The sequence below is a fragment of the Acomys russatus genome, chromosome 15, assembly GCF_903995435.1.
Source record: "Acomys russatus chromosome 15, mAcoRus1.1, whole genome shotgun sequence".
NCBI lineage: Eukaryota > Metazoa > Chordata > Mammalia > Rodentia > Muridae > Acomys > Acomys russatus.
In genome coordinates this window covers 28489682-28561338 of record NC_067151.1, presented here as the reverse complement: position 1 = coordinate 28561338, position 71657 = coordinate 28489682, and the positions used below count along the sequence as shown (strand labels likewise).

Here is a 71657-nt window from a genome sequence, read left to right as displayed (position 1 = left end):
AGAAAATCAGAGGGATTCAGATGAAACTTTAAAAAAGAAAGAAAGAAAAAGAAAAGAAAAGAAAATCAGAGGGGCTGGAGAGATGGCTCAGAGGTTAAGAGCACTGGCTGCTCTTCCAGAGGTCCTGAGTTCAGTTCCCAGTAACCACATGATGGCTCACAACCATCTATAATGAGACCTGGTGTCCTCTTCTGGCCTGCAGGCAGAATACTATATAAATAATAAGTAAATAAGTATTTTTTTAAAGAAAGAAAATCAGAAGGTCAGGCAAGCACCTGCCACCAGGCCTGATGACCTGAGTTTGATCTCTGCTATACACGCACAGTAGAAGAGAACTGACTCCTAAAAGTTGTCCTTTGACCTGTACATACACACACACACCACCACCACCACCACCACCACCACCACCATCACCACCATCACCACCACCACCACCATCACCACCATCACCACCACCACCACCACCACCACCACCATCACCACCACCACCAAAGTAATATAATGTAATAAAAAAAACTAAGGAAACCCCAGAACTACATTACTTTGCTACCGTGAACTCAATCGTTTTCGACTTCCTTCCTCCATCAGCATTCTTCTAGTTCCTATCACCCTTTGAACTCAGGAGCCCACAGCACTTTGCAGTGCATTATGGTTTGGGTATGAAGCGCTCTTTAAAAGGCCCATGTGTTCAAGGCTTGATTGCTGGAAGTTTGGGAATTGGGACTCACTGAGCCAGATTGCTATTTGGGTAAAGGATTTACCAGATGTAGCCATGGTGGTGCACGCCTTTGATCCCAGCACTCAGGAGGCAGAGGCAGAGAGGCAGGTGGAACTCTGAGTCCGAGGCCAGTTTGATCTACAAAGCGAGTTCCAGGACAGCTAGGGCTACACAGAGAAACCCTGTCTCAGAGCGGGGGGCGGCGGGGGGGGGGGGGGGGAGGAGATTTACCAGAGTACATATTAGTGTAACAGAGAGACAGCGTGTCAAGGTCCCATGTGGCAGTGTTAGGGGAGGTTCTGTGCCACACTGCCCATGAGTAATTAATTTATGGTGCTTGAAGTGTGCCTGTCTCTGATTGCTGGATTGCAGGGGCATGAGGAGAGGCTTTGCGTTTAGAGGAAGGAATGTATGGTCTTGAGGATGTGGGGGAAGAAGAGTCTACTTTGTATTCATTATACCATGTGTCCCCATTAGTCCCTGATAGCTCGAAGTCTGGTAACCTGTGCCCCCCCCCCCCCCCGCCAGAATCAATGCTGAGGCACAGCTGCACAGGCTATGACCTGATCAGCTTCCAGTCTGGGAAGCAGCAAGCTGCCAGCCAGTGAGCTTCTGAGCAGCGCTTGTAAATATCATTAGAGCGGTAACTTGGACAATGGAAGTTGACAGCCCTTAGATGGGTACATCACTGGGAAGTGGGGCCTGGTTGGAGGAAGTAGGTCTCTGCAGGAATGCCTTTGAAGGGACTTTTCCCCCCAGGCACTCTCACCCCTGCACACTGCTGCCTCTGAGCTAAGCCACTTTGTCCCACCACGCGCTCATGCTATGCTGCTTCATTATGAGGGGCCCGAAAAGCAACAGAGCCAAGAAACGATGGAATGAGGCCTCCAAACCCACGACCCAAAATAAGTCCTTTCTGACTGAGATCATTTGCCCAGGTATCTTGTTAACAATGACAAGCTAACTGACACACATCCTTAGAAGAAAGTCTTGCGCCAGCATCGCCATTCCCTGCAAAGCTTAGTCTTCCTTTTGAGGTACATGGCTAGGGAGAATGTTCAGGAGTTCAGGAGTTCTTAAATATGCACCGCACAGCCGGGCATGATGGCGCACGTCTTTTAATCCCAGCACTTGGAGGTAGAGGCAGAGGCAGAGGCAGGTGGATCACTGTGAGTTGGAGGCCAGCCTGGTCTACAAAGCAAGTCCAGGACGGCCAGGGCTAACACAGAGAGAGCCTGTCTTGAAAAACAGAACAAATAAGCAAACAAACAAATTTTTGTAACAAAATGCTATGAGGAAGGTGGGAGGTCTACTGCATCATAGATCCAAAGGGTCATTCCTAGTCCCTGAAACAGAAAACAATTTCCTTAAATTTTAAGCTAAGGGCCTGGAGTGGTAGCACAGGCCTTTAATCTCAGCACTCAGGAGACAGGAAGCAGAGGCAGAGGCAGAGGCAGAGGCAGGTGGATCTCTGTGAGTTCGAGGACAGCCTGGTCTAAAGAGTAAATCCAGGACAGCCAGGGATACACAGAGAAATCTTGTCTCGAAAAACAAACAAAAGCAAAACAACAAAGATTTTCACCCTCTTACCTACCTTTAAAAACAAGACGTTCCAAAACAAAACAACAAACAAACAAACAAAAAACCAAGATGTTCCTCACCATAGACTTCTAGCAGCCGTCTACCAACAAATTATTTCCTACAGTCAACAATGCTGTGGAACATTCCATAGCCCACAACTGCCCTATCAGATCTAGGAAATAAATATCAAAAGAACCGTGAGGGGTGAGGGACAAGGCGTTGTTGCCTCAACTCCGCGCTAGGACCTCATGGCTAAGGCACAGCCTTCCTGCGCTGTAGTTTTTGTATGTACACTCCCCCCCCCCCCCCCCCCCCCCCCCGCCATCCCTCATTAGAGACTGGGATTTCTGTGTAAACGGAACGTGTCTAGAATTAATCTCTCCTCAAAGAAATATGCTCTCATCACCATGTGTTCATTTTCTCCTGTGGCAGCGTCATGTTACCTCAGGGCTGCTGTCCGCCCACATGAGACTCGCCGACAAAGGAGAAATGATGTTCCTTGCACATTACTTTTCCTCTGTTGAAATCTTGTCGTGTTAAACAGACTCTGATTGAATCAGACCCTTTAGCGCCACCTACAGGAAGACGGTGACGTCTAGAATGGAAATGGCACCTCGGAGTTGAAATCCTGGGCCAAACCAAGCAGCTGGGGTCCTACCTATTTCTCTGCTTCTTTGGGGGTGGGGTGGAGACTTGCTTGTGATTTCTAAGTACCAGGTGTCCCTCACTTAAGAGGAGAAATAGTTTCCGTAGAATCAAGTGTGCTGTGGGATTATAAGACACAATATGTGTAAAGTACGTCTTTATGGCCATCAAATCATACGGGCTGTAAAAGGACAGGCATTTGTTGCAGTGTTGAAAACCGTCCCCATGGAAACCTTTACCTACCAGGAAAGTGGGTCAGAGAGGAGGACATCCTATTGAGACTTTAGGTGTGAGAAGCTTGGGAGAATGAGGAAATAGAAGGATCCAGAGGGTCCTGGAAAACTACAGGCGGGTCTGGGCCCTGGGGTCCTCCTCAAACTATGGCACCAGCCAAGGAAAATGTAGGCAGTAAACTTCGAACCCCTACCTAGACTAGCCGATGGACAGGACATTCTCCACCATTAAGTGGAGAAGGAGATCTGACTTTCACACAAACTCTGGTGCCCCATATTTGACCATGTCCCTGGGATGGAGATGCCTGGTGGCACTCAAAGGAAGGATAATAGGTCATCAAGAAGAGACTCGATACCCTATGAGCATATACAGGGGGAGGAGGTCTCCCTCAGTCACAGACATAGGGGAAGGGAATGGGGGGGAAGCGGGAGGGAGGGAGGAATGGGAGAATACAAGGGATGGGCTAACAACTGAGATGTAATTTGAATAAATTAATAATAAAAAAAGGAAGAAAAGAAAAGAAAAGAAAACCTACAGGCAAGCCGGGCATGGTGGCGCACGCCTTTAGTCCCAGCACTTGGGAGCAGAGGTAGGCAGATCACTGTGAGTTCGAGGCCAGCTGGTCTACAAAGCAATTCCAGGACAGCCAAGGCTACACAGAGAAACCCTGTCTCAACAAACCAAAAAACAAGAAAAGAAAAAAGAAAAAGAAAATCTACAGGCAAAGAGGTAGGCGCGTTCTTGCATCTGTCACAGAAAGGCAGCCACACCAGAGAAAGAGACCGGACCGTCTCCAAGAATGTGGAAAGGAAATGCGGGATCGTCCAGAAAACCGGGCAGTGGGGAGCTTTTTGACAGGAAACAGCCTCTCCTGGAGGAGTCATCTCCGCCGACCCTGCTCTGGCAGCAGGCTGCCATCCGTTCCAGCCAGCTCTAGAGCCTGTCTTGTGAAGAGGGAGAAAATGAGCCCCCGGAGTTGTCTGGATGTTTTTCTTCTCTGTGCCAAACAAGAAAATGTGAGAAAGCCAAGGCATCGGCTTGACTGTGGCAAGAGCTGTCCTCAGCATCTCTGGTTCCCATGGCTAAGCTGACTCAACTGACATGGGAGCCTAGAAATCATTAAGGCAGCCTAACTGACACTAATTCCAAGTTCCTTGCAGCCCTAAATGGCCCAGAAGAGAATGCAACGCAACCTTACAGCTGTATGCAAAGTGAGACTCAAATCGGGTTATTTATTTGGTTACCAATAAGAAGTGGCAGAATTGGAACTTGAACTTCCATCTTCCAATTCCATTTCCTTCCAGACTGCAGAGAAGTGCAATTTAACCTCGTTGAGCACACACGACATGGAATCCTGTTAAAAGGCTTTATTGCTTTAATCTGCAGAAGCTGAGCGAAAAAGAAGTAGCTTCCAGGCCAAGGTTACAGAGCAGCAAGACTTAAAGACGATTGAGCACTTGTGTCTAAAAATGTTTCATTTCCATGAATAAAGACAAACGGTCAGATCATTAGCAAATAATAAGGATTATCTTACTTATTAAAGTTTGTGAAATATTATCAAAGATTGTGTGTGTGCGTGCATGTGTGTGTGTGTGTGCATGTGTGAATGTGTGTGTGTGTGTGTGTGTGTGTGTGTGTGTGTGTGTGTGTGTGTGTGTGTAGAGGAAAATCTGAACTCTCAAAATCATTTGTTGGGCTGGGAAGATGGCTCAGGTAAAGTTGCGTGCTGCCAAGCCAAGCAACCTGAGTTCTATCCCCAGGAAACATATGGTGAAAGGAAAGAACTAGAACTGACTCCATTAAGTTGTTCTTTGACCTCCACACACACCCCATGGAACACACACACACACATACACATTAATGAACTAATTAATTTTAAAAAGTATTTGCTTAAGAAAATAAATCTGAAGAAAATTATTCAACTCAAAAAAGTGTTAAAACCTGAGGAAAATGGAAAAGCAGAACTAAAACTACAGTCAGTCACCTAAACCCATGGGCTTGGCATCTGTGGCTCCTGCTACGGATTGTGCGGAGGATTGTGTCTGTTCTGGCCATATGCAGACCCTTCCCCAATAATCTCTAAAGAATACTGTTGTGTGGCATTGGCATTGCTTCTGGATATTTTAAATAATCTACAGACAATTTAAAGTACACAGAAGCATGTGTGCAGGTTGTATGTAAATACTATGAGAGCCTATGTAGAAGAATGGTAATTCAGAACATGGTTGTTCTGGCAAGAGATCACATCCAAAGATTTTCTAGGTCTGTGTGATCTGGCTGGAATACCAACACACCTTTAATCCAGGAGACCGAGGCAAGCAGATCTGAGTTCAAGGACAGCCTGGTATAGAGAAAGTGCCTGGTATCAGGTAAAGAAAAGCTTAAATCCAGGCATGATGATGCACAGCTTTAATCCTTTAATCTCAAACGAAGGGAAAGTTAGTTTGTAGAAGGAAGCACCCATGTTTGACAGTGATGCCATTGAGTGGCAGAAAAGGTGATGAATCAGAGAAGATTTGACACAACAGGATATGCCCAACTCTCATGAGAAGAAAGAGGAAAAGGGAAGCTATTTAAGAGGTGGGTTTTTTCAGAGAGGAGGCGGTTTTTACTAGGACTGTAATAGAGAGATGGGTTGCAGAGAGAGAAATTAGGTGAAGATGGAATAGGCCAAAAAATTAGAAGAAGCCAGATTAGAGCAGATTGCTGAGTTAGTTTGAGGCCAAGCAGAGCAATTCCCAGCCAAGAAAGAAGCCAGATTAAATAAGTCAGCTAGGAGAAAAGTTTGAGCCAGCCAGCCTGGAGCTCAGAAAGAACAAGTAAGGGTGAGCTTATTAAACAGTAAGTCTCAGAGGCTAAAACAGTCTAGGCCTAGGTTAGATTGTGCAGAGGCCAGAAGCTTCCAGGACTAGGCTTAGGTTAGCAGAAGGAGGCAGCTAGCCTCAGAGACAACAATAGAGGTAGGAGAATAAAGTTACTTATACAAGCCTATGTTAGGGACAACCATCTGCAGATTTGAGTTTCTAGAGGGGAAACGCTGAGTCCATCCTCCTGTGGGTAACCAGGGATGCCTGTGTAACGGACACTGAATCCATCCTCCTGTGGGTACCCTAGGATGCCTGTGTGATAAACACTGAATCCATCCTCCTGTGGGTAACTAGAGATACCTGTGTAATGGACATTGGATCTATGCCCCTGTGGATAACCAGGGATGCCTGAGCAATAGACACTGAATCCACCCCCCTGTGGGTACCCAGGGATGCCTGTGTAATGGACACTGAGTCCATCCTCCTGTGGGTACCCAGGGATGCCTGTGTAATAAACACTGAATCCATCCTCCTGTGTGTACCCAGGGATGCTTGAGCAATAGACACTGAATCCATCCCCCTGTGGGTACCCAGGGATGCCTGTGTAATGGACACTGAATCTATCCCCCTATGGGTACCCAGGGATGCCTGTGTAATGGACACTGAGTCCACCCCCCTGTGGGTACCCAGGGATGCCTGTGTAATGGACACTGAATCCATCCCCCTGTGGGTACCCAGAGATGCCTGTGTAATGGACACTGAGTCCATCCCCCTGTGGGTACACAGGGATGCCTGTGTAATAGACACTGAATCCATCCCCCTGTGGGTACCCAGAGATGCCTGTATAATGGACACTGAATCCATCCCCTTGCGGATACCCCAGGATGCCAGTGTAATAAACTTGAATAAAAAATCAGCAGAACTGACTGGTGGGAGACAGTGTCTGTGGGTTTCGTATCCTCTGCCTTCATTCTGAATTATCTTTTCGAGGTTTGTACAGCAATGTCCCTTAAGATGAGGAATGTCTCTCAACACTAGGCATGGTGGTTGAGGCCAGCTTGGGCTACAGAGAGTTATCTCAGTAATGTGCTGGCAGAAGAAAGAAAGGGAAGAAGACAGTGAGGTAGATGAGGAGTCAATCACCAAAAACAAACAAACAAACAAAACAACAAAAGAGCAACGACAATAAATAATCCACTAACCTGGTTAAGAAAAGAAAAATAAAAACATGATACACAAAATTGGGAATGAGAAAGTGGATTGACATGTACACATATAGGAAAGTGAGTTTTTTTCTTTTTAAATTACCTTTAGTTTTTTAAATTTCTCATGTGTGTGTGTGAATACACAGTGCCCCGTGGCCCTTGAGTGGAGATCACAGGAAAACTAGCAGGAGTCAGTTCTCTTCCACTCCCGCAGGTCAAGGTGGCTTACCTGATGTTTTCAGGGTTAGCACTTCATCCACTGAACCATCTCAGCAGCCCTGCAAAGTACGATTCTTACAAAAAGAAATCATTAGTGATGGCTCAGTGTAAAGACAGCTGGCCGCACCAAGTGCCAGGACTTGAGTTTGTCCCCAAGTTTAAAATTCGGGTTGGAAATGCTTTCTTCATCACCGGGAGACAGACACAGGGGACATCTGGGGCTCTCAGGCCAGCCCCTTTAGCCAATTGGTGAGCTCCAGGTCTAGGGAGGGATCTTATCTTGGGGCTATAGAATACAGCCAACCTCAACTTATGAGTTCTCCCCAGCACCCAACACAACAAGTGCTCAGCCAACACTTATCCACTGAGCCATCGCCCAGCCCCTCACAGTGGACGGTTCTTGAGGAAAATGCAAAATATCAAAATTCACTCAAATAGAAGCAGAAATCTCCCGTAGGCCAACCTTATGCCAGAAAGAAACTCCACAACAAAAGGGGGAGGAATGGAAGGAGGGAAAGAGGGAAAGAAAACAGAGAAAATGAACAAAAGGCCAGAGCTGAGATCTTAGGCCACTCTGAGGTGAAGACACACCCTTCCAGGGCTCATACCCTGCTGGCCCCTGACAGTCGATCAGTGACCTATGTTTGGATCTGCTAGACTGTAACCAATGTGGTGGGATCAAATGGACAAATTAATTGCCTTTTTTTCTCTTGAGAAAGACAAGAAGGAGTTAAAAAAAAAAGTTCTACTAAATAGTCACATATCCATTTCTTACAGTTCCTAACCCTTTTAGATGTTATGAATTTATTATTATTGATAAATTTTGTTGTTGTTGTTGATGATGATGATAAAATAACCCCTTTGCCCTGGATATACTGGCTCAAAAGCAAGTGACCTGATTTGACAAGGACAGAAAACCATTTGCAAGGACGCCTTAGTGAACGTCAGTACATTCCGTGGGTTCCATCTATGTCCATGAAGAGCAACCCTTCCTCATGTACCTGTATACTCTGCCCATTAACATAGAGCAGTGGGGGCTGCGGCTGTGCCTCAGTTGGGAGAATGCCTGCCTAGTGCGCACAAAACCCAGGTGTGGTGGTACTCACTGTAATCCTTGGGAAGCAGGAAGCTCAAGGTCATCATTGGCTACATATCAAGTTCGAGGCCACACCCTATCTTAAAAATAAAGTAAATTGAAGTGGCGGTCCCAGACAGTGTGAGCTCAGAACCGGCAGCCAGAGTAATCTCCTGAGTTGCTGGAAATTTTCAGTCGAAGAACCAAGACTTGCAGTTCAGGCCTGAATATTTATATCACACGTAAACTGAGTATGTTGAACTCCTACCTTCTAAGAGGATGACGCTCAGAGCTGGAGCCTTCTGGAGGGCATTGTGCACCAGACGGACCTTGTGGTGGGATTAGTGCACTATCCAAAGTCCCAGAAAGCTGAGCGCCATGGCTGCCATGTAAGGTCAGCAAGAAGACGTTATCTTTACACCAGGTGACACTTGGTCTCCTCATCAGTCTCCGGAATGGTGAGATACACTCTCTCTGCCGTTTAAGCCACCAGTGCCGTCAAAGACACTGGAGTGGGGGCCCAAAGGCATGTGGAGGGCAGTGGTGGCCTCTTCAATCCCGCTCTGCCTTATAAGTGGTGGCAGGCTCTCTCAATTGAACCCAGAGTTCACTGATTTGGCCAGGCTAGATGGCCATCCCAGTGCCAAGGTTGCAGGGAGTCACCACATCACCCAGACATTTATATGGGTGCTGGGAATCTGAACCCCAGCCCCCCTTCACACACAAGTACTTTACCTACTGAGCAATCTGCCTGGTCTGTGTTGCATTTTGACCTATTTTTGTTGTTTTGTTTTGTTTTGTTTTGTTTGAGACACGCTTTATCTATGTAGGCCAGGCTGCCCTTGAACTTGTGACACTCCTGCCTGTACCTTCTCAGCACTAGAATCACAGGTACAAGCTTCCACATCAGGTAGTCAGTTTAACAAAGCCTCCCAAGTGATTCTGACTCATTCTCAAGTTTGAGAACAGCAGTAGATTTGATTCCAGTGATCGCATTGTCAGAGCTCACTTCCTGTTGTGGCATCAACACCTCTCAAAAGGAAAGCAAAAAAAAAAAAAAAAACCCTCCCTTTGCACACACACCCCCAGCTATGAATAGCACACACTTGCTCACCAGCAGCTGGAGGTCCACACACACAGGCTCCATCAGCATTCGCTGTGAAACCCCAGCCTCTGATAGAACAAAGGAATTTGTGTGCCCACGGGACATGGTGCATGAGCCCTCATTCTGGGCCCTGGTCACTGAAATGAAAAAGCAGGTTTGCAGTAGATTGGGAGACTGAGGGCGGTCCGTTTCTAGTCCTTTTCCTTAAAGAAGAATGCTAATATGGAACCTGTTCACACCCACAGCCAGCTTCAAATCTCTCCAATTGAATTTCAGGATTTTTTTGGTTTGGATTTTTGGTTTTTAGAGACAGGGTTTCTCTGTGTAGCCTTGGCTATCCTGAACTCGATTTGTAGACCAGGCTGGCCTTGTGCTCATAGAGATCTGACTGCCTCTGCCTCCCTGAGTGCTGGGATTAGAGGTGTGCACCACTGTGCCTGGCTTGGATTTGAAGATTTAAAGACTTGGGTTGAGGAGCTGGGCACAGTGCCACACGCCTGTAATCCCAGCACTCTGGGCAACAGAGGCAGGCCAGTCACTGTGAGTTTGAGGCCAGCCTGGTCTGCAAATCGAGTCCTGGACAGCCAGGGCTACACAGAGAAACCCTGGCTTGAAAAACCAAAAAAAAAAAAAAAAAAAAAAGACCTGAGCTAAGGCAGTAAAACTGGAAAGGCCAGAACCCTGGCTGGCCCCTTTCCTTATCTTAGTTACTGATTCACCACATGATCTCAGAATGTTACTGAGGCATTCAGGGCTTTCAGCAGCTTGATGTTACTCTGTGGGCAACAAGCAAGATAACAGTTCTGCTTCCTCAGTAGGTGAGGGCTTCTCATAACCTGGAAGACTTCAGTCAAAGCTGGCCTTGGGTTAGGGCTCTACCCACCTGCTCTGGACTTGGGAAGATGGGAGAATGGCTGGTACTTTAAAGACTCACCCCTAATTTATGCAATTTCAGAAACTAGTGGTTAATGGGGACCATGAAAGCAGCATGACCATTTAACTCTAGGCTTGCTCTTTTGACTCCAAGGAAGCCAAGGAAGAAGAGTGATTTTTTATGTTTTTGTTTTTTGGTTTTTCAAGACAGGATTTCTGTGTAGCCTTGGCCATCCTGGACTCACTTTGTAGACCAGGCTGGCCTTGAACTCACAGCGATCCGCCTGGCTCTGCCTCTCGAGTGCTGGGATTAAAGGCGTGCACCACCACGCCTGGCTCTTTTTTATGATTTTTCAATTACCCCAAATAAGGGTTCAGGCCCTAACAAACAAAGAGCAGCTATGGAGAGGCTCAGAAAGGCATCTGTTGATTCAGTCACCTCCTGGGTGATGTCCCTGCTAACACTATGCCCATCTAAGGATCTCTTGGGCTTCCTGATTAAGTGCCAACATTAGCAGTGTCTCATCCTTGCTCTTAATCCCTCACTCAATCCGGAAGTTTAACATGGGTTTCTTGAAGGAAAGATAAAAGAGTAGCTTAACTCTCCATTTTAAGGGCATGCTTGGCCCACATAAAAACCACATAAACTGGACGTGTTACCTAATACCAGACTAAACTGGCCCAGAGTTAATCCCCATCACACACACAGTCGAAGTCCATGGCTTGAGGCAATGTAGAATTTTTTCATTGTTTGTTTTCTTTTGCGTAGTAAACCAGGCTCAGAGAGAAGACATGACCCAACTCTGTACCTGGTCTAGAACATTCATTGGTGATATATTAAATTATTAAGTAATAATCTCTCCATCTAAGAATCCAGAAGGCTTCAAAACCAGATAATGGATTTGGGGTATAAACAGCATTTGGGCACCATCTTTGAAGGATGAAGTCCAAACCCACATGCAGTTAGGCTTTCTCCTTTGTGACTACAATGCATGCAACTGCAGAGCCCAAAAGAAAAACAGAAAGCTTTTGAAGGTAGGGACAGTGCCATTCCTCTCCCAAAGTTCTACTAGGATTTCAGCCTACCTTAAAAAGCTCCAGGGAGGGAGGACACCCTCAGAGTCACCTAATAGATCTCACAGGAAACTTAGTCAAAGATGAAGCTGTAGCTCATTGGTAGAGTAGTTGTCTAGTCTGCTAAAAGACATGGGTTCAATCCCAGCACCATATAAAACACACACACACACAGGCGGAGGGGGGGGGGGGGGAGGGAGAACCCAATCATGACTTTACAGTTGCTTGTTTATGAGAAAGGCCTTGGTCTGGGTCCATCCGTCTTACAAACGATAAATCTGGCCAAGCATGGCTATATACAGCTGTAATCTTATCTTGTTGGGGGAGGAGTGGAGGGGTGAGGAACTCAGGGTTATCCTTAGCTATGCAGTGAGTTTGAGTCCAGCCTAGGATACAGGAGACTCTGTCACACAAAATCAGGAATAAAATAACAATGGTTAATAATAATAACGGCTGGAAAAAAAAATAATGGCTGGCATTTATTTCTGAATTTACATGCGGTTCAGTGGTCCTCACTACACAGCGAAGCGGGGATCATAACCACCTGGATCCATCTCAGAGTGAGGCACACATGGCCCGGTAAGATTAAGAAATCACACCCTGACCCAGATCTGGCCAATGGACAGGACATTCTCCACAGTTGAGTGGAGAGTGGGGACTGACTTTCACATGAACTCTGGTGCCCCATATTTGACCAAGTCTCTTGCATGGGGAGGCCTGGTGGCACTCAGAGGAAGGATAGCAGGCTACCAAGAAAAGACTTGATACCCTATGAGCATATACAGGGGGAGGAGGTCCCCCTCAGTCACAGTCATAGGGGAGGGGAGTAGGGGGAAAGCGGGAGGGAGGGAGGAATGGGAGGATACAAGGGATGGGATAACTATTGAGATGTAATATGAATGAATTAATAAAAAGGAAAAAATATTAAGAAATCACACAGCTTTTAAAAGGGTTTGAGATTTGGCTTTGATCCCTGGCCACCTGACCCTGGAGCTGCCATCACTGTAGAATCTGTTTCTGGAAGAACTGGATAGCCTGGAAAGAAAACCGACACAATAGCTCAGCTGATGAGGGCAAATTTTTTGTTTGTTTGTTTGTTTGTTGTTGTTTTTGGCTTTTCAAGATAGGGTTTCTCTGTGTAGCCTTGTCTGTCCTGGATTCACTTTGTAGACCAGGCTGGCCTCAAACTCACAGCGATCCGCCTGCCTCTGCTTCCTGAGTGCTGGGATTAAAGGCACGTGCCACTACACCCAGCATGATGAGGCCAATATTTATGAGCTTCTCTTTTTTTTTTTTTTTTTTTAAGTACAGTTGCAGGAAGATGGACTCAGTGGTCCACATATATAATCCCAGGACTCAGAAAGTTGAGGCAGATGGACTGCCAGAAGCCTGAAGCTCCAGGTTAGCACAGTTACACAGAAAGAACTTATCTCAAATAAAAATAAAAGAAAACAAACTGCAGGTAGATACAAAATGCAAAGGCAAAACTGCTATTAAGATTATCTAAAATGATGAGGGTTTGGAGGAGGTTGGTTTGGTTTTTTTGGTTTTGGTTTTTCAAGACAGGTTCTCTCTGTATACCCTTGGCTGTCCTGGACTTTCTTTGTAGACCAGGCTGGCCTCGAACTGACAGTGATCTGCCTGCCTCTGCCTCCCTGAGTGCTGGGATTACAGGCGTGTGTCCTGGTGCTGGCTGTCTCTGACCATTTCTATAGACAGTAATCATTTCAAATTGCTAGGTCCTTCTCAGAAAAGAGCACTTCCTCAAAACAACATCCTGATTTTTGGTTCACTCCCCCATATTAGGATATTGTTCTTGTTTTCTAAAAACTTTCAAGAGTTAGAAGCTTTTGCCTCGAACAAACACCACAAAAATCAAATAAAAGAGGAAGGGAAAAAAACTTGACATTACTTTGTGACAAACAATGTTGTTTTTTGTTTGTTTGTTTTGTTTTTTGAGACAGGATTTCTCTGTGTAGCTTTGGCTCTCTTGGACTCACTTTGTAGACCAGACTGGCTTCGAACTCACAGAGATACACCTTCCTCTGTCTCCCAAATGCTGGGATTAAAGGCGTGGTCCACCACTACCCGCCTGCAAACAATGTTGTTGATGAAAACAAACTGAACTGTTACTGTTATTTTACTGGGGGTTGGGGGGCGACGGGACTCCTCCTGCAGACCGAGCTAGCCTTGAACACTGTGTAAAGTATGAACTTATGTCTGTGCATCTGCCCAACGCTGGGATCACAGGTGTGTATCCACCACTCCTAGTTGGTGGGCTGTAGACCAAATCCCAAGAGAGCCTCCGCTGAGGTACAACTCTCCGACCTGAGCCTCTTCTTTTTAAAGCTACCTGTTTATACTTACAACCAGACTGGGCTTCCCTACAAAAGCTCCCGAGTCACCCCCCAATTGTACACTCAGATCTCCGTGTTCCGAACAATTCCCTTGTGTTCACTCAGCCTGTAGGACTCAATAACTTACAGGCATTGACGTCAGCCTCTACCCACCCTGGTTCTTGTGGACGTGAGGGAATGTACTGCCTGATCAGCCTGCCAGTATCAGAGCTAAGGGATACAAGGTTCTCTTTTCAAATCTGAGAGGCCTTTGAAAATAACTTAATTTGAGGTAGAGAGCTCTGAATATGGTTACGTAGGAGAGAGGATCTGAGAAACAGGTGGTGCAGTTTGGCTTGGTTTGGTTGGTTTGGTTTGAACCCACTTCCTTATTGGAGGGAGATGGAGAGCGGGGTGTGATGATGATAGTCAGTAGTTCCCAATACTTCCTTGGGAAAGTACTCACACTCTAAGGCAATAGAAAGGGGTCAAGTTCAATCATTAACTTTAGCACCTACAGTGGATTGCACACCTATGAGGCCCCAGGCCTTGTTCAGGTGACCTCTCCGACAGATCAAGGAAAGTGTGAGGGGAAGAGAACAAAACAAGTACACAACCATGTGAGGTGATGACAAATGTCGTGATGAAAATCCCACAAGGGAAATCTTGAATAGCCCATGTTTTGGTTGGTTGGTTGGGTTTTGTTTTGCTTTTCTGTTGTTGTTCTTATTGTTGTCGTTGGTTTGGTTTGGTTTTAAGGAGACAGGGTTTTTCTGTGTAGCCCTGGCTGTCCTGGATCTTGCTCTGTGGACCAGGCTGACCTCGAACTCACAGATATCCGCCTGCCTCTGCCTCCTAAGTGCTGGGATTAAAGATGTGTGCCACCACTGCCCCGCTTGAATAATGCATGTTTGTAGGGGTAACTATGGGCTGGGCACTCAGGGGAAAATCTGAGGTAGCACCTCCCATGCTAAATCTAAAAACTAACTATGGGAAGCTATGAAAAGGACATCCTAGGCAGAAAAAAACAGTGTCTGCAAAGGCTCCGATGTGGGCTAGAATTTGAAGACCTTGAACAGAAGGCCAACATAAAGTCAGATTAGCGGCCAGGTGCCAGAGGGGCCAGAGCTGAAGAGGGGTCCAGTGTGCCAATTTGGATTTGACCCCAAGTGCTAGGACATCTGAGGGTCTTATCCAGGGCAGTGACTTGTGAAATACCCCATTCCTACTCTGAGAAGAATAAATGATCCTGGTGACAGCCAAGATAATGGCAACTGTCATGCCCTGGACATTCACACTGGATGGATGGATGGATGGATGGATGGATGGATAGATGGATGGATGGGTGGATGGATGGGTGGAAAGTGCTCTCTTTTTTTCAGCTGATTAATCACAATCATCTTTCCATGCAGCAGAAATTACTGGAATTTCATTGTTATATACAAAGGAAATGACGCCTAGAAAAGTAAAGACATTTGCCTCTGGCTGGGAAGGTTTTGAAGAATCCCTTTTTATAGCTATATGAGCCAAAAATAGCCACTATTAGAAAACTTTTGTTAACAAGCACAAGAAGAAAAACAAAACTAATTGAGATTGCATCACCCTGATAAAACCATTGTTTACATTTTGGTTTATATTTTTCTACATGTTCCAAGTAGGCATTTAAACTACTGCTTTCTTTTTTCTTTTTTAATTATGGCATGTGTGTATATGTTTTTATCTGCATATACAGATGACCTGTGCCACTGTACACATATGAAGAGGTCAGAGGACAACTCTCAGGACTTGATTCTCTCCTACCTTGTGAGTCCCAGGAATTAAACTCAGGATGTCAGGCCTGGCAGTGAGTACCTTTTCCCTCTGAGCCACCTCACCATCCCTTGACTACTGTTTTCAAGTGAATATGGTTGTCTTCTTCTTTCAATGCAGTAATTCCTGGGAATAGATTTTGTTTATGCTTTTATTATTGCTTTTGAGAGCTGAGTGATACTGTGGGGAAAATGCTGGACTATTTCAGAAAGTTAACTTACATGAAATATTATTTTTTAAGATTTATGTATTTATTATGTATACAATGTTCTGCCTGCCTGTGTGCCTGCACTCCAAAAGAGGGCACCAGATCTCATTACAGATGATTGTGAGCCACCATGTGGTTGCTGGGAACTGAACTCAGGCCATCTAGATGAGCAGCCAGTGCTCTTAACCTCTAAGTCATCTCTCCAGCCCCACATGAAATATTGTTTATGAATGGAGTTCATTTCAAAAAAATACAGAATGTTGCCAGCAATGCAGGGCAGCTCCCAGCACCAGGGAAACCGAGGCTGGAGGATTGCCATGAGTTTGAGGCCACTCTGGGATACATAGTGAGACCTTGTCTCAACAACAGCGACAGTAAAGGATCAGGTTACTGGCAGTGCTCCAGGAAGCACAGTGAGTGCTCCTAAAACTCCTGGACCTTCTGCAATAAATGTGATAAGCATCAACCCACAAAGGGACACTGAATAAGAAGGGGCAGGAGTCTCTGGATGCCCAGAGGAGGAGGTTGTGACAGTTTCTATGGTGGGCAGCTGAAGCCATTTTTCACAAAAACACTAGAACTCCAAAGAAGACTATGGAGATAGTTGAGTATGTTGACTCCAACAGGAGGTCTAAGAAGATGTTGGCTGCTGAGAGATGCAAGCATTGTGAACCAGGGTGACAAGAAGAGAAAGCACCAACTGGTCTAGTTCTGGCCAATTTTCTTATGAGGATAATAAAATTATGTCCTTATAGTCTCACATACAAAATTTGTCTGGAAGGACACAGACCACATGATTTAGATTGGCAGCGGTCAGGAACCAGAAGGATTCAGAGACTGTGTCGGCAATTCCCCCAGCAAGGAACGTCCCAGGAAGAAATGACATCATCTAGGCCTGTCCAACATTTTGCCATTGTGACAGGCCATTGCCTTCTACCAAATTCAAGCTTAAGAGCTATTCAACTGGGGCTGGAGAGATGGCTCAGTGGTTAAGAGCACTGCCTGATCTTCCAGAGGTCCTGAGTTCAATTCCCAGCAACCACATGGTGGCTCACAGCCATCTATAATGTGATTTGATCATATTGTATACATAATAAATAAATCTTTAAAAAAAAAAAAAGAGCTATTCAATCAAGTTACAGAACTACTTAGGGCTGGTGTGATTGCTCAGCGGGTGGCTCTTGTCACCCAGCCTGAGTTTGATCCCTGGTCCCACAGGGACCAGCCAGTTGACACAACCGTGATACACAAGCGCCCACCCCCTTACACACAGGAGCCCAAATAACCAGTCTAGCAATAACTGTCTCACACACGTGTCCAGAGGGGTTTGTCTCCCAGATGACGCCAGACCCTTGTCAAGTTGTCGGTGTTAACCACCACGCCACATGAAGTGGCTCACATAACAGAAGGAGATGCTTCACTGGGATAGGGAGGACCGTTGCCCTCAAAGAGGTCTGTTAGCAAAACCACACACAACAAGTTTGGCTGGAATCCAGACGATGTACGCCACGGCATTGAAGGGATGGCAGAAATGGGGTACCTCATTCCCCTAAAGTGGCCTAACTAATACCAGAGAGATAAGTAGTGTGGTTATGACTTTAAAAATGAGCCTAGGTGTCTAGAGAGGGAGCTCAGGCTCAGTTCCCAGCATCCGCACCTCATTCTTTTGAAACTCAAGTTTCAGAGGCCTGGAGAGATGGCCTAGAGGTTATGAGCACTGGCTGCTCTTCCAGAGGTCCTGAGTTCAATTCCCAGCAACCACATGGTGGCTCACAACCATCCAGAATGAGATCTTGTGCCTTCTTCTGGTGTGCAGGTGTACACTATATACATAATAAATAAATAAATCTTAAAAAGAAAGGAAGGAAGGAAGGAAGCAAGGAAGGAAGAAACTCCAGTTCCAGAGGCTCCAACACCCTTTTCCCAGCTTCTTGGGTACGTGCAGGCCAAATGGTCATGCACATAAACTATGATAGATGTGAAAACCAAGGTTGTGTGTAGGGATCAGTACGGAATGCTTTGCATGCTGCAGGCCCTGAGTCAACTCATCAAAATAAAAAATAAAAATAAATGTGTGTGTTGTCTTAGACACATGCACCAGCTTGGACCCTGGGAAACACCCAAATCCTCAGAAATTGCTGAAATGGTGTACTCAGAAGTGGTGAGATAGAGGGCAGCCTCCAGCCTTTTTATGTCTCAGTATTGCTCCTGTTGCTCACGTGGTTTTCGTTTACCCTAACTCCAGGCTACCTAAGCAGACGTGTGCATAAAACATGTCTCCTCAAAAGCCTGGTGCAGTGGCACACGCCTGTAATCCAGCACTTGGGAGACAGAGGCAGGTGCATCACTGTGAGTTCAAGGCCAGCCTGGTCCACAAAGTGAGTTCAGGACAACCAGGGCTACACAGAGAAACCCTGTCTCAAAAAACAAAAATGAAAAATAAACAAACAAAAAAAGAAACGTCTCAGCATTCGTCTTCAAAAAGAGATTGGTTGTACTTGCCATGACAGCATAAATACTCTTATCTCTCCGTCCATAATTCAGCAATGTGCATCATTGTGGGATGTAGTTAAAGTGACTCCATTGGAAACTGTTGTGACATCTGAAGTCAACATGTCAGGCGGAACTGATCTTTTATTTATTCTGAGTCTTCTCATGTTAAAGGACAGTCCTTGGCTTCCAATGCCAGTGTCGCGCACACACAAGAGTACACAACAGATTGACTGCCTCCTGTTTCTATAGGGAGATTTTGAGACACAGTTCTGTGTGTGGCAGTTCATGGGCACGTGTATAGGGAGGGCAGAGCTCTACTTCCGGTGTCATTCCTCAGGTGCCGTCCACCTTGTTTTAGAGACAGAGTCAGTCTTTCTCTGGGACCTAAGGCTCACTAATTGGTCTAGCAGGCTGGCCAATAAGCCGGGTATTCACCCATTCTTTCCCTACCCCCAGTGCTGGCATTATAAGCATGTGCCACTAACCCTGTTCGCGGGGGTTTCTTTGTTTTTGTTTTTTCTTGTTTTGTTTTTTAGAATATGGATTCTGGGGGCACTGACCTCAGGTCCTGGTGGTTACAAGCCAAGCACTTTACCAGCTGAACTATAGCCCCAGCCCCTAACTATTGTAACTGTAGCCCAAGACATGCTTGGATTTGACGGCACTTGTCTTTATTTTTCAAACTTCAGCATCTTACTGATTTTTCTGAGGTTACTGCTAAGACAGTTCCTACACAGATTCCAATTTGCCCGCACCCCTCCACCCCCCAAGTTATATATGGCACCTTCGCCAGCCCCATACCTAACCCGGGGTTTTCAGATCTGAGAAGGTAAAGAGCAAAGCACCCAAACATGTCATGGGTGGAGATATGGCAAAGACAGCCTTCTGGGCCACATGGGCCCTTCTCCATTGTCCCAGAGGGTCTAAATTTGGTTTCCTGGATACACTGCAGGGACATGAGGCTGTTGGAAGAACAAGAATCGGGCGTCTTAATGTGGCCGGAGGTACTTTAATGCCATGGCAACTGTGAAGTCTTTGCTGTTACTGAATTCACTTGCTCAGGTCAGGCTCTTCTGCACACCCGCCTTGCACTTCCTGTTGCCGTAATCAAATCAGGTCACCCTGAATTTACGAATCTTCCTCTAACTGCAGTCATGTTTATTTCCATCAGGGCAGGATGAGGATTCTCCTCTCCTCTCCTTTGCTCTCTGGATCTTTGAACATAGTGCCCCCGCACACTACCACCACCACCCCTTTCCCATAGTCCCCTCCCCCATGCCCTTCTCCCCAGCACTCCTAACCCTGCCCCTCAACCCTCCCCTCCAGCTTCTGCAGCTGTTAGGCATTGGATTAGTAAGAATCTTAATCGTCATAAAAGCCCATGCCTCCATCTGTGGGGTCAAGAAAATGACCTCTCCTGCCCTTGCTTCCTGGTTCCTTCATTCTAGGAAAGATGGCAGTAGAAAGTAAACGCTCAGTTTGTCAGTCAGCCTGGATCCCAGCCTTTCCTTTTTCTCTTGTAGTCCCGGGCTTTGATGGTTTTATTCTGCCCCAGACTCACTGCCCCTACCCAACCCTCCCTCCTGGGGGGGGGGGGAGGGGGGGGAAGTGATGGCACATGCCTTTAATCCCAGCACTCCGGAGGCAGAGGCAGGTGGATTTCTGTGAGTTCAAGCCCAGCCTGATCTACAAAAGGAATCCAGGACAGCCAAGGCTACACAGAGAAACCCTGTCTCAAAACAAAACAGGTTTGAGCAGAGAGTTGGTGTAGCCCACTCAGTGTACAAAGCATTTCGTCACCTAGTGGCTCATTCTTAGCTGAACCAAAATGCACAAGGAGAGAAGTGAATCCAACTATTTTATTGTCATTATGTATGTGTGTCTGTGGGAGGGGAGTTGTGGAGGACGGAGGGGGGGCGGTGTGCCGGAGTGGGGGGGGGGGGGAATTACAGATGCCCATAAAAGTCAGAAGAGAGCATCTGAACATGTGGAGTTACAAGACAGTTATAAGAAGCCTACTGGGGATGCTGAGAATCAAACTCAGGGCTTCTGAAGGAGGAGTACATCCTTTTAACTACTGAGCCATCTCTCCAGCCCAGAAAACAACATTGTAAAAGACCAACCAGAGTCAGCCGGGCGCGGTGGCGCACGCCTGTAATCCCAGCACTCAAGAGGCAGAGGCTGGTGGATCACTGTGAGTTCAAGGCCAGCCTGGTCTACAAAGTGAGTCCAGGACAGCCAAGGCTACACAGAGAAACCCCGTCTCAAAAAAAACAAAACAAAACAAAACAAAAAAGCCAGAGTCAAATGGGACTTTATTACTTAAGAGTTCTCGGACTGTGGATGCACACACCTGTGGTACAGCACTCAAGAGGTGGTAAAGGCAAAAGGCCAATGTGGGCTACATGAGACTGTCTCAAAAATAAATTTTGAAAAATGAAAAACAAAATTTAAAAAAACAAAAAACAAACAAACAAAAAAAAACCCTCCTCCTATAATCCCAACACACTGGAGGCAACCACAGGAGGTTTTGACCTACATGAGTTCCAAACAAGCGGTAAAAGACCCTTTCTCATATTAGCAGCAAAAAGAACTCCTGACGGGGGTAGCAGGAGGCGGTTGGGGAGGGTGGAGAGACAGCTCAGTGGTTAAGAGCACTGGCTGCTCTTCCAGAGGACCCCTGTTCAATTCCAAGAACCCAGATGGTGGCTTACAGCAGTCTATAACTCCAGTGCCAGGGAATCCATGGCCTTTTCTGGTGTCCACAGGCACCAGGCATGCATTGACGCACATACACATATGCAGGCAAGCACTTAATATACATGTTTTTCCCCCAAAAGAGCTTCTGGTGTCAAGCCACGAAAGTTCCTAAGCTCCCAGGAGCACCAGGACCTGCAGGATGCTGTGGGAGTCTTCCAACCCACCTGCCAGGTGGGAATAGTTCTTTATCTACCAACCAAGACAGGTGAGCCTACACTGGTTAAGTTTCCCCAGTGTGCTCTGCACACACACACACAGACTAACTGACAAGCTCATCTACTCAGGGTATAGGAAGTGTCTTGGATACAGAAAGATTGCAGATATATTTACTGTGAACGTGACACCACTTTTGTAAGGAGCTGAGTCTTGTGAGTTCTCTGGGTTAGCCATGGCTGGGGGAAATGACTTAAAGTAGCCGGGCAGTTTTTCAGTGGCTTTTGTGTGTGTGTGTGTGTGTGTGTGTGTGTGTGTGTGTGTGTGTGACAACAGAGAAGGGACTTGTGTTTCCCCCACTGAGTCTGGAGAGATGGGTCACACAGATGAGCAAGCTTGGAAAAGTCATTCCACGTTCTGGGGTCATGGCTCAACAGGAGCACACTCACCCAGCTGAGGGTTGAGGGAGGGCTGGCTCAGTGATAGAGTCCTGTCTGAGTAGACCAATGAGGGGCCAAGGGTGTGCCCAGCCAGTCAGAGGCTTCCTGAACCCACCATCGAGGAGGGCCTAGGCGTAGTGGCAGCATGCTTGCCTAGTATGTGCAAGGCCTCAACACCTCAATAATCAGCTATTTAAAATAAAAGTAAAGCCAGAGGAATCAGTGCTCCATGTGGCGTGCACGTCTGCAGAACACGGGGCTCCACCCCGGCCATCTTGGGCACACCCCTCTGCAGGAGTCTGTGAGTTAGCGGCAGCCAGCCGCTCTTGTTGCAGCACCGTCTCTGATTAAGAGCTTTATTGATTTTCAAGCCCATGACCACACTGGTGGGGACAGGACGACAGGGAAAACTGGTGAGAAGCCAAGTGGGAGAGCTTGTAAAATGAGCTCCCAACGAAGAGCGCTGTAGGAGAGAGCGTGATGGATGGCCACGTGGGGGCCAGCAGAACACTGCAAAAGATTCCCTTCAGACTCCGGCTGACACGAAGCACCCGGGGCAAACGGCAGGTGGAGGACCCCACCTGTGAGAAAAACTCAGCACTGCGTACAATAAATAGAATACTCCTTTCTGTAAAATCATCACCAACAATGGTCATGCTACATTTGGTTGCAGGCGCTGTGTTGGGTTCTGAGGCTCCAAATAAGAACTCATCGGGCTGGAGACTTAGCACAAAACAAACAAACAAACAAACTTATAAAGGTCCAAGCACCCTTTAAGGCGACGGTTCTCAACCTGTGTAGTCAAGACCCCCTTTGACAAACCTCTGTCTCCAAAAATAAATAAATAAATACATACATACATACACTATGAATTCCTAACAGCAGCAAAATTACAACTATGAAGTAGCAACAAAAATAATTTATGGTTGGGGTCACCACAACACGAGGAACTGTATTAAAGACCCGAAGCACTGGGAAGGTTGAGAGCCGCTGCTTTAAGGGACTCAGTCAATGTCTCTGTCTAACCTTGTGGTCTAGAGCCAAGAGGAATGAATGGTGAGGGAGCTTATGCATCCCTTCCTGGTCTGGCAACAACCCGAGAAGGCTGTGGCTCCTCACCCAGCCCCTTCCCGGCGGCATAGATGAGACCCATTTCTGTAGGGACAAGCAGTGGGCACTGGTTCCAGACATTATCACCGTAGCACAAGGAAAGGCTCTTGACGCAGATAGTCTGCTCATAACAGGCTGAGCCAACCTCACTCCTCCTAAGAGGACATTCTTCTCCGAACCCAAAAATAGAGGTAAGACACTTGGGACAGACCCTTCCCCTTCCCCACCGTTCTGCTATGGGCCTGAGTCACTCACTTGTGTTCTGAGGGGATGTTTCCTGCCTTTCCTGACATTACCCGCCTTTCACTACAGAAATAAATTATTCTACGTCTTCCTTCAGTTGTCAGCATTTTTATTGTCCAGTAGTTGAAGGAGATGAGTATCTGGTATTCTTTGGACATCAATGTCATGTGTAAAGAAAGTAAGACTTGAAAATATCATATAGCTCAAAGTCAGAAAGGAATGAGGCACAGTAAATGCCTTATCAAAAACTCGGAATAAGGACTAGAGAGATGCTCCATCTCCAGAATCCATGGTTTAAAAAAAAAAAAAAAAAGACAAGTGTGGAGGTGCATGACTGTAAAAGTATTTTTCATTTGCCTGGTTTAATTGTTGTCTAGGAGGCTTACTGCCTCCATCTGCTAACCTAGGCCTAGAATGTTTTCAGTGTCTGAGACTTAATGTTTACTAAGCTCACCCTTTCTAGTTCTTTCTGAGTTCACAAGTGGCTGGTTCCACTCAGCTGTTCTGTCTCAAACTCCTCTCTTAGTGAATTGCTCTGCTTGACCTCAAACTAATTCTAGCAATCCAGTCTAATCTGGCTCCTTCTCACTCTCTGGCTCATTCTGTCCTCATCTGTGTCTAGATTGTTCTCTCTTCACCCTCTGTCTGTTAAACTTGTAAGACTGAGACCTCTAGAGAGATCTCTAGTCTATTTCTGGAGTCCCTACTGAGAGACAGAGTCTGTTGTTGATGCAAATGCATAGGAATTTATTGAGCCGATAACCTCTTTTGAGCTGCAGACCCTGAGAAGCAGAAGCATGGGCCTTTTATAGGTTTTAGACAAAGAAATGAGTTTTACAGGATGTCATTGGTTGAAGCAGTCCCACGTTCCTGGGAAAGTGGAAATTTTAAACACAAGCTGTAACACAAACTGGCTGTCCTTGAGTCAAGCTGGACTCTTCAAGGTTTCTCTTGTTTCTGCCCCCCACACACAGTGATCTGATATGGCTGTCTGTCCTTGGTTTTAAGCTGGACCCTACACAAGCTGGCTGTCTTTGAGTCAAATTGGACCCTCCAGAAACTTACCTGTTTAGGCCTTAATGGGGCTCCTTAAGGAGGGGTTGCTGGTTCCTTTAAACTCTCCTGGTAAAGCTGCTTCCACAAACTGAACTGTCATGAACTCAACTCACTGACTCAACTGAACTGCCTGAACAGAACTGTAAGCTCAATTCTCTTAACAACTATATTTTATTATGAACTTACTAAACGAGCCTACTTCCCTTACAACCCCACTAACCCAAACTATAGGAAAAGGAGATGAAAGAACACAATAACGAAACCTTAAGGATATTAGTTCCAAGGAACGATTCTCCTGGTGTAGTCAGCAGGACCTCAGCAAGCCAGCAATTCCATCAAAGTTGGTGCTGGAACCTGGAGCAACTGGCACCTGAAGCCTCAGCTGGAGTCCAGAGCCTTGGAGCTTTCCCTGGAGCATCTCTTGAAGTGTTGCGATCAACAGCCAAAACAATCCCAAGTCCTATCTCCCAAGTCTCTTGTTTGGGGTTCCTATATTATCTCCTATCAGAGTCTCTACTAGGATGTTTTCAGCTGGCAACACCCAAGCTCTCCCCGCGAAGTGGTTCAACTTGTAAGGGGATAAACATTCACTTGCTCTCTCACAAGTCTGTTCCCCATCCCACACTTGGGATCAACACAAAAATGTGTATCTCTCCTACACAGAACCGACTAGAACTCAGAGATCCGCCTGCCTCTGTCCCATGACTGCTGGGATTAAAGGCATGTGCCAGCACAGCTGGACCTAAGCTTTTCTTTACCTGAAACTTGCTCTATACCAGGTTGACCTCAGAGATCTGCTTACCTCCATCTCCTGGGTTAAAAGTGTGTCTGCGTTCCACCAGGATCACATAGACCTAGAAAGGTCTTTAGATGTGATCTCTTGCCAGAGCAGCCATGTTCTGAATTAAAATTCCTCTACACATGACTATAATCCAGCCACTGGGAAGACAGAGACAGGTAGATTTCTGAGGCCTGGCCTACTCTATGAGTTCCAGGCAAATGAGAGATCCTGTCTTAAAAATAAAAAAATAAAAAATAAAATAATAATAGACATTACTCAAAGGACATCTAAAGTTGTCCTCTGGCTAGCACACATTCACATACATGTGCACACACAAACATGTGATAGATATACACACTTGTGCACACATTCACAAATACGCACACACACTCACATACATGTGCATACACACACTCAGTAAAACCTTGTTTCTGTAGTTCGTGTTGTGAAGTGATCTAATATGGGACTGCAGATGGCAAGAAAACTTGCTATTCTTCCAGAAGACCCAAGTTTGGTTCCCAGCATCCACATCTGAGGGCTCACTACAGCTTGCACCGCTAGCTCCAGAGTTCCAAACCTCTCTGCCGTCCTAGGTACGTACATACACACACACACACAGCCACATATACACACAGCATACACGCGCACACAGGATTTTAAAAATATATTAAAATATAAATTGTAATCTGAAGGTATTCTTTCACTGCAAGAAAAGATTTCGGTGGCGCCTAAGGGCCCAGGTACCCACCCTGGGAGACTTCAAGGAGGTCATCCCTAAGACCGACCTCAGAGGGGCTGGACAACTGCAGAACAGTGTAGCCTGAGCCAGAGTATACAGTGGTGTAGCCTTGGCTAAAGATCCAAAGTGTAATCTAGCCTAAACCAGAGGAGTCTCTCCCTACGCCGCCTGAACGCCTAATGTCCGGGAAGAGGAACCCGTAGTGCCAGAGTGGCTTCCCTGCCAGTTTGCAGGTGAGGGTGCCTGGGACCCTAAGGCTTCTAACAGACTATCCACAACCTTCCTTTCTCCAAAGCAGTCAGAGTGGAGCTAACATTCCTGATAATAGTTGGGGCTAATGTCTCTACAGTTTTTCTCTTACATGCTTTTTCCCTCTTCAAGACTTCTCTATATAGCTCTGGCTGGCCTGGAACTCACTCTGTAGACCAGGCAGACCAGCTTTAAACTCAGAGGATCTGCCTGCCTCTGCCTTTCTAGTGCTGAGATTAAAACCACCATGCTCGGCTTCCTCTCCTTTAAAAACAAAAACAAAAACAAAAAAAAAACAAAAAACCTCAGTTGCTTGAGTGTTTGCCTAGCAAAGAACCTGAATCGGATCTCCAGTATCATATAAACTCAACATGTTGGCCAATGCTTTGAATTGCAGTGCTGGGGAGATGGAACCAGGAGGATCATTAGTTCAAGATCATCTTCCTGTATGCAGTGAGTTAGACACCATGGCTACAGGAGACTCTGCCTTTTTGTTTGATTTGTTTTGTTTTTTCGAGACAGGGTTTCTCTGTGTAGCCTTAGCATCCTGGACTTGCTTTGTAGACCAGACTGGCCTCGAACTCACAGTGATCCACCTGCCTCTGCCTCAGGAGTGCTGGGATTAAAGGTGCGCGCCACTAGGCCCCGCCCCCCCCCCCAGTAGTTTTTTTTTTTTTTTTTCTTTAAAGCTATTTAAGACAAAGGGGTGGGGAGCGGTTGCTGACTCTCTCAAGCGGTTGAAGTGCCTCTAAATCCTGCCTCATTCATTGTTCAGAAAACCAAATAGAACAACTTTCTTTGCTTGCTGCCCTACCCCTCCCACTCGCCACGGTGGTTGTTCTTGGCAGAAGGCCAGACCGGCACCCGGTAATTCCACGGTACATTGTGTACATCTGCATCCATTTAACCCGCTATTTAAGTGGTCCTTTGCTGCCACCTGTAAGAGGGAGAGCCATAATGACACTCTTAAGTGGCTGGGCTGGGAACTGGGGTTTTCCTCCCTCAAAGACGCCTGAATCTGTGAAGTGGTTGGCACTTTGAGAAACCAGAGAGACATCTAGGGACATCACACGTACAGGACCGGAGGCGAGAGAAGGAGGCGCGCTAGACACAGGATCCTGTCTCCGGCTCTCCGCTTGGTGGCTCCATCGCCAACACAAGGGGGAGAAGGAACCTGCCAAGCCTCGGGTGCGGCCTGATTACCAGCCTGCTGCCATTTAAGTTTGGTGAATTCCTGCATCTTCCCTAGGGCCTGGGGATGCGAAAGGGGGCGGAGACTGGAGACTTCTGGGTGGGACGTGCAGTCGTGCGGAATCTGGGACGCAGGATTCATCCTGGAGTAGGAAAAACTGGCTTGTGGAGGCGACTCTGGGCCGAGGCGGGCACCTGCGCTACTGTGCGCTCGGCTCTTTGCAGCTCCGGGTGCTGTCAAGCTAAGTGAAGTGGGGCGCGAGGGGAAGAGGAAGGCCAGGCTCAGGAGCATCAAAAAGGCTCCCTTAGCCCCGCGTGAGCTCTAGCTGTCCTGGAGGGGGAATAGAGGTAGGAACGCCGTACTCGGCGCACTTCCAAGTCACCGGTGGCACACCGCACGGTATCAGACCCTCCGAGTCCCCCACCCACCCCAGAGCCGGTATCCCGGCAGTCCCCAGTGCTAGGGAGCAGCGGGCGGCGACCAGGACCGCGTGGCTGCTGAGCAGTGAGCCAAGCCAAAAGGTAAACGCGGCCGAGCCGGCCCACAGCCTGGAAGAGGCGGCGCGGCTGCGGAGCGCCTTCGGTTCTAAGGATCTTCACTTCTGGGAAAGGACAGGGAACTGTCAATCAACGAGGGAGGGAGCGCTCCGGCGCCGGGTGATGTCAGCGGATCAGCTGCTCCATAACAAAGAGGGGGTATCACGAGAGAAAGTTGCAGCGGCGGCAGTACCCCGAGCCTCGGGGAACCGGGGACTAAGGGAGTGGGGGCGGCGGCTGCGGCAGGCGGAGGAATTGAAAGGACTGTAGGGGGAGGTATAGCGAGCCGCCCCAACTGCTCCTCCTCTTCCTCCCCCCTCCCACCCCCGCCTCCTCCAAACTCGCAAGGCGCCCTGCCGCCGCGATCATCCGGAGGGAAGGGAGCCGGTCGCACGGCACCGTGCTGGGCAGGGTCGCAGCCGCCATGGATAGCGACGACGAGGTGGTGGAGGAGGCCGTGGAAGGTACAGACAGCATTTCTCCGGGACGTGGCGGGGGTGGGGGTGGGGGAACGCCTGGGTCCAGAAGCGCGAAAAGAGTGGCGGTCTGCGACGCGCGCAGGGCTGGGCCGATGGTCACCGCGGTCCCTAAACCGGTGGCCAGTCGCTCGGCTCGGGAGGGGGCTGCACTGCTACTACCACGGCACCGGGAGAGCGCAGGGCGCGTCGAGGCACACGCGGGGAGTGGGGTCTGCGGCCCTGGGAAGGTTAGGCCCCTGCATCCCTCCGGGCCACAGCAGCACCCTCCCTGGGAGTTGCGGAGCTGCCTAGCACCTTGGCCTTAGTCCTTGAGGGGATGGAGGATGGGAGGGCGCCGGAGGGCAGTCCCTAGAGGCGGTGGTTCTCCTCGTAGCAGCCGCGTTTCAGCCACCTCGACTTCCCCTCTCCGACCTCTTGCCCTTTCCTGTCTGAGTCGCTGTGCCCCTCGGCCACCAGGGCCGTGTCTAGGTGGGTCTCCCATCGCAATGCACGGGGCCGCACACCGGGCACATGGCAGCCAGGACCGATCCTCCGAAAAAAGGATGAAATCATGTCTAGGTAGTGCACGCCGCTCCCCACGGGGCTTGAAAGCTCCGCGTTCGGGATGTGCCTGGCGGCGATCTGGGCTGCCCCGGGGCGAACTCTGCCGCCCACCCCCTCCCCCTCCCTGCTTCCGAGCCCGGCGCAGCCGCGCTGTGCGGGCGATCCAGCCCGGACCGAAATTGCTGGGTGACACTTAACTTTCTGAATTCCGAGCTGTTGGCTGAGGGTGATATCACTGCCTGGGTGTCAGGTTTCTCCGCCTCTTCTTGCGCACCCCTCCCCCGACTTTTGTCGCCACAATGTTTTGCTGAGTTTCTCCGCCTCCTTTTTTAGCCCCTTACTTCTAAAAGACGCCTTAGGGAACGTTATACAATCTAGTTGTTTGTGTCACGGGAGGTTTGATTTTGTAACAATGAACATGGGAAAACACTCTTAAGCGTACTTGTTATTTATTTTATTCTATCCCAGATAGCGTTCCCATGATGTTTTGCAAGATTGCGTAGTGCTGTTCCAGAATTTGTTAAACGGAGCATCTCACCAAATTATTTTAAGTCGCTGGCTGAATCTGGTTTTGATCTAATCTCTATAAACAGGTCTGACAAACATGATAAAGAAAAAAAGTAAGTGGCAGTGCTTCACAAATACATGTGGATATGTATTTATTAGTGCTACGTTGGGAGAAAGGCCATTTTGAGGTTTTCATAAACAACTGTTTTTGCGGGCTGCTGAAGGCTTAGAGCGAGATGAAGTAGGATGATTTTTTGAATTCCTGGAAAGGCATCCATTCTAATTTAAGTTGTAAAACTTATTTCTTCATTTAGTGTTTCAAAAACAACTTTAAAGTACATGGTTTTGCTTGTAACTTTAAAAGAGAATAAAAACGTTGTGAATTCACAGAGCTTTATTTCTCTAACTAAACCCAGTGTTGGCTTTTAGGAGGCCCAGCTGCATTGTTTGAACCAGCCATAGGAAGCCTTCCTTAACTTTCAAAGTTATTGATTTCTTGTACATTTCTTTTTTGTTTTTGTTTTGTTTTGTTTTGTTTGTTTGTTTCTTTGTTTGAGACAGGGTTCCTCTGTATAGATTAAGCTGTCCTTTGTAGACCAGGCTAGCCTCAAACTCCCAGAGATCCACCAGCGTCTGTGAGGACTGGGCTTACAGGAGCGACCTACCCTGCTGGGCTTGTACATTTCTGTTATGACAGGAAAAGTGTTTTTAAAGAATTGCTAATGTTGCTCTCATTCCTTTGGGGTGTTTTGTTTTGTCTTAATAATGTTTGTTTGGTTTGTTTTTAAATTTTGTTTGGTGTTGTTGTTGGGTTTAGTTAGTTTTATTTCATGTGCTGTGGTGGTTTGCTTGCATGTATGTCTGTATTTCCTAGAAGGAGTTACAGACAGTTGTGAGCTGCCATGTGGGTGCTGGGAATTGTACCCAGGACCTCTGGAAGAGAAGCCAGTGCTCTTAACCACTGAGCCATCTTTCTATCCCTCCTCATCTTCTTTAACTTAAAAAAAAAAAAAAAAAAAACCTTGATTACAGATAGTGCTTCTAGTCCAAGCTGCCTTCCCTTGTGCAGCTGTTTAGAAAATGTGTCCAGTTGTTTATGATCCTAGTAATGGCATGCAAACAAAACCCAGGCATGGTAGGTGGTACACACCTTCAGGTGCAGGTGGAGGCAGGAGGATCAGGAGTTCAAGGTCACCCTCAGCTGCAGAGCAAATTTAAAGCCAGCCTGAACTATGAGGCCCTGTCTTAAAAAAAAAAAAAAAAAAGTAAAAGTATGTTTCCCTGTTGATTGTTAGTCCAGTGGATTAAAACATTGAAGTTTCTTTACATAAAGGTGAGGGTGGCTCCTTAGAGCAAGAAAGGCACCATTACTAATTATGCTACGACAGCTGGCTCAAACCCTGGCCTATCTGGGGCAGTCACTCTTTTTTACCTAACAGTAAACAAGTAGTGTAATTTGTTTTGCTTTTTGTGCACTGTTGTTTTATTTTTTGAAACAAGATATTTGTAGCCCAGGCTGGCTTTGAACTTTGAGCATTCCGCTACCTGAGTGCTGAGATTACAGGTGTGAGCAACCACACCTGAATCCCCACCCCCCACACCCACCCCTCACCCCCCACCCCACCCTGGGTTTTCCAGATAGGGTTTCTCTGTGTAGCCTTGGCTGTCCTGGAACTCACTCTATAGACCAGGCTGGCCTCGAACTCACAGAGATCTACCTGCCTCTGCCTCCCGAGTGCTGTGATTACAGGTGTGCACCATCACCACCCCCTGGTTTATACCTGGATTTTTAAAAGAACAACAACATTGTTTTTATTTATTTTGCCGTGTGGATTAGGCAAGCAATAGACCCAACTGAGCTACCTACCCCAGCCCACTTTAGACACTTCTCAGACTCCGATTGGCAGGGCGCCTGGAGCAAGTGCGAGCTTGCAGGAAACCGCATCACTGGGCCTTTCTCCAGATATTGTAGGCCTTGGCATTTTGTGCTGGTCTTCGCATAAAATCTAACATTCTCTGAACTGGTGTTAACTGGCTGTGATCTTTTCCTAAATAGAAAGTAGTCTAGGTATCTTGGGGCTTCAACCCCAGGCACTCAGCTCTCTGCACACGAATTGGCGTCTTGGTGGTTTCCTTGTCTCCACTGTTATCATCATCATCATCGCTGTGCTTGTTTAGCTCTTCCTATGGGCAGGTTCTGCACTAAGGGACTCTAAGACATTATCCATCCAGTCTTAGGAGGTGGGTAGTGTATTATCTTCATTTTACAGAGAAACTTAAGAGAAAAACAGGGCATCTGTCAAAAAAAGAAGACAGGCTAGACTTGTGAAATTCCTTTGTCAGTTGCCCTACCATTCTTTTTAACTCCCGCAGTCTACATTTCTTCCTTTTTTTCCTTTCCCAACAATATCTCACTCTGTATTTTATAGCATAGGCTAACCTAGAATTCATTATATAGCCCAGGCTGTCCTGGAACTCATTATGTAGACCAATTCTTGGGCCTCAGTTTTCTGAATATAGAATAATGACATGGACCACCATACCCAGCTACATCTTTTGTCTTTTTAAAGCTTTTGCTTTTTCTTTTCTTTTTTTTCTTTTTCTTTTCTTTTCTTTCTCTCTCTTTTTTTTTTTTTTTTGCTTACATTCATTTATTTTATATATATGAATGTTTTTCTTGCATGTACATTTGTGCATCATGCTTCCTGGAGCTGGCATTGTAGACATCTGTGAACCACCATGTTAGGTGCTGGGAATTGAACCCCTTGGTCTCTGCAAGAACAACAAGCGCTCTTAGCCACTGAACCATCTCTCCAGCCCAGCATTTCCTTTTAGAGAAACTCATTTTTTCTTATTTTAATGAGTCAATCAAGCACGTGAGATGCTTAGTGACTGAGCTGAGAAGCAATAGTGATGTGCGACGTCAGTCAGTCCCACCCTTCATGATTCTATTGCTCCTGGTAGGGGTGAGTATGTGTTGGGGCTTGCCCCTCCCCCATCATGGCCATTGGTCCCCAAGGACAAATGGAGTGGGGAGAGGGGTGGGGGGAAGGGACCCAGACAGCCTTGAACATGATGGAAAAGAACTTCCGGGATCAGCTGCCAGGAGGCAGATGAACTATATTCCAGGGGTGATGGGAGGATACAGAACTTTGAAGAGGGAGTGGGGAAGTTCAGGGTGGCCAAAGGTCTCTCTAGCTGAGGGGCTAGAGTACCGAGATGCCTCATTTGCAAAGGGTGGCCTTCTGGAATCCCAGGTGCTTGCTGAACAGGTTCTAGGGAGAAAAGGGAGTTGGGCCTGTAATTTCCCTAAGCTCTACCTGGCATTCCTCAGGTGTGGGGTCCAAGACAACACACACACACACACACACACACACACACACACACACACACGCCCGCCCGCCCGCCCCAGGGAGTGAAGAGGAAGCCTCGCTGGGACTCTGCCATTTTGCAAGGAGCTCTTTTCGTTTTTCGCTAATGTCAGACTTTGACCTTAGCAGCAGGGTTTCCCCGACAAGTTTGTTTCCCAAAAATATATTTGGAGGCATCTAGCCTCCACAACAAACTTCTTTTCCTTCTTCCTTTAAAGAAAACATGAGCTCTTCAGGACTTGCGGTCAAACGTCTTATAGGATGGTGTGCACTTTGGCTCTCGTGGTGGCATTGTAGGCTGATGAAGTTCCTTTTTGGTTCCCCCTCTACCCCACCCCCCCCCCCCCCCCAGTACGAATCTCACTTTGTCATCATTGGCTATTCTAGAACTCATTATGTAACTTAACTCAGGCTGACCTCAGACCAGCCATAATCTTCCTTGGTCTCCCAAGTGCTGGGATTAGCATGCCTTGCTGCTGTGATTCTAAATACAAGGGGCATCAATCCCCTCCCCCATCCTCTTTGCCCTCCCCTCCCCCTCCCCTCATAGAAAGGACTCAGCAGTTTGGGTACCTGGGACCTGCTTCTGAAAGTCTCGGAGCACCTGACAGTTTTCACTTGAGTGCTCACTCTGACACCCCTACCTCTGGACAGGGTCTTATTATGTAAGACGCAGGTTGTTTTAGAACTACTCAGTACAGGCTGGCTTCAAATCGTGATTTCCCCTGCCTCACTCTCCTAAGAAGCTGGCTTTAGAAATGTAGGCTATGACCCCTGGCCATCACTGTCGGCTTTAAAAAACAAAACAAAACAAAACATGGGCGAACAAAACAGCTCACAGGTAAAGGCTCCTGCTGCCAAGCCTGCCTCTCTGAGATTAGTCCCTAGCACGCACATGGTAGGAGAAAAATGCTTGTTTTCCTCCGGTCTCCATATCTGCACCAAGCTCGTGCTTACCTGTGTTACCTAGATACTGTGCATCTACACACACAAATAAATAAATGTAAAACTTTTGGCCAGACATAGTGATCCACACCTGTAACCCCAGCACTTGGGAGCGTGAGGTGGGAGATAGCTGCAAGTTGGGTCAGCCAGGGCTGTTGGTGAATCCCATAGCCTGGGGAAGGAGGGAGAAACGGAGACACATGCATGTGCGTGCGGACCTTGAGGCTAACCATGCCTTGCAGCCTAGAGAAGTGGCTGGGATACGACCTCCCTGAAGAGGTGGCAGAATTGAGCTGAGAGAGGGGAGCTTGGTGAGTCAAAGGGAGAGGTTTGGCCCATCCTGAAAGTACTCTTACTTAGCTGAAACAGGAGGCTGAAAAGAAGTGACACACACAGGGGGAGGTGGGGAAGGGAAGCTGGGCCCCACAGGCTGAGAGCACAGGCCGTGTGTTGGAACAGGAGGCTGTGAGGCGAAGAGTGACAGAGTCAGAGCTCTGCCCGGGAAGTTGACCTGATAAGCTAGGCAGCTGCAGAGGCTGATGCAATAGCTGAGGCCATCACCTGGAGGCTCTTGTGGTATCAGATGTGTAGTTACGAGGGTAGAAAAGAAAAAGGAAAGCCTGAAAAAGCGTAAGAGACATTGAGGCAAAGTACTCAAAATGGGAAAACAAGTAGCTCCGAGGTTCTACTGCCCCTACCCCCTCCCCGCCAAAACAGCCACAGTTGTTTTTATTAAGAGCCCCTGTAACTGTCTAGTCCTGCCTGTCTCTTCTATGTGTCTGTGTCGTGTGCCTGGGGCAGTGTGCTGAATGCCCGGAGTGCTGCCATTCCTTCACCAGCTCACATCTGAGCCCGTGTCTTCCACGCATGATCCTTGCGTTAGTAAGCTTACCTTTTCTTAAGTGATTTTTGCCAGGGGAAGGGAGGAGGAATTCTAAGGGAAATAGACACACAGCACTCTCAGATACCTTCAGAGTGGGAGGCAGTCGGTGACCCCTTTCTGATCCAAGGCCAGCGTCATAGCAGACTAATCAAGTTAAAACAGAAACACCTCTGCTCAGAGTTGACTTTGGGGGAAAGTGTTTACCTTTCTATTCACTTAGTAGATAAAAAAATATTTAAAGCAAAATGGGGGGGGGTGGAAATAAGCGTGTTATTTTTTTCTTTTCTCTGGCTACACTGGTCAGTCTTTCTGTGGACAGATCCTGGTTGCCTTGCTTGCTAGGGCTGTGTTATTAACACAAAGCTGCCGTTCCAGTGAACTTGGCCTGTGGTTTGGGCCTGGTGCCCACCTTCTGTGTCGTGGGGACTGGCCTGGAAGGTGGTTGGCTGACTCGGCGCATTCTGTAGTCTTCAGCAAGGACTAGAGTTTCCACACTGAGTTAGGCCAACACAGGCAAGGGGTGGGAATTTGCAACCAGGGTATGATGTTGAGACTCTTGGCAGTTCTCCGCAGCCTGCCCACCACGGCTCCTTGCACTTTTATGTAAGGAGCCTGGGGCATTGCTAGTGGGTTTAGTTATTGTTGTTTCGTTTTTAAAGATTTTTTTTTTTTAAGTTGAAAAACTTATGAGATGATATGTAATCACACTACACCATGTGGCTCAATTGTGCACAGCGGTTACATGGTCAAGAAACTTGAAACATTGATTTTTAAAAAAAAATATATATATATATTCTTTTTATCATACTTGATACTGGGTTATATGATGTTATTTTCAGACAAGCGTGTAATGTACTTTGAGTATTTTTCGCCATAATTCCCTGTCCTCCCCTTAGTCCCCTTTGTTCTCCCTAAACAGTTTCTCTTTCACTTTCTCCCCGCCCACCTTGTTTTTTCCGAGATGGGATTCTCTGCATAACAGCCCTTGCTGTGCTTTGACTGGCTTTGCAGACCAGGCTGGCCTCACACTCACAATGATCCACCTGCCTCTGCCTCCCAAGTGCTGGGATTAAAGGTGTGCTCCACCACTGCCTAGCCCTCCCTTTCTTTTTTAATTACTCCAATCAATTATGTGTATGTTGGGGCCCTGGGAGGGCAGGAGAGGGTGTGGGATCCCTGGAGCCGGAGTTGCAGGCATGTGTGAGCAGCGCAATGTGGCTCTGGATTGTGGTCCTCAGGATGAAGCAGAAAGCCCTTTTAACTGCTGTGCCACCGTCCCTTCTGTTCTTAGAGCTGCCTCGTGTAAGGGGAAAGAACACCCAACTTGTTTGCCTTACTCTAGAGAGAATGTGAGTTGGTGGGGTTTGAGTCTGGGCTTTCAGCAACCTCGCACACATTTAGAGTGATCAGCATGCTCTTGCAGGTCACGTGGTAGTGTCCAGTCATCTGTTGTGGCATTTAAAAGAGGTAACAAGAAAGCACTTAGCCCAGCCCCCAACTGTGCCAAACACTAGCCTTCACAGTTGTTTTCTTCTGGGTAGTGACCTCCTCTCCCTGCTGCTGGCTGCTGAGGCTGTGGTACCACATAACCTCACTGTCCTAGCAGCACTTGAATAAGAAGTGTGCCCGGCTCTCTCTGTCCAAAGGCAGCAAGATTGTAATAACAGGCAATCTCTTCCCTAGGTTTTTCTGCTTTTTCAAGTCTTGTTCGTTGCTCTTGCTTTGACTGGGGCTGTTTGTTCATTCTGTTCTGTTGTGGTTTGTGTCAGATAGCAAATGTTATGTGGCCCAGGCTGGCCTCAAGGCTACTCTTGATCTTCTAATTCCTAGTGGTAAAATGGCAAGCTTTCACTACCACGCTCAGTTCGTTTGGTTTTTGTTGATGCTTGGGTTAGCTACTTAGCAGAAAAACTACAGAAGTTTCAGGCCCTCTCTAGTTTCTAAACTTTTCATTGCTTACACCAAAGGATGTAAAACAAACTAAGTCAGATGGAAAACCTAGCGAGGTCTGACAGATTGCCCAGCTTTCAGATGCAGACTGACTAGCAGGGAGCAACCACCCGTCCACGGATCTTCTTCTAAAAAGCACAAGGTCCCCTGAGAAGTGCCTGTCACTCATAACCCTCCAGGAAAGAGTGAAAGGCTCCTTCTCCATTGGCCTGTTGCAGAAGGGGTCCAAACAGATTAATGTTGGAGCAGGGGTGAGGTTTTTGTTGCCCTCTCGCCTGGCACCAGAACCGACTTCTGCCTGCCTCAGTCACATGACAGCCTTCCATTTCTCTTGTATGTCTGCGTTCAGTGTGCAGGGTGGCACACCTTCAGAAACAGGGCAGGGAAGAAGGGAAGTGGGATGGATCCCACTGGCTTCCTTCCCTCTCGGGTGCTCACGTTTATCATAATGTTTCTCTTGATTTACAGTAGAAAAACAGTTTACTTAACAACCGCTATTAAAAGTCTGAAGGGTGGGAACCTTTTTTTCCATTGTGGGAGTATTTCTCACACATCAGTAATTACTCTCCTGAGAGGCTAACCTAATTATTCTGACATCTCCACCTAAAACAAAAGTAGGACACTAAATTCGTAGGAATGTTAAGGGCTACATTTAATTGATTTCAATGTTTCATAAGAGAAAGCTTTTAGCTCGATATTGAGTGTGTTTATTAAAGGAGGAAAAAGTAAATTTGACGTTTCAATGAAAGAATGTCATCAGTAGATGAAAATAATTGTCCAGATTATTTTATACGGCTCTGTCAGGGCTATAACATGTAATTTAGGGTCTCCACCAAAAGAGAGCAAGTTTGGACAAGTTCCCTGCTGACATTGATTTCCTGACCCTTGTAGAAAAAGTTTGTGTTCAGAAAGAAAGGAACTAAGTTGTCTGTGGTGTTTTTACACAGCCATCTATGGCCCTGGGGAGATGGCTCAGTGCTGAGAGCACTGTCCCCTCTTGCACAGGACCACAGTTCGGTGGCCAGCACCCTCCTGGTGGCTCACACCCACCTGAAACTCCAGTTCCAGGGGATCCAATGGCCCTCTGGCCTCTGCAGGCTACGTGTGTGTGGTACACATGAGCTCAACCAGGCACACACATGTATACGAATAAGATAAAAGCATGTGTTACTGTACTGTGTCCTAGGTAACTCATTCCATGTAAAGTCAGCGTGATTAAAATATTGTAATTTTTGCTATTATTGCATGTTTCACTAGTCAGTAATATAAAGAGCATCATTTTCCTATATAAATACTTTTCCTATCTTTTTAATTTTTATTTTGCAGGGCTGGGCGTCTGGGTTCTCAAGGACACTATGTAAACTCTCCTCCGGTGACTGCGCCCTTAGCCCCTTAGCCTGGTATTTTATCATCTTAAAATAAAATTTGTAGGAGGGTAAAGAATTCATTAGGGTGGCATGGCTTGTGTTTTCATGCCAGTGGGCCACCTGGAAACCACAGTTTAGTATTTAAAGTCCGTGCACCTCACAATTTGTAATATTTTCACCCATGATTTTCAGGCGGTTAGCCCAGGGGAGAAGGCAGGAGAGTAATTAGTGCCTTTATTTTCGCTCAGCTCTGCAAACCCCCTCACCCAGATGGTTGGGGGGGATACTAATTAGAGGGTCTCCTGGGGTCTGGAAAACATGTAGCTGGTTAACTAAGGACCTAAACTGCTTTGGGCTGTATAGTTTGTAACCAGGAAGCAGGAGAAGGTCAAAGGTGAGTGAGTGTAGGGACTGTTCCTGGAATCCAAGATCACTATTTCAGCGGCAGTGTGGGCCCTTCATCTCCACTTACAACATAAGCCTCCTGACACACGAGGGATGCGAAGGACTGTCCTTAACCAGTCAAAGCGGAAATGGCCTTAAAAGTCGAGCACTTAGGGTTCCCTTAAGTTTAAGCTAAGGAAAAAAAAAACCTTTCAGTAATAAAGTTGTAGATAACATGCCTCTCCTTTGTAATGTGAATGTAAAATACGACGGTGCGTCCAGATGCTACTAAACGTTGAATGCCCTGCTCTAGGATCATATGTGAAATCATATTGCACATGTGTAGCGTGTAAGAGTCGCATAGACAGTGTGTGTGACAATCAGACTGTAACTAGGTGCTGCCTGAGCCACGTTTCGCTTGAAGATGAGACGCTGGGAACATTCCGCTCAAACATAAGTTCTCTGGGGGACCTTGGGAAGCGGTGACCAGTGTTACAGATGGCCCTGCTGATAACGCATCCCAGTGCCAGGGCAAATGAAATGATGCAAGCTCTGTGTCCTCAAATGTGCTCAGGCCTTTCCATGTGGACCAGTCAGTCCACGGAGCATACAAAGCATCAAGTATTCTTCCGCAGGGGTGAGAAAGTTCTGCATGTGGTCCCCGGTAAGACACAGAAGTAGGGACTGGAGCGGTGGCTCAGCACTTAGAGCACTTGCTACTCTTACCAAGGACTTGAATTCAGCTCCCAGCACCCATGTTGGGCAGCTCACAACCATCTGTAACTCCACAAGCAGAAGGATTGATGGATGCCCTCTTCTGGCCTCCATACAAGGAGTTGTTTTGTTTGTTTGTTTGTTTTAAGATTTGTTTATTATGTATACGGTGTCCTGCCTGTACAGCAGAGGAGAGCACCAGATCTCATGATAGATGATTGCGAGCCACCATGGGGTTGCTGGGAATTGAACTCAGGACGTCTGAAAGAGCAGTCAGTGCTCTTAACCTCTGAGCCATCTCTCCGGCCCCACACATGAGTTTTCTGAGACTGGTTTGACCGTTCTGAGCTGATGGTGATTGCGTGGCGAGGCTGGTGTTGAGGCATGCCCTGTGCTTCTCTTTCCCCAGGCCACCTGGATGACGATGGGTTACCACACGGGTTCTGCACCGTCACTTACTCCTCCACAGACAGGTTTGAGGGCAACTTCGTGCATGGAGAAAAGAATGGACGCGGAAAGTTCTTCTTCTTTGACGGCAGGTAGCATCGGTGTTCTGTTTTGTTTGGGGATGAGGGTCCCTGACTATGTTTCAAAGGGGAAAAAAATGGTACAAATGCAAGAATTCAATTAAAAGTTTATGTACACCTCAAAAAGGGGAGGGTAACCCCAACATGTATGTAAGAGCTTGTTGACGAGAAATGACAGCGTGGCTGTGCAGGAGCCAACCTGAGGTGTGCTGAGTCTGGAATGTGTGTGTCCACTGGTGTTCTGCCACACCAGATTCAGCAGCGCCCATCATGCACAAATTCATCTCATGGCCACCCAGTTCAAAAACTATAACGTAGCTCAATGACCTCACACAGGTTGGAAGGCAAGAAGAGACACCCAAGGTTGTCCTCTGACCTCCTCATGTATTGTGGCATGTATATGCCACACTCACACATTCCCATGGACACAGGCACATACCTCATACACACACACAAACACACACTGTATACATATATACATATGCACAAATACTATCCCCACTAGATACCGGGTCCCCAGGGATTTCTTTCAAACTGTTGGCACCAAAGCCACCTCTTTCATAATCCCTCTATCCAGAAGGTGACTTTCCTGCTGTTTCCATAGCAGTTCAGTATTAGCTCTTTTTCCCAAAAAAAAAAAAAAAAAAAAAAAAAATGTTGATTTTTTTTTTTTTTTTTTTTTTTTTTTTTTTTACTTTATGCTGAGACTATTTTTGCACCACCCAACAATGTATGCTCTTGTGACCGTCTTATTTCCCCTCCTCACCTAAGGAGGAGAGTTTCCTTGAGTGCAGAATCTCTGTCTCTGTCATCATCTATGCATTATGACCCTTTTCCTTAACTTGGTGTTTTAAAATTATGGTAGTAAAGTCTTTGCCAAGTAGATGTAGGAGCTGAAAACAAGTTAGAATCATCCTGACAGCTGCACGCGTACACCCACATTTGCGCATGCGCGTGTACACACACACACACACACACACACACACACACACACACACACACACTGACACGTGAGCGTATTCATACTTTAATTTGGTAGGTAGGTGAGGCTAGACAACAATTGACCGACTCTCAGAGAAAACGGCCCAGCAAATAGGTTGTATTTAGAAGCACTTACCTCCCAACTTTACAGGTCTGGTGTAGCAGAGCAGTGTTAAGCTAGACTGAGCAGTCAACCAGTGTGCCACAAATGTGCTTCCTGTTAGCCACAGGAGAGTGATCCCTGAGTAGGCAGGTAGGGGCCTCAACTCCCTGAGTGCCTGCCCCATGTGCCTAGCTGGCCACCTCTGACCTCAAGTGTCCTATCTACCTCCTCACCTCCTGCCGTGTTCCTGCAATAATTGGCATGCATTTCAGGAAGTGGCAAGTCTGAAACGGGAGGTGAGGCTAAAGTATGTGGCCAACAGTCAGAAGTCAATCCATTAGCTTCGCTTTCCTTTGAACATACCTAGTCACTATTTTTCTCTGGAGACAGGGTTTCCTATAGCGCAGGCTGGCCTCAAACTCACTATGTAGCTAAGGATTTCCTTGGCCTCCTGATTCTCCTCCCTCCACCTCTGAGGTGGCTAGAATGACAGGGGTACACCACCATGCTCAACTTTTTCTCCCTTTGTAAAATTAATTATAGGTTGACATGTGATTGAGTGGCCTTCATTATGACTTTTTTTTTTTCACGTGCATCTTTTATTTCGTCCTGTGCTGAGGACTGAACCCATGCTAGGCAAGCCCTCTATGGTAGAGATACACCCTCCCCCGCCACACCCCACCCCACCCCTACCCTTTGAAAGGACAAAAAGGAAATCATCCAAGTTAAAGCAGTTGAGACTTAGTTCAAGAAACTGAGACTTCTTCACTGCTCTGATCCTGAGATAAGGACAAGTGTACAGTCAGCAAACAAGATCTTGAGATTCACCTGGTGCCCCGTGGTCTGGCTGGAGCCTGATACTGGGTGTGTGTGGTCCTGAGGCTGGAAGTATCATTCTGGTACTAAGGATGCTTCAGTTTCTGCATCTCTGGATGCTTCAGTTTCTGCATCTCTGGTTCAGACTGTGATCACTAATCCAGATTTAACCATTTAACTGTTCTGGGTTCCACCAAAATTTATAAACGTAGAGCCAGATCTTGTCGTTAGCCTAGACTGGGAGAAGAAAAAGAAAAACGAACAAACCCAGAGGCATCTGCTTCCAAGCTGTGGAGTGGTAGTTGTTGGAGTCTTACGGTAGCCCAGGATGAAAAGTAGGTGATTCGTTATATGTGTGATTATTCTTCGGTGCTGGAGCCTGAACCCAGGACCGCATGGATGCCAGGCAGGTGTTCTACCACCGCACTGCATCTCCTGCTCCTTAAACCCTGGCAGGCTGCCTTCAGACCTGCCATCCTCCTGCCTCTTCCTCATGAGTGCTGCGATCATAGTGTGTGCCATGGAACTCAGACTGTAAAATATTCATTGTCAATGCTTTTCTTGGATATGCCAACTAGTGTTCGGAGTATTGGCTACTGTGTGCCTTTATTTTCTGTACCCTAGTCATTTTCGTGTGTGTGTGTGTGTGTGTGTGTGTGTGTGTGTGTTGCACATATGTTCATACATGTGGAGGATTTTTTTTAAAAAAGCTTTGTTGTTCCTCAGTGTCATGAACCTTGATTTTATGGCTTCTTTTTTAATTACATAGATTTATTTTTGGGAGGGGCTAGACATGCCACAGTGTTTGTGGAGGTCAGAGGTCAGAGGACAACTTGCAGGATCTGGTTCTACCATGTGGGGCCCAGAGATGGAGCTCAACTATTGGGCTTAGTGACAAGCACCTTTACCTGCTGAGCCATCTGTCAGGGCCACTCACTGGCTTGAAACTCACCAAGCAGGCTAGGCTGAGGTTACAGCTCCACCCCACCCCACCCCACCCTACCCCACCCCACCCCACCCCACCGGTCTTTCTTTGTTTTAAGTGTGTTCTAAGGGACTAAAGCACATCTTCGTGTGTCTGCAAGGCAGGCAGCTTACCAACTGAGCTGTTGCCGCAGCCTCCCAGAGCCATCCCCTGCTGTTGGTTCCCCACGCTGATGTGTCGGGCCAGGGGATCCCTATAGGCCGAGGGGAAATGAGGACACCTAATGTTTCCCAGGTTGTTACAGAGTGCCTGACCACACTGCAGTGAAGCTGGGTGGGAGTGAGCGTTTGAAGTCACGCATCCCAGTCTCCCGTGTGAGGCAAAATTCTTGTGTGTTCCCTTACCGTCCCCGTCTCCATCTTCCAGCTCAGTAAATAAATACATTTGGATTTCCAATCCCATTTCGTTTATGAAGAAACTAAGGCTTTGAGAGGCTAAATAACTTTACCAGAGTTCCCTAGTTAGTAAGAATTAGTGTTGAGGTGAATTCACTTCTACGTGTTCGTTCTTTCTTTTTCTTCCTTCCTTCCTTCCTTCGCCCTTCCTTCGCCCTTCCTTCCTTCCTTCCCCCTTCCTTTCTTCCTTCCTTCCTTCTTCCTTCCTTTTTTAGACAGGGACTCATGTAGCGCAGGCTGCTTTGAACTCACTATATAGCTGACAGTGATCTTAATCTCCTGGTCATCCGCCTTTACATCCCAAGTGCTGAGATTATAGGTGTGAAACCCCGACTAAATTCACTTTTAGAGGTAACTTTTGTTTTGTTTTGTTTTGTTTTGTCAAAACAAAGTTTCTCTGTGCAACAGGCTGGCTGACCTAGACTCACTTTGTAGGCCAGGCTGGTCTCAAACTCAGAGATCTGCCTGCCTCTGCCTCCCGAGTACTGGGATTACAGGTGATCGCTACCATGCCAGGCTCTACAGGTAACTCTTTTTTAAAGATTTATTTATTTATTTTTATATACTATTTCAGTGTTCTGAGTATATGTATGCCTGCACACCAGAAGAAGGCATTAGATCACATTATAGATGCTTGTAAGCCACCCCCTGGTTGCTCTGGAAGAGCAGCCAGTGCTCTGAGCCATCTCCAGCCTGGTAATTTCTTTAAGTACATCTGCCTCTCCATTCTGACCAGCAGTGAGGAAATAATGGCCGGTCTGCTTCCTGTTTCCCTGCTTTCTTCATTTTCTTTGAGATCACTTCTTTTTATAGTTTCTCGAGACAGGGTTTCTTTGTGTAACCTTAGCTGTCCTGGACTCACTTTTGTAGATCAGGCTGGCCTCGAACCCACAGCGATCTGCCTGCCTCTGCCTCCCTAGTACTGGGATTAAAGGCATGTGCCACCATGCCTGGCTAAGATCACTTCCTAACTATTTTGTTTGGTTGGTTGTTTTTGCTTTTTCAAGACAGGGTTTCCCCTGTATAGTTCGGGTTGTCCTGGAGCTCTCTCTGGAGACCACGCTGGCTTTGAACTCAGAGATTCACCTGCCTCTGCCTCCCAAGTGCTGGGGTTAAGGAGTGTGCCACCACGCCCAGCCACTCCTTAGCTACAGAAATCGCTTTGTTCCCTTGCCCACCCCACCTCCGAAGGTTGAAAGTGTTGGCTGGAAGTAGCTTTAGCAGCTGGCTGGGGCTCTTTCACCTTCCAACAGCCACACCAAATGACACCTAGAGCAATGCGTTCAAACTGAGAGCCACAGTTTAATTTTTTAGAGGTGGGGCTTGAAAGTAGAATTCGGATTTGTGTGAGTTTCTTTCTTGACTCTTGGATTGACGAGGAAACACTAACACTGGCAGGTGTGTCCAACCGTTTGATATTGGGGCACGATGTTATTTACCTGTGAAGTTCAGACTTGAGAATCAAGAAGTACTAGGTATAAAAGGGGGAAAAAAAAGTCGGTCCTAAGGTTTAAGCAAGTTTGAGGTTTGGTGTTGGCCACATTCACAGCTATCCACGGCTGTACGCATCCCAGAAGCTACAGGCTGCACATACCTGCTAGAGAAAAGGAATAGTGGTCAGGCCCCTGAGGTGGAAAGGACAGGAACTTCTCAGTACCCAGACCATGAAGAAAAGCCAAGTTTCCTAGACACTACAAAGGTAACTTTCAAGTGAAGATACAGTCATATTTGAGTAAAATGCAGGTGCATCAGTTGGAGTGAGAAACAGCTAAATTTCCTCATTATTTTAAACTATATTTCTTATTTCACTATTTCTAGAAACTTAGCGCCTCACAAAATAAGCTTTGATACAACAGCAGCAGAACAGGCTTTAAAAAAAAGATAACAGCCTGTGTACTTGAGGAGAAAAAGTGTAGTTAAACTGACGTTTTCATGTCTCCGGGTTTGCTTCAGGTGCCATTGCCAGAAAAATCAAACAATCCATATACATCTTTGTTGTTGTTATTTCTTAATATCCTGAGGAGTCTGCCAAAATGTTAAAAGGAAGCACAGGTTAAGAATACTAAAACTAGGGCTAGAGAGGCCTGCATGGTTAAGAGCACTTTGCTGCTTTTCCAGAGGACCCAAGTTCAGTTCCCAGCACCCACATTGAATGGCTCACAACTGTAACTCCGGGTCCAAGAGATCAGACACCTGTTTCTGGCCGACACGCGCGCACACACACACAGGTGAGAGAATAAAATTAAAACAGAGCTGGAGCCATCAGTGGTAGCCTATGCCTACAATTTCAGCCATTGATGGGTGGAGGCAGGAAAATCGAGAGTTCATAGTCATCCTGGCTACAGTGAGTTCAAGGCCAGCCTGAGCACACAAGACCTTGTCTCAAAACAAACAGCAATAAAAGACAGAGATGATCATGAGGATAGAAGGTTATTACCCCCACCCTGAGGAAACAGAACAGAAGGATGCCACACATGGGAATGCCTGATGCTTATTTGCATAAAGGCCAATCAAATACTTTGCATAAGAGTAATGAAATCAGCTAGGCACGGTGTTGCACGCCTTTAATCCTGGCACTCGGGAGGCAGAGACAGGTGGATCTCTAAGTATAAGGTCAGCCTGGTCTACCGAGAGAGTTCCAGGACAGCCAAGGCTACACAGAGAAACCCCAGTCTCAAAAACCAAACAAACAAAAAAGATATTGAGGATGGAAGAGATGGCTCAGCAGATAAAGACTGCCCTTCCAGAGGACCCTGGTTCAACTCCCAGCACCCACATGGCAGCTCAGAACTGTCTGTAACTCCAAGATCTGACACCCTCACACAGACATACATGCAGGCAAAACAGCAGTGCACATAACAGAAATAAATTGTTATTATTTTAAAAATATCTATTTATCTTCCTCCCATTCAATTGGGTCGTTCATAAATTATTGCAGAAAGAGAAACATCTTTCTGGCATCCCTAAAAATGTAGTTTTCGGGGCTTCGGGATCTCACTGAGCTGTAGACCTTTGTTGTCCTAGGTAAGAACAAACACCCTGTGTCAGAAGTCAACTGAGCACAGAGGAAAACAGCTCTTTCTCATGGGAGGGGAGTGAGAATGGGCACCCGGGCAAAGAGGCAACTCCAAGTCAGGAAAACACTTGGGATGGAGATCAAAACAAAATGACTCAGTGGAGTTGCGTGTAGAGGCACTGCCTTTAGTCCCAGTACTTGGGAAGCAGAGGCAGGCAGATCTCTGAGTTCAAAGCCAGCCTGGTCTATGTAACGAGTCCCGCCACAACCAGGACTGCACAGAGAGACTCTGTGTGGAAAAACCAAAACCAAACAAGCATGATTCAGTGAGTAAAAGCTTTTGCCTGAACACCTAAGCTTGGCTCCCAAGACCCACAGTGCAAGGAGCAACTGTTCTCTCACCTCCACATGTAAGACCTGACATGCAGAAACTCAACACTCACAAAAATACTAACTCGTCTGAAAGACCTATGCCTTTAATCTGAGTGGTATTGGCATGCATGTCTGTTGGGATAATACCCAAATATACACAGGAATTTTTTTTTTTTTTTATGGTTTTTCAAGACAAGGTTTCTCTGTGTAGCCTTGGCTGTCCTGGACTCAACTTGTTTTATAGACCAGGCTGGCCTCGAACTCACAGCAATCCGCCTGCCTCTGCCTCCCAAGTGCTAGGATTAAAGGCGTGCGCCACCACACCCAGCTTCACAGGAACATTTTGAATGCTGCTAAGAATCAAAAGTCAAACATGTTGCCAGGACAAGCAAATCAAAACTTAGAACACTTGGTTAAATTAAAAGTTCCAACGACAACAACAAAACATTGATGGGGCTGGTGGGAGGTTCGAGACAGGGTCTCTCTGTGTAGCCCTGGCTGCCCTGGACTCACTCTGTAGACTGGGCTGGCCTCGAACTCACAGAGACCTACCTGCCTCTGCCTCAGCGTGCTGGGGCTAAAAGGTGTGTGCCACCATATCTGGCAACAAAATGTGTTTTTATATTTGTATCTTCCTCTCAGTATTTGGGATATAGACCTGCTGAAGTTTATAACCTATCTACAACTCAGACTTCTGGGTGTCTTTTACCTTACCTGACAAATCGCTCCCAGAAATGAGGAGGCAAGCCCCCCTTCCCTGGACCGCATGCCACATCGCCCTACCAGTAGACTAGCAATCCTTCTCCAAGGCAGCTCTCTTTTTTTAATTTCGTGAGTCTAATGACAGTTGAAGCTCGTTAATTCAGCTTCACTGACTTTAGAGTTTTGGTTGTTTATGCAGAAGCGATGTTAAAGTATACTTTATTCCTTTCGTGAATTTAATAAGCCTATTTGTCATCGATAATACAAACAAACGGGAAAGAGAAGTATTTATCCCCTCGGGAGACCACAAGTAGTGTAATTACAATGAAATCAGGGGCTGTCACTGCGCAGGCTGTGCATTTCGTTTAATAATTACAGATTGTTCTCAATCATAAGACCAGTCGGGAACGGCTTACTCAGCCCCTATGCCTCGCTTTGTTCTGCATGCCCCAGAACATGTGTACTTTTCTTACCTAGCCCAGCACATCGTGTGTGCCTGTCCCACTCAGCCCAGTACACAGTGTATGCTTGCCCCAATATAAGGTATGTGTTTGTCCTGCCCACCCAGTATGTACTGTGCGCTTCTCCTTCCTGGTCCCTAGAGCACAATGTGCTCCCATGAAATACTGTTGGGTGGTACTTGCTCTGTGTACAGTGCTGGCTAGAGCTCCATACAGTGCTCACTACATGAAAGCATACCTTAAAATGCTTGCCAGCTGATTTAGGAATAAAAGCGGTTAGTAAAAATAAAATAAAATAAAATAAAAGCGGTTAGTAAAAAAATAAAATAAAATAAAAGCAGTTAGTCAAACCATCTTTTTTCTGAGTATCTTGCATTTTAATTTTTTAAAGATTTACTTATGTCTATGAGTGCTCTCTCTGCACAAATGCCTGCAGGCCAGAAGAGGGCATCAGATCCCAGTGTAAATGGTTGTGAGCCACCATGTGGTTGCTGGGAATTGAACTCGGGACCTCTGGAAAAGCAGACGGTGCTCTTATGCACTGAGCCATCTCTCCAGCCCTTACATTTAGTTTTTTAATCGTTAAGTTACATTTGCTTATTTTGTGTGTGTACGTTCTGTGCAAGGCAGCCTAGGGGCCATGGCCTATATGTGGAAGTCAGAGTACAACTTTCCTCAGTTGGTTCTTTCCTCCCACAATGTGTGTCCAGGGGGTCAAACTCGGAATCTCATTTTTGGCAGCACGCGCCTTTATCGACTGAGCTGTATTGTTGACCTTTATGTTTTAAATTTTTAAAGTGGTTTGAGCCCTTTTTTTTTTTATACCAAATGGAATTTTTTGGTAAACTTAACTTCCGTTGCATAAGGCTATGGACGGAAAACATATTTCTGAACTTTTGTATTTTCTAAGGATAGGGGTAGGGAAAGGGTGGTGAAATCACTGCGACCTTGCTGTGAGCTTCTTCTGGTCCAGCGCCATGGGGCTCAGCCTCTGTCAGGCTGCTGATGGGAGCAGCAGGGTTGAGCCTGCCACCTTCCCACTACATCTCTGTCTATGATTGGGTACATGTGTACAGTGTCTGTCTGTCTGTCTGTCTCACACACACACACACACACACCTTCCTCCTACATCCCTATCTATGATTGTGTACATGTGTACAGTGTCTGTCTGTCTGTCTGTCTGTCTCTCTCTCTCTCACACACACACCTTCCTCCTACATCCCTATCTATGATTGTGTACATGTGTACAGTGTCTGTCTCTCTCTCTCTCACACACACACACACACACACACACACACACACACACACACGCACACACGATCCCTTGAGCAGTGTATGCCGCAAAAGTCCTGCATGATTATCAAGTAACCTAGATGTTGAAGCGGCTATCGCACCGAGATTTGTGTGTACATACATGTACACACATGTGTTGTTCATACAGTGACAAAATCACCTAATGGCACATTTTTTAGAGCCCATCTCTGTCATTAGGGCATGCGTGACTGTATAACAAAAATAAATCCTCATCTGTCTCCAGTGGAAGCAAAGGAGAGTCTCTTGATTGAAGCATTGTAGGATAAAATATTAGTGACTGGAATGTAAGGTAGCCATTTGCATAAGCTAAGCCGTACTTGTGTGACTGAAGACCCCTGTGCCCGAGCCATCCAAAAGGGCCTCGAGACCTGCCAGTGAACCCTGGACCTCAGAGAGAAGTGAATGGGCAGAGTTAGACTACAACAGTGGAAATGCTGGCGCCCGGTGTACACTGGGCATCTGCCTGGACCACAGAGACATGGATAGATGGGATGAGTAGGTGACACTTGTTCTCAGCCCAACCTGTGGCTTTTTTCTTCTATTTCCTTCAGGAGGGGAAAGAAACAGAAGAAGGAGGATTCCTATGAATCCAGAGATTATGGGTTAAGGCTTCCTGGGACCCAGGGTCCAGGACATGCTAGGCAGATACCCAACCAACAAACTGACACTACCAACCGTTTATCCATCTTTCGGCATTTTTCCTAGCCATCATCAACCTGTGGGAATTCCAGGTGTTGCCCTGACCACATGTAAGGGTTGACACAGAGCTGGGCATGTGGGTCCTTGGACCTGATCTTTTATTTTAAAATGGCTCAGTAGGTAAAGGTGATTGCTACCAAGCCTGACAACCCGAGTTTGATCCCTGGGACCCACAGAGCGGAAAGAGAGAACAACCACCACATGATATGCACATGTATGACACATGTACACTGGGGTGGGGGTGGGGGACTATAGCGCTGTGTCACCGGACTGTCCTTTCTGTTCCCCCCTTGCTTTGCAGCACCCTGGAAGGATACTACGTGGATGACGCCCTGCAGGGCCAGGGTGTTTACACCTATGAGGATGGAGGTGTCCTCCAGGGCACCTACGTGGATGGCGAGCTGAATGGACCGGCCCAGGAGTATGACACTGACGGAAGGCTCATCTTCAAGGGGCAGTACAAAGACAACATTCGACATGGAGTGTGTTGGATCCATTACCCAGTAAGCTGGCACCCGTTCCCTCTGCGGGGAAAGGAGCGTGTTCTAAGGCAGTGTTTGACTCTTCGTGATAAACAGTAAAATGTATTCTCCAGAAAGCCATGATCAGCTGCTAAAGATGAGCGCTTCAGGGCCGGCTACCTGACTTAGGTGGCGAGGGCTTTAGATTCACATTAATTGTTCTTCTGAGCCATGCTGAGTGTCAGTGCATCATTGGGATAAGCTAGTTTTATTGTACCATCAGTAAAGTAAAAAAAAAAATAAGCCTGTTTTAGTTCCTTTGGTATATAGAAAGAAGGGGTGAGCTATTTCATCATTGAAATACATATGGGGGAGGGGGTGGCTGGGTGTGGTGACTCATGCCTTTAATCCCAGCATATAGTGAGATCCAGGACAGCTAGGGCTATGTAGAGAGACCCTGTCTCAGAAAGAGAGACAGACAGACATATAGGAGGAGAGACAGGATCTTTCCTACCATGGAAACAAGCTGGTTTCAAATGCACTATGTAGATGAGGCTGTCCCCAAACTCAGAGATCCACCTGCCACTGCCTCCCAAATGCTGGTGTTAAGGTGTCTGCCACCAAACCCAGCCCTTGCTTTATTTTAGCAAGTCTCTTTTTTTGAGACAGGGTTTCTCTGTGTAGCTTTGTTATCTAGTCTCTTATAGGTGAGGTTGAATCCAGCAATTTCTGGTCTTTCTGGAGTTACCTCAGCACTGCTGCTTGATTTTTACCATATCCTCAGTGTTTGTGAAGGAGCCTCAGAGACTGTATTGCTTACGTTAAGGTAATTTAACTAACTTGCAATGGTTTTGAGCAAATAGATATGGCAAAGCCCATGATTAGGAATTAATAATTTTTCTTTGCATTTCAAATACCCTATGTGTTATTGATGACCTTAAAAGAATGTTTTGAAAAATAAACCTTAAGATATACTTTGTTTATTTTATCATATCCAGAGCTTAACTGAAAATACCTTTCCACTTAGTGAATTGTTAATAAAAACAGGCTAGGCACAGTAGTGCTTGCCTGGAATCCCAGCATCAGGAGGTCAAGGTCAGCTTCAACAACATACAGAGTTTGAGGTCATCCTGGGCTACTTAGTGAGACTTTGCCTAAAAAAAAAAAAAAAATTGCTTCATGTATAACAAAAAAGTAATCTCCACTAAGTGTACTTACACATCGTTACATGGATTTCTGTGTTTGTGTGTGAGTGTCCATGATGTACATGAGGATGCGTGTGTCTGGTGCAGATATGAGATCTGAGGACATCTTTGTCCTTTTCTCCTCTGTATGCAGGGCCTTGAACTCAGGTCTCCAGGCTTACACAGCAAGCTCCTTTACCGCAGCCCCTTCCCTGAGCCATCTCAGCCGCTCACGTTATTCTTTATAAATCATTTAAGGGGCTGAGAAGATGGCTCAGCAGGTAAAAGCACTTGCTGCAAGTAGGGGGATCTGAGTTCAAATCCTCAGTGACCACCTAAAAAAGCGTGGCTTGGTCACGTCTGCACTCACAACACTTTTCCTGGGCTGGGGTGGCAGGAACACTGGGCTTGCTGGCATACCTCCAAGTCCAGGGAATAAAGCAGAGAGCGGCAGAGCAGGACATCCAGTGCCATCCTGCACACAATTGGTTTTTGTTTATTTTTGAGACAGGGTTTTCCTACATAGCCCTGGCTATCCTGGAGCTTGCTGCGTAGACCAGCCTGGTCTTGAACTCACAGAGATCCACTTGCCTCTGCCGCCCCAGCTCCAGGGTTAAAGGCGCTCACCACCATGCCCACGCACACAATTGGGTTTTTTTTTTTTTTTAAATCAGTTAAGCCTGGCACAATTTATGTACCTGTGGGCCCAGCTACAAGGGCAGCCTAAGACAGAAAGAAGAGCTCAAGCCTGGCAGTTTGAGGCTGGGGCGATGGTCCAGCAGTTAAGCTCTCCCACTATTCAAGAATGAGGATTGGGCTTAGGATCACAGCATCCACACTGGAGGCTCCAAGGACCCCAACACCCTTTCCTCCCCCTCCCCAATTTTAAAAAGAACTGTGCTCTAAGGAAAGAACGTGGTTATTTCTAAGCCTGGCCCAAGCATTCAGACATCTTGGTCAGCTCCAACCCATCAGGCATCCGGGTGACTCTCTGGGTAGAGGCAGACAGGCCAAGGTACCTACAGTTCCAGCAGGCTTGAGAGTAGACCCTCCCGGAGTGGAGCGGCCAGGCTGAGCTCCGTGCCACCTGGTGCTGGGGAGCTACTGACATTTGAGAGACTTGTCAGGAAAATAACGTGGTGCCCGGAGCTCACCGTGTAGGCGGAGAGAGATGGAGCAGGGATTCTCAGAGACTCCCGTCCTTGTCATTTCACTTGTGACTAGGATCAAGTCCTGTGGTGAGATGGGAGGAACCCCAGGACCATTTCCCTTCACTCATCATACGCACGTCCAACTCCTCCTCCCAGTCTCCCCAGACATCTTCATTCCTGTCCTTCCCTCCCCGTCCCCTCCCCCCCCTCCCTCTTTCTCTTGTTTATAATCCCGAGTCCAATTAGTACTGCCGCAGGTATGTTGGGGGAAGGCCGGCCACTGGAGCGTGGGCCACCTCCCAACAGCTAGAGCAACATTTTACCCTGTAGTCTTACCAAATACCAAGATAAGACTCTGCCTCAGGAAATAATAACTAGCCTGCTCTGAGCGAGCGAGGTATCTGTTGACAGTGGAAGGGGCTGATTACACCCCTGGGCTGCCTGGAGTCTGAATCAATAAAGAGGCAGCATCTGTGTCAGGGGCTGCACTGCTGGTTGTCACTGTAGCAGCTGTGGGCGGGAGGCACATTGTGAACACAAAGCCATAAGAGGCTTCTAGGTCCCTTCTGCTGCTAAAGCACTGGGGGCTTCTCTTAAGGGCCATGGGCTTCCTGGGATTGACAGGACAGTGCCAAGGGCCTAGGGGAGGGTAAGTGATCAGTGACACTGGACACCCCATGCAGCCTTTGTCTTGTTAATCCCCACCCAACAGAGAAATGGGTTGTGCACAAGCTATTGACCTGCCTCCTCACCAGTTCCGCTAGGGGGAGCCAGTGAGCAGAAAAAAAAACAAGGCATTTGCCTTGCCCAGCATTCTTTGACAGAGTAGATGGCAGTATCTGTGCCATGGCAAGAACAAGGGTAGGAAAAACAACTGTTCTGCCTGTTGTATTTGTGAGGTCACTCTAAGAACAGTTTCTTTTGAAAACCTCTCTCTAATTATGATATAAAAGTTTTGCAAGGCCGGGCAGTGGTGGTGCACGCCTTTAATCCCAGCACTTGGTAGGCAGAAGCAGGTGGATCGCTATGAGTTAGAGGCCAGCCTGGTCTGTAAAGTGAGTCTAGGACAGCCAAAGCTAACACAGAGAGGTCTAAAAAAAACACACGAAAAAAAAAACCAAAAAATTTTTAAAGTTTTGCTGTTGATGTTTTGGTTCTTGAGACAGTCTTGTCTTGCGTAACCCAGGCTAACCTCAGGGTCTCTGTGTAGCTGAGAAGGACCTCTGCCTCCTAAGTGCTGGGGTTACAGGTGTGTGTGCCCCCACACCCAGGTTGTCTGGTGCTGAGACGTAAACCCAGGGCCTGGTGTGTGCTGCACACTCTAGCAAGGGGCGTGTCTGCAGCAGCAATAAGCTGTTTGGATTTGGTTTGATTTTTTTTTTTTTTCTTTTAAGCTTCCAATGCATTTACTTTAGAAAACCGAAGGATTTCTATTTTGCCAGTCCACAGAACTAACTTCAGCTTTTGAGGGAAAAGGTGCGAGGCCCTAAACACAGACTTTGGCTTCAACTAAGCAGCAGTGTGGTGGCTTCTGTTAGTGACAGCATGTGAGAACCACAGGCGGCCCACCACTCCTGGGCTTAGCAGCAGCAGCCTGAAGGCAGACAGGCATGGAAAGGGCTGTCTCATTTACACTGCATTAGTGAGAGTTAATCTCAGATGGACAAAGAGCAGCAAATGCCACCCTGCTGCCCGTGAAAATGAGGCTGTATATTTTTCCGCAAAAGTCCTGAAATGTATTTTAGTTTACAATCCCTCCCCACCGAAGAGTGGCCAGACCATGGTGAACTGTGCAACTCATATAGGTAATGTCACTTACTCCTGTCTCGGTGAGCAGCACTGAGAGTCACATGACTGTTGCCCTGCGTTGCTACTCTGTGTAGTTGTTCCTAGGTAACTGAGCCGAGGACATTTAGCAAGCTTATGAAGGACTTAGATTTGTCAGCCATGCAGCAAGGACTTTCAGGAGATGGGCCCATCTCTTACATGCTAAATTGAGTTATCTGTAACACTGTGGTAGCCCAGTTCAATTAAAAAGTGTTTGAGGGATGGCTTAGTGAGAAAAGGTGTCTGCCACTAAGCCTGGCAGTGATGGGTCCCCTGGGATCCACATGATGCAAAGAGAACTGACTTCTGCAAACTGTCCTCTGACCTCCACACATGCACTGTGGCACATGCCTACCCATGCAAATACATGCACGTACACAGGGATATGCACACTAAGTCAAAAAATTAAACAAAACGAAACAGCCTCTTTTGGCTCAGTTGGCAAAAAATTAAAAAAAAAAACATGTATTTGTCGGTTACCTATTGTGACCCTGGCACTTGCCAGGACATAGGATTACTAAGGATGGAAGCAAAGCTGGCCCGTCTCCTGGAGGAAAGCAGGAAAGCCACCAATGAGGAAGGAGAGACCTGGTGTAGAAAGGAGAGGCCTTTGGTTTATCGCTTAGAATATACAAATGACCCTATTTTTACTCACATAGGCCAAATTAATTCTTAAGTACATTTAAAGGCATAGAGATTTAGCTCAAAGAGATAGTGTTTAGTGTGTACACGAACACAAGGTCCTGGGCCTGGGGTTCATTCTCAGCACTGTAAAAAAGGGGGAGAAAGTACATTTCAACTGAATATTTTATGTTGTGTTGTCGTTTTGAGACAGGGTCTCTCTCTCTCTAGTCTTGGCTGTCCTGAATAGATCAAATTGGCCTCAAGCTCACAGAACCACCTGCCTCTACCTCCCTGGTGCTGAGATTAAAGATATGGAACACTAATCCAGCCTCAAGATTTTCATAACAGACTTCTGAAAAGTGCGTTGGGCACTCCTGCAATCCAGCGCCTGAGAAGCAGGGAGTTTACAGCCAGCCTGCACTACGTAATGAATTCAAGGCCAGTCTCAAAAGCGTAGTGAGAACTTTGCTTACAATTAAAAACAAAAAAGAAAGAGAAAAAGGAAGGAAGAAGACAGACAGACTGCAGCGATGGCTCAGCAGTTAAGAGCACTGGCTGCTCTTCCAGAGGACCCAGGTTCAATTCCCAGCAGCCACATGGCAGCTCACACCTGTCTGTGACTTGCACTGCATGCACACAGAGCATAACATACATGCAGGTAAAACAGCCATACATGCCGGGCGTGGTGGCGCACGCCTTTAACCCCAGCACTCACGAAGCAGAGGCAGGCGGATGGATCTCTGTGAGTTCGAGGCCAGCCTGGTCTACAAGGCTACACAAAGAAACCCGGTCTCAAAAAACAAAAAGAAAAAAACCCAACATCAACAAAAAGCCATATGCATGAAATAAATAAGAAAAACATAAGAAGTGAGGTCTTACGTGTGACAGATAATAATGCTATAGATACTTGTACCTCTTTTTGGTTTATGGGGCTACAAGACTGAAACAGTTTGTAGCCTAGACTGACCTGAGACTCACAGTCCCCCTGCCTCGGTCTTTAGAATACTGAGATTACAGGTGCATGCTTAATGTAGCTTAAATTTCTCATAAATGTTTGTGATTATGTTCTGAGTGTAATGTGTTTGTTTCTTAGTAATGCACCATGCTAGAGTGCTGGTAACTCGTCCAGGATTATCAAGTGCCTCTATGCATAGACCATTCCAGAAGCATATTTGCATGGGACAGAGGAGTAACCTGCAGAGGCGTAAAGAGCTCTCACTCTTGTCAAAAGCTCTGGATCCTTGAACTGTCCCTGTCGATGTTCTTCAGGGTAGCGTGCAGAAGAGAAACTTCTAGAACCCACACACCCTACCCCTACAGATGAGACCTTTATGTAATCTCTCCGGGTTTTGGTTTCTCCTACTAGGATGGAGGCAGCCTCGTCGGAGAAGTTAACGAGGATGGGGAGATGACCGGAGAAAAGATAGCCTATGTCTACCCTGATCAGAGAACGGCGCTCTATGGGAAGTTCATTGATGGAGAGATGATTGAGGGGAAACTGGCCACCCTCATGGCCACCGAAGAAGGGAGGCCACACTTTGAACTGACGTCCGGAAGTAAGTTGGACGTGGCTTCCAGTGGGTGTCAGGTTGAAGGTTTCTTCTTCCCTTCTCTGAGTAGCCCACTTTAGTGGAGTATCTGTCAGGTTTTGCCCCCGTCTCCCTACTCTGTGACAGAAAACATGTTTGCTGTGGCCAGAGGTTCAGCTGGTCTAGCCTGGGCTGGTCTAGGCTGAGCCAGGCTGCACTCCAGGCTTCTGGTTGGTGTCTTGTGATAGGACGCAGTCTGAGGGCACAGGGGCCATATTTGGGCAATGTTTTCTCACAGTGCCTCATAGATGTGTCAGAGCGTAAAGAGATGATACCAGTAGTGCCGCCTGAAGCCTCGCCCTGGAACTTTCCCTCACTTTATGTTTCATGTCACATGGCAAGGCCTACCATGAGAAAGTACGGCGTGTCTATCAGTGGGGTGTGCTGAGAAGTAACTCGGAAAGGCACCCACGGTGACTCTGAGAAGGTGCAGGCCTAAGAAGCAACAGCGACGATTCAGCCAGCTTCAGATGATTGTAGCTTTGAAACACTGAGCCTTGGTTTTTATGCTGTTAAAGAAGCAAATCAGGCCGGGCATGGTGGCGCATGCCTTTAATCCCAGCACTCGGGAGGCAGAAGCAGGCGGATTTCTGTGAGTTCGAGGCCAGCCTGGTCTACAAACCGAGTCTAGGACAGCCAGGGCTAACACAGAGAAACCCTGTCTCAGAAAGAAAGAAAGAAGGAAAGAAAGAAAGAAAAGAAAGAATCAAATCAGGTAGGCTTCAAAGTCTGTACAAAGGGAAGAGCTGATTAAGCCGGTGAGCCAGCTCTGCGGCTATAGGAGCTGAGTCCAGTCTCTGGGAGCCATTTGGTGAGTGAAGAAAGTCAGTTCCTGAAAGTTGTCCTCTGACCTCACACAGGCATGCAAGCACGCACATGCACACATGTGTGAACACACACACACACACACACACACACACTAAATATTTGCAAAATACATTTTTAAAGTTAGCATTAGGAGCAGTGGCAGCACTCTGTGCTTTTCTGTTTATTTGCTGCTATCCCAGGAGCTGTGGAAACAGCTGTTGATGAAGTGCTCTCCACCTAAGCTTAAAGGTCAGAGCTGGGTCGTAGGCCCTATGACCTATGTACAAAAGCCATGTGGCACTGGAGAGGTGCAGACAGGCAGATCCCTGGAGTTTGCTGGCTAACTCCAGACTAATAAATCCTGTCTCAAAAATCAAAAGGTGAATGGGACCTGAGGGCCAGCCCTCAAGATTGCACTCACACACAATGTCACTGGCATTCACAGCAACACACAGATACACATATACACATATAATTTAATTCATTTAATCCCCAAATGAAGATTTTTTTTTTAATGTTTCTTTTCTTTTTTTTTTTTTTTTCTTTTTTTAATTTAAAAATCAAACCCCTGCTATTCCACTCCACCTCTTCAGCAGGTAGATGGTGTCAAATGTAGAGATGACATACCTGGTGGGTACAGAAGCCAGAAAAGGGCACTGGATTCCTGGAACTGAAGTAAGCTGTTGTGTGGGTGCTGGGAATTGAACTCAGGACCTCTGCAAGAACAGCCAGTGTTCTTAACCACTGAACCATCTCTCCAGCCCATTACAGTAGTTTTAGGCTTTGTTTTGTATTGTTTTTTGAGACGGAGTTTCTCTGTGTACCCTACCCCTAGCCTGGGTTGTCCTGGAACCTCCTCTATAGACCAGCTGGCCTCAGACTCAGACATTCCCCTGCCTCTGCCTCCTGAGTACTGGGGTTAAAGGTGTGCATCACTACATCTGGCTCCATCACAGTGTTTTAAATGGGATCCAGTGATGCAATTTTACTTTATTCATTTGTTTTTTGCAGTTCTACCGTTCAGACTTTGGGCCTTGCACATAGCAGCTAAGTATTCTCACATGGAGCTACAGTCTTTGTCTTAATACAAATTTATAACTACCCAAGAGGCAGTGTTTTTGGTGGCAAGAATCCGAACTTTAAGTCACTTAATTTAATTCTCAATTGCAGCATTTACCATGTTGTGGTCTGGGTCATGTTATCTTCCAAAGGTGACTCTTCTACCTCAGAGGATCAAGAACCTCAGATGGTTCTTCCCACTGCAAATGACTTAATTAAGGGAAAAAAATCAGGGCATGGTGGCACATGCCTGCATTCCCAGCACTCAGGAGGCAGAGACAAGTGGATGTCTAAGGCAGCACAGAGAAACTCTTTTGAAAAAAAAAAAAAAAAAAAAAAAACAGAAAAGAAAAGGAAAGGAAAGAAGAAAAGCTCCCTCATAGGTGTACCTAGCCACCCAGGTTTTGGTTAATTGCAGAGGTAGTCAGGTTGACAAGCAAGAGCAACCATCACTGTGTCCCTTGCATTCCTGTCTGCTTCTCCTACCGGCAACTGCTCCATTTCCCAGGCTCCTGAGTGAGCCCTCTGTTTGTTTAAGCCCAGTGAGGCTGCTGGCGACAGATGCGTTGTGGGGCCTGGGGAGAACATGCCGCTCTTCCTCTCCACGCCCAGCTCAGTAGGGCCAAGGCACCCTGCTCTTGTCCACCGTAGCTTCCTTCCTGCACCAAGTCCCTCTGCTAAATTTTCTCCTTTTGAAATATTTGGGCCGGAGAGATGGCTCAGTGATTAAGAGCACTGCCTGCTCTTCCAAAGGTCCTGAGTTCAATTCCCAGCAACGGCATGGTGACTCAAATCCATCTATAATGAGATCTGGTGCCCTCTCTTGGCCTACAGTTGTACATGCAGGCAAAACATTGTATATATAATAAATAAACAAGTCTTTAAAAAAAAGAAAGAAATACTTAAGTGGTCTGACTCCTAAGTAGTCCCTGACTAATTTGGACCATTTTCTAGCTTAAGTTTGAAGCATTTAGATTTACGCTGTATTTGGGGGGGAAGGGGAGGGTTGGTTGTTTTATTTTGTTTGAGGCAGGGTTTCTCTGTGTAGCCTTGGCTGTCCTGGACTCGCTTTATAGACCAGGTTGGTCGATCCACCTGCCTCTGCCTACCTACGCTGTATGTTTAAAATATAGGAAAGAAGTCGGGCGTGGTGGTGCACACCTTTAATCCCAGGGAGGCAGAGACAGGCTGTTCAAGGCCAGTCTGGTCTACAAAGCGAGTCCAGAACAGCCAGAACTAGAAGAGAAACCCTGTCTCAGAAAAATAAAAAAGAAAGGGGTCTGATAACCGTCCTCACCCTCATGTTCCAAATCTTGTTTCTTGTGTATGAACACTCGGAGAATCCTATGTACCTGTGCCCTGTGAGGAGTCACCAAGGTCAGCAGAAAGCCAGCAGTAATTATGGGACAGTTGCATACTTCATCTTCAGGAATACTTGTGATAATGGGTTCTGAGCCGCCACGATAGAAGCCAAATGGCCATTACGGCAACACGGACAGGAGTGTTGTTCTCCCTAATTCTGTGAGGCTGCTTGGGTCTGATGTAGATTTTTACAGAGTGTCTGATACAAGGAAAACCTCAAAGAAATTTCAAAACCATTATTCAGTTTGGCCTAACCAGAGGACTCTGAAAAATCCCGTGACAAAGTATTTTTACTTAAAACGTGAAATACCCAAGCAGGTTTTAAGACATTTGAAGAAAGGAAAACCAACAAGTAGGGATCCTCACAGCTGAGTGATGGCTCTTCATTAAGGCATAAGTAAACCAGGCCTGGTAAATGCAGGCCTGTACTTTCATCCACTCAAAAGCCTGAGGATTGCAAGTTCAAAGCCAGGCTGGACAACTTGGTAGGGCCCTGTCTCACTAAAGGAAAAAGAAAATGGAGGGCAAGATTTGAAGACAGAGTAAACCGACAGAGGCCGACTTAGCTGTTACAGCAGCATAACCTGAGTGACATGTATGATTGACAGGCGTGTTCCACTGCACTCGGCACCTGAACTGACGTGTAGGTTTGCCTTTCAGGTCCCATGTACCACTTTGACAAATCGACTTCCTCCTGCATCTCTAGCGACGCCCTCCTTCCAGACCCTTATGAGTCTGAGAGGTAACTGTTCCCCTTGTGGCTTTTATTGATTGCACTGTGTGTGTGTCCTGGCGGTGGGCACCCCTAAGCTTCTGTGACTCTCTGCTCAGGCTGGGCTCCTGCCCAACCCAAGACCCTCCGTAATGAGCACTTTTCCTTGGCACATCTTCCAAGTAAGACTTGGGTACCCGGAGGAAGACCAATCTTATTCCTACAGAGAGCCTGTCTGTAGACGGTTCCTACATTATCCTAGGACGAACTCTCTAGGTAAAGTGTTGGGTTAGGCAGTCGGTCAGTTCCTTTCGAGTGTCCCCTTTCTCAGGACTCGGGGGGGGGGGGCACGATTCATGCCCTCTCAAGCCTGTCCTACACCCCTTCCACCATCCTTGGACCATAAAGCAACATTCTTTATGCACAAGGGTAGAAACAGAGCAAGTAATAGCAAGCATAAAAGCTCCCCACTGTGTCAAGCCTGTCCGTTTCATAGCTGAGCTCTGAGGATGGCTGCCCTCACGTGGACTCTCAGTGTCCAGAAGGCTCCTTATTCTGCGGCAGCTGCTCTACTTCTGAGTAAATACAGCCCCTGAGGGCACTGTTGACTGCTTGTTTACTTTCTCCTCCCGTCAAAGAAACAAGCCTCCTCCTGGTATAAATGACAAAGCCGATCCCAGTGCCACAGGAAAGGGGGGGGGGGGAGAATGTCCTCTTTTTGGACAAGAGGTTCTGGCCCAAGGCCAGGGGGAGCAGGCTGATTTCTGTGTTCCCGCCCCCGGCCCCCCCCCCCCAAACACGACAGGGTCACCTGTATCTACTGGATCTACGTTGCTACTGCACAATTCTGCACAGTGATGCTCTCTGCCCGCTTAGCTGTTGACAGGGTGAGTGTTTTGTGTCGTGCCCATGGTTCTGAGGGTTGGCGTAGGTTCAGCCAGTCTTCCCTTAGGCTTCACCAGGCTCAGCCGGACTAGGCTGGACTCCAGCGTTTAAGTCGGGTTCAGGTCTGTTTCACATCACTTCATTCCAAGACTCTGGCTAAAGGAAAAACAGCCCCCAGGGCATATTCTCCTCCTGGAGACAATGGAACCTGGAAGAGACTGGCAAAAACTCACTGTGTCTCTTAACACCTGAGACCCTGGCAGCCAGGCAGGGATGTACGATCCCAAGACAGTGTCAGGAGGTCGCATGGCAGAGGGGCAAGATGGATCATTCAGTCCCAGGAAAAGAACAGAATTGGAAGCAATGATTCAGATTTCCAGTCCATAAAATAAGCCAAAATTACAGCTGCCTGGCTTCTAACAGGACCATCCATCACAGCGCATGAAGAAATGGAAGATTTTCTAGTAGAACCATAAGTCTCCGCTCTCCCCATTCCACAACCAAGAGTGCTTTCTTTGTAAAGCAGGGCTTAGGAACCTTTTTTACACGGAGTGACAATGTGGAGCCTGGCAGGCTTTGTGTTGTCTATTGCACAGACTCAGCTCTGCCTGCGAGCCCTGCAGCAGTCAGGCACAGTCTTAAACAAACTGGGGAAGGCGGCTGTGTCACAATAAAACTTTATCAACAGAAGTGAGTGTTGGCATATTTCCCCAGTCTACCTAGCAACCTACGACACCATTACTTACATAATGCCCCTAGGCGTGCCCTACCCAGGAGTATATAAAAGGGCAAACTCACCTCAGCTTTCTCTTAGCTTTCTTCTCTCTTGCTCTCTTACCCCCCCCCCAACCCCCACCCTGCCCCTTAGGGGTATTCCTACCACTATATAATAAACTTCTCCATTTCATCATGTTGTAGTGCATCTTGATATTTAACTAAAAAAATAGTCTTTCTCTTTTAGCTGGCTTTGAAAAGTTTGAGCACAGTGTTAGTAACTTTTGGGAATGTTTTATTGTCTGGTAAGACTGAAAATCATTATTAGCTATAAACATTGACTTCTTTTTCAAAAAAGTTATATCTAGTACTGAGTGGTTTTAAGAAGCTGTAATAATTATTCCTTGTTAAAGAAAAAGCATTTTAAATGTATGTGTATGAGTGTTTGCCTGTATGTGTGTCTGTCGCCATGTGTGTGAGGTATCCACAGAGGCAGGAAGGGGGCATCAGATCCCTGGGACTATGGTTACAAACAGTTGCGAGATGCCATTGGGTGCTGGGAACCTGCAGGTCCTCTGAAAGAGCAGCCATCTCCCAAGCCCTAGAGAAGACATAGTTTGAGACTTGAGGATATAGCTCAGTTAACAGAATGCATACCTAGCATGTACAAAGCCCTAGGTTGGATCTCCAGCACCACATAATTGGGCACTTGAGAGGTGGAAGCAAGAGGATTATAAGTTCCTTGTTATCAGGGCTGGAGAAATGGCTCAGTGGTTAAGAGCACTGACTGTTCTTCCAGAGGTCCTGAGTTCAATTCCCAGTAACCACGCGGTGGCTCAGGGCCATCTGTAATGGGACTCAGTGCTCTCTTCTGGCCTGCAGGCTCTATATGCAGATAGAGTACTTATATAAATAAATAAATTACATCTTTTTTTTTAAAGGTTCTTGTTATCATCAGGTGGTTGTCACCAGGTCCCATGCCTCACACCTTGAATCGTAGAGCTCAGGAGGCAGAGGCAGGAGGATCTCTGTGAGTTTGAGACCAGCCTGATCTACATATAGAGTTCCAGGACAGTCAAAGCTACACAGAAAGAACCTATCTCAAAGTAAAATAATGAGGGAGAAAAACGTAGTAGCTCCTGTGGTTATTGGCTCCAAAGCAAGTGTGAGGCCAGCCTGAGCCTCGTGGCCATCTAAAGGAGTGAGGTGGGGTTCCTGTTGAATATGATGTTGTTTCTTCCGTTACCGTGGGCTAACACGTGCTTTAATTTCTTCCTTCGTTGTTGAATAGTTGGAATAATTCATAAGGAATTTTGGTGATTGGCACATCACACTGGAAAACTTGAGATTTGATTATTTTTTTACTATTGTTATTATGTATATTTAGGGTTTATGTTGCTGACTCTCTCATCTCCAGCGCTGGAGAAGGACTATTTTCCAAGGTAGCAGTGGGACCCAATACTGTTATGTCTTTTTATAATGGAGTCCGAATTACACACCAAGAGGTAAGTGGGAAAGAGGCGAACATCAACCTAATTGGTTAAAGGGCTTTGTCATAAACAAGCCACTTGCATGGTCCACAACCATTTCAGAGAAAGTGGGATGATGGCACAGTTATGTGTTTCCTCCAGATCACACCCAACACCTGAAATCCAAGATCCAGTCAGATTCTTAATAATTAATGGCCTCCAATATGGTAGGTTTTTGGGAAAGCCCCCTATTCCTGCTAATGCACAGTCATACAATGCTCTCTCTGTCTTACCAGTAAGATTTTGGTGCAAAAACAAACAAATAAACAAACAACCCCCCAAACTCCAAGGCTAAAAGTTTAATAAGGCTAGGTGTGGTGGTGCACACCTGGGAATCCAGAGGGTGGGGATCGTGTGTCTCCAGCCGCACTGACCATTGCACAGCAGTGTCCTCAGCACCCGAAAATGAGTTCTTTTCAATCTGTCCATCATCTGCTCTCAGAACCATGATGGTGGGTCAGGCAAGGCATGCTCCCATAACCCCAGCACTTGTGAGGCAGAAACAGGAGAATAATGAGTCCTGGGCAAGCCTGGGCTATGTAGGGAAAGGTCCTGTCTGAGAGAAGAGGGGAGGGGGCCAGAGGGAGGAGGGTCTGGAGAGATACTGCAGGGATTAAGATGTCTGCCTTGTAGGCAGGAAATTCATTCAGTCCCCAGGACCTCAGAGTGCTAGGGAGGTATGGACAGTTGGAGAGACCCAGGGAGGGAGGGAGGGAAACTAAGAATCCTTGGGGAAGGACACCAAGTTCTCTGGCCTCCCCACACATTTGTGACACCACTACCTCTCCCTTTAAGACACATTCTCTGGCTTGCTTTGGAACTTCATAGGTGGCTCTGGCTAAGTTTCTCCAGCTCATAGGGTATCTATCACCTGTCCAGGGGTGAGTCTGAAGCCTCCAGCACAATCCTTTAGCCCCAATGGGTTCACTCTTCTGATGCATGTCCCGGGCTTAGGCACACAGTTCATGTCTCACATTTCGGTCTCCACTTTTGTCACTTATTCCTGTGGACAACAAGGCAATATTTCACAAAAATGGCCCAATTAGTCACACATTTGAAGCAACTGGGCAGGCAAAAGATAACAAGCAGATGGCATCGACACAGGTGGCCACCCTTTGCCAGCCCTCCAGAAGGTCCAGGACGTTCAACATGGAAACGGTGGTTTGGGGGATATTGCAGGTAAAGCACCCTTTATCTGCAATGCTCGGGATCAGAAATGTTAAGAATTTGGGGTTTTTAAAAAAATATTTGCATATATATCATCTTAGGAATGGGACCCCAGTCAAAATAAGAAATTTAGTATTTCCTGTGAACATAGGTGGGAAACAGTCATTCTATATTTTTATTGCCTGTCCCCTGTCCTTATGAGGTCAGGTGTGGCTTCTTCCAGTTGTATCATACCAGCCTCAAAAAGCTTTGAATTCGGAAACATCCTGATTTTTTAAAATAGTAAACCTATGTCTCTTCATTTGAACACTTTTCAGATGAGGAAACCAAAACCTAGAGAGATTAAACAGCTTGCCCAGGCTCACAAATACAGTGGTGACCTCCGCAGTTCAAGGAAGGCTTTGAAAACAGAAGCAGACTAGCGTCTGATACTGTGATGGTTGCAGCGATGACTGAGCTGTTGCTTGCACTCTGGGCAGTTTAGGTTCTGGGACCAAATGTCATATCTAAATGTGATGTGTAGGAGAAAGAGTCAGTTTGCCTAGGAGGGGCTTCTAACCTGTGCTCCACAGGCTAGCTGGGGCAAAGAGTAACTGCAGACATAGCCTATCACAAAGTTGGATGTTTACTTACAATTTAAGAAATATTGTGGCGCATGCCTTTAATCCCAGCACTCGGGTGGCAGAGGCAGGTGGATCTGTGAGTTCGAGGCCAGCCTGGTCTACAAAGTGAGTCCAGGACATCCAAGGCTATACAGGGAAACCTGCCTCAAAGAAACAGCAACACCAACAACAAAAGTTTTGTTTTTAAACTGAATTGTTTGGCTGACAAACATGAATTTTAGATGACAATTGTATCACAATATCGGAAACTTGGACATGCTTGCTAGAGTCCACAGGTTCCTATGAAAACATGATCCCTTTTTAGTAAAGCGTGAAAGATTTATACAATCTGAGGAGACACCAAAGTATCATGACTTTTTTTTAAAGCCCCAAAGGGCTATTCTGCTGGCCTCCCAGTATCCAACCTGAAGCCTAGTGGTGTGCTGTAGGTGACAAGTCGGGGCACAGGTGGGAAAGCACACAGGCCTAGACACTGTCAACTGTCACCCCAGTTCCTCCAATGGAATAGAGGTGTTGGCCTTTTTATAGATGTTTTTAAGATACATTAATGGTCAGGTAATGGTGGCAGCACACACCTTTAATCCCAGCACTTAAGAGGCAGAGGCAGGAGGATCTCTGAGTTTGGGGCCAGCCTGGTCTACAGATGAGTTCCAGGACAGCCAGGGCTACATAGAGAAACCCTGTCTCAAAACAAAATAAACAAACAAGCAAGCAAACAAAAAAAAAACCCACATTTATTTATTGGGAGGAATCATATGCCATTATAAAGAGTGGAGGTCAGAGAACCAGGCGTGGTGGCACACACGTTTAATGCCAGCATTTGGGAGGTAAAGGCAGGCAGATCTCTGTGAGTTCGGGGCCAGCCTGGCCCACAAAGTGAGTCCAGTACAGCCAAGACTACACAGAGGAACCCTATCTCAACAAACCAAAAACCAAAAAAAAAAGAGTTGGAGGTCAGAGGACACCTTCCCGGAGTAGCTTCTCTCCTCCGACCATGTGGGCTTTGTGGCCTGAGCTCAGCTGGAGGCGTGGCAGGAAGCAGCTGTACCCACTGAGCCAGCTCACCAGCCTCCTCATCATTTATTTTTAGTTCAAGTTTGTCTGATATCTTTGTGTGTCTCTGTAAAGAGCTGAAATCCTTTTCTTCCATATAAAAAGAGGAAAATCTGATAAGCGGTAAGTTGAGCTGTCTGGTTACAGCACCCTTGAGTGGGAAGATGTCTTGGCTGGCTTGCGTGTCTGCGGCACTCAAGCTACGGGACGTTGAGATAACTGGGTTGGTACCTCTGATGTGCTCTGGGCTTTTGTGAGAATGGCCCCCTCTAGCATTAACTTCCTGTGCTCTCCAGGTTGACAGCAGGGATTGGGCCCTAAATGGGAACACTCTGTCCCTTGATGAGGAGACGGTCATTGATGTGCCTGAGCCCTATAACCACGTATCCAAGTACTGTGCCTCCTTGGGACACAAAGCAAATCACTCCTTCGCTCCAAACTGCATCTATGACATGTAAGTAGGACAAGGCGGCTGCTTGGACCTGTGCCTAGGGGCCCCAGGGTGGGCAAGGTCCCTAAGCTTCCGATGGTGGCTGCTCCCATTGGGGGCCCTTTGCTGCGAACCTCAGCCCTGTGGTGTAAGACTCAAGATCTAAGCAGCCTGCCTTTCAGCCCTGAGATGAAAGCATGCTTTGAAAAGTAGAAATATCATAGAAATAAGCTTGGCTGTCTTATTGTTGTCCTTATTTGTCCTTAGGTTTTTCTCATTGAAGGATCACACTGCAGGCCTGGGGAGGGAAAGAGGCATTAAGTCATACAGGTGCTTGCTGCACACGCATGAAGACGAGTTCAATTCTCACCCAGTACCCATGTAAAAAGCTGAGTGATAGCCAGGTGCATTAGTGCACGCCTGTAATCCCAGCACTCAGGAGGCAGAGGCAGGCAGATCGCTGTGAGTTTGAGGCCAGTCTGGTCTACAAAGCAAGGTCCAGGACAGCCACGGCTACACAGAGAAACCCTGTCTCAAACAACAACAAAGCCAAGTGTGGGGGAGGGCGCCTGCACATGTGAGTGCACACAGAAAACGTGATGGCAGAGTAGCTTAGCTGTAGAGCGCATCCTTCTTAGCTGCAGCCCCTTAGTTGCAAGATCAGACTTCAGACATCTCATATGTAAAACCTTGCCAGGATTTGGGGCATGATGGGAAATGTCCCAAGACTCGTCTTTGAGGTGCCTTGGAAATGGCCCTGGCAGTGACTAGCTCTTTTTGGCAGCCAAGAACAAGTGCTGTGCCCCAGCTGCTTCTAAAGGGCTGGCTGAATGGCAGAGGACATGTGTCATGTGAAACGAAACTGGCACTGTCGTTGGCTGCGGGCCTTTCGCGGCTAGCGTGAATTTGGCTGAAGCTTTTTCCCAGCTGTGCTGGCCTAACAACAGCCCCTTAACGTGTCCTAAATACCACTCCGACCCCATTTGAATCAGGCCCGCTCTGCTCTGTGACTTCGAGGCAAGCGTGGCTTTTTCTCTCTCCCCAAGGCAACAGAGAGCTGGAAACAAGAGAGGTTTCTGTTTGTGCAAAATCACTCTCAGCTCAGCAGCTTTTGTTGTTGAGTTTTTCTGTGTGGTTTTTTTTGTTTTGTTTTGTTTTGTTGGTGGTGTTTGTCACTCGAACCCAGTATGCCCAAAACTTGATTATGCGGGGTAATGAGAAGACCCCTTGAATAATAACCGAATGTAAGCTTCGGATCACAATTCCTGGCGTTTGTGTGTTTCTCAAGTATCAGTATAAGTGAAACTGGCACGTCGCTGTGCCGCTTTCAATGAAGCGTGGCCCAGAATGCCCAGTGGAGATGCACACAAGCCCTTCCCTCCCTGTAAATACAGGGAACGTGTGAGCTAAGACCCAGAAGTTCAGGTTCCTTGCCACTTGTGCAGCCGTGACCTCTGAGCATTCGTTCCAGTCCCCCCTCCTTTTTTCCCCCCTTCCTCCTTGTGTTGGAGCTTGAACCCAGGACCCCCCCCCACACACACACACACACACACTGCCCCTTTAGTCTAGCCCTGCTCTGGATGCTTTGCACGTTTTATCTCATTCAGTCCTCCCAGGAACTCCGTGCGGTCTCACAGCTGGGGGCAGTGTGCACCCAGTGCCCTGGCCATGCCTTCACACCTGAAGACACGCTATTTCCTTTTGTTCCATCTACTCAAACTAGTGGCATGCTGGGAATGCATAGTGGGGCCCGCCCACAACCCTAGCACCTGGAAGCCCGACGCAGGAGGAGACTGGGTTCTTTAATGCCAGCTTGAGCTATATAGTGAGACCGTGTCGCAAGCAAACATCAGCAACAACAACAAACCACATCAAAATAAAAAGACCAGTGACAGCGTGAGGATAAAGCTACAAGAACATCAGAGAAGACGCCTCAATGTCATGGCCCCTTTCCGTCCCCCCAGTGGATCTTCTAGAAAGTTAGTCAAAGCCCCGTTTCAGGAGCATTGCTTAATGTCCATACTGAAATCATATGATGCAAATTATAAGGACGCGTGTCAACATAAAGACAAAATTGCCTGGCATGGCAGCTCAAGTCTTTAATCCTAGCACTCGAGAGGCGGGTGTTTTCTATGATATTTCTACTTTTCAAAGCACGCTTTCAAAGCTAGCCTGGTCTACATAGTGAGTTCCAGGCAAGCCAGAGCTACACGGTAATACGCTTCTGTCTTAGTTAGGGTTCCTATTGCTGTGAACAGACGCCATGACCACGGCAACTCATATAAAGGGAAGCATCTAATTGGGGCTGGCCTCCAGTTTTGAGGGTTAATCCATTGTCATCACGCAGGCAGACATGGTTACTGGAGAGAGAGCTGAGAATTCTGTAACCAGATCGGCAGGCAGCAGGAAGAGTGACACTGGGCCTGGCTTGGGTTTCTGAAACACCAGAGTCCACCTCCAGTGACACAGCTCCTCCAACAAGGCCACACCTCCCAATAATGTCACTCCCTATGAGCCTGTGGAGCTGTTTTCAACCAAACCTCCACACCTGTCTATAAATACATATATACATGCATGCATGCATGCGTATGTACATGCATTCATACAAACAAAATTGTGATCTTATGGTACTTTCTGAATTCCAGGCATATACTAGGTATACAGGTGTGTGTGTGTGTGTGTGTGTGTGTGTGTGTGTGTGTGTGTGCGCGCGCGCGCGCGCGCATGGGTGTCTGTGGGTGTGTACCAGGTATATCCTCCACCAAAAGCCACAGTTTTAACAAAGAATTCCTGAATCCATAGTCCGGATATCTTCTTTGAGAATGAGCATAATTGAATGCTGTGTGCTTGCATGTTCACGTGTATGTGCATACATGTACACATGACTATCCTCACATGGCTTATAAGTGCTCGTTCACAGATCCACATGCATGCATGTTTGTGTTCCTATACACATTCTCACGCATGTGCATGTTTACGTGCATAGTAACTGATGCAGAGTCTCACTTTGTGCCTGGCACTGTGTGAGGGACGTGCTACATGTGTCTGTTTTCTCAGCACAGAGACCATCTAGGACATACAGGGGCACAGTGATACATAGGAAACCAGCACTTACAACCAACCCAAATCTTGACCCCAGGTTACATGCCTCTCTCATGATGTGTGGTACCCAAGCAGAAGGGATAGAGGCCTCTTCGGTGTCACATAAAAGTTATCTCGAAGTACATACACACGCCTGGGAGCATAGCCCAGGGAGAGCCCTTGGTCCTTGGCTCTATTCCAGTGCTCTGAGAAAACCTCAGACCCAACCAGAGGAGCCAGCCAAACACTTAGCTCCATCAGGCCCCAGAGGCCAATCTGATTGAAGGCTGGCTCCTTCCAGTTTGATGTGTCCTCTGTCCTTTGTTCATCACAGGACTCCACGTGAAGGATGGGCTAGCAAAACAGCTTGGCAGGTAAAGGCGTTTGTCACCAAACCTGAAGACCGTAGTTTGGTCCCAGGAACCTAAATAAGGGAAGGAAAGGACCAACTTTTCTCCAAGTTGTCCTCTGACCACCCTAGTATGTGCTGTGGTGTGTACATGCATTTACACACACACACACACACACACACACACACACAGAATCTCTCACACATACAGTCACACACACACACACATACACTAATGAATATGTTAAAATAAAAACACGAGGCCAGTGCTCTCTGGTCTGTTTTGTGAGATTTGGGTTTGTTTGTGCATATAAGTGCTCTGTTTTCATGCATGTTTAGGTTTGTCCACCCCCGGTTTGGGCCCATCAAGTGTATCCGCACCCTTCGAGCTGTGGAGGCGGAGGAAGAGCTGACCGTCGCCTATGGCTATGACCACAGCCCCCCAGGGAAGAGCGGGCCAGAAGCCCCTGAGTGGTACCAGGTGGAGTTGAAGGCTTTCCAGGCCACCCAGCAAAAGTGAAAAGCCTGGCCCTGGGGTCCAGAGAGCTGGAATAGAACCTTGGATCTATGCACTACATTTACCTGACGACGGGACAACCAGGGACTGTTCATGCTGTGACTTCACATCCTCTCACCCTGCGTTAGCAATGACTTTTCTCGCATTCTAACTAGGTCTGACTGTATTACTCATACCAGATTTAAAATTAGCTAGCCTTTGCAGCAACGCCCTACTGAGAGGTACTGTCCTAACTGTAGACAGCATGATGCTCTTTGATGGTTAAAGTCCAAATCTGGACCATGTTCAGAGATACCAAATGATTAGGCTGAAAAAGGGAAACGGGGTTCTTCAGTCATTTTTTTTTTTTTTCCCGGTGGTTTGTTTGTTTGTTTTTTTCTCATGATGTTTTCCTATGGCCGGTGCAAATGGGTGTTCAGTCACCCTTGCATGTTGCCATCTGCAGGGCAGAAAGCAATTACATCTTTATATAAATGTAGGGTCATTTGCCTCTTAACCTTTGATCTGTATCTTGCAATAGAATGGCTTTGGTTTTTTGTTTTGTTTTGTTTTTGTTTTTGTTTTTTTGCTGTTACTCTTCCTAGTGAACCGAAGCCCAGTCTTTCGAGTCATTTCTTTAGCCTCACTATCTTAGCTACCCTTTACAAGAGAAGGCTTCCAAATGGATTTTGCATTCATAGCAGTGTACAGGTCTTTCTGGTTCTTTCTCTACCATTTCATTCCTACGTCCTGATATAAAGCAACTGGCTCCTAGGGCCAGACTGATATTATAGGCTTATTATTCTCGCATGTAAACAAAGATATCTTTGCTTTCAGATGTGAGAAGAAACGAATTCCCTTTGTTTGCATTAAGTTATGAACGAGTTGTGTGATGGGCTTTCAGCAAGGAGGGAGGAAAGTTGGTATTTCTAAGCAGTTGTTGTGGCAATTTTGCAGTGTCTTCAGTAGTATCGGCAGCTTTTTCTCCTTGGATACACATTAATTGTACATAACCTAGCGCCATCCGGCTTGTGACACGGCTCACTGAACTTAAATTCAACGGCCACCGTGCATTCCAAGGCAGAATGCAAAGCTCTCTTTGAATCAGTGTCGTGGCGGCAGACGTGCCGACTGCTAGGTACAACCCGGGTCTGCAGCCATTGCTTCTCAGCACAGTGATTTCAAAGCACACATAGCTGCTTCCACGCTCTAGAAGCCGAGTCACGCCCCATGAAGCTTATATCACTAACACCTCACACGCCATATGTAACCGCAACTGCAGAAATACAGAGGAAACCCCATTATTTTAGTTTAGCACATTAGGTCGTTAACATAACTGGATTTGCTCTGAATGAATGCTGAGTTTGGGGAACACCTCCCCAAGGCGTCCCTCCATCAC

The 71657-nt window shown here is 46.9% G+C and overlaps 1 protein-coding gene across 1 annotated transcript; it reads left to right on the top strand.

Moving 5' to 3' along the window:
• The first annotated feature begins 27989 nt into the window (after positions 1 to 27989).
• Positions 27990 to 70818, top strand: Setd7 (SET domain containing 7, histone lysine methyltransferase). Its single transcript, XM_051157123.1, has 8 exons — positions 27990 to 28105; positions 39194 to 39323; positions 49457 to 49658; positions 55769 to 55958; positions 59880 to 59961; positions 62918 to 63035; positions 66199 to 66356; positions 70102 to 70818. The coding sequence occupies exons 1-8, from the start codon at positions 28066 to 28068 to the stop codon at positions 70280 to 70282; spliced, it is 1101 nt and encodes a 366-aa protein (XP_051013080.1). The 5' UTR covers positions 27990 to 28065; the 3' UTR covers positions 70283 to 70818.
• Positions 70819 to 71657: the final 839 nt, after the last annotated feature.

What these genes read in the sequence shown, in the direction of transcription:
- Setd7 (XM_051157123.1), top strand. Translation starts at nt 28,066, where the DNA reads ATGGATAGCGACGACGAGGTGGTGGAGGAGGCCGTGGAAG. An exon ending in CTTTGAACTGACGTCCGGAA is followed by an intron (nt 55,959 to 59,879) that starts GTAAGTTGGACG and finishes TTTGCCTTTCAG; the next exon opens with GTCCCATGTACCACTTTGAC. An exon ending in GACCCTTATGAGTCTGAGAG is followed by an intron (nt 59,962 to 62,917) that starts GTAACTGTTCCC and finishes ATGTATATTTAG; the next exon opens with GGTTTATGTTGCTGACTCTC.